Source organism: Triticum urartu, chromosome 3 (assembly GCF_003073215.2).
Source record: "Triticum urartu cultivar G1812 chromosome 3, Tu2.1, whole genome shotgun sequence".
Lineage (NCBI taxonomy): Eukaryota > Viridiplantae > Streptophyta > Magnoliopsida > Poales > Poaceae > Triticum > Triticum urartu.
In genome coordinates, this window is record NC_053024.1 from 366579318 (window position 1) to 366651406 (window position 72089).

Genomic DNA, 72089 nt, shown 5'->3' on the forward strand with positions numbered 1-72089 from the left:
TTTTTATGTTGTGTCATCGCCTTCAAACAAACAAGCGCCAGAAACTGAGTAGAGCATAGCTATCATGATTTATGCATTGTGTGTAGCTAATGTTGGGTGCATCATGACTGGATCTTTTCTACCATGAATTACAATGTTTAGTCGCTGCTTGAACTTTGGAGGTGCTCAGCATTTATGTTTTGCGGTCTCAGAAAGGGCTAGCGAGATACCACTATTGTCATATTATATCATGGTTGTTTTGAGAATGTGTTGCCATTTGAGATATCTTATTATTGCTCGCTAGATGATTATGTCATTGATATGAATCATTATAATGTTAAGGTGTTATTGTTGACATGGTTAGTTATAATGTTGGCTGAAAGCCTGGGTGCTGTTTAAGCTTATTTATGCAAACAAGAGCAAAAGAGTTCGTAAAAGTTTTTCTTTCTCACTTTTAGTTTATCAACTGAATTGCTTGAGGACAAGAAAAGGTTTAAGCTTGGGGGAGTTGATACGTCTCCAACGTATCTACTTTTTCTCATGCTTTTTCTCTTGTTTTGGACTCTAATTTGCATGATTTGAATGAAACTAACCCCGGACTGACGCTGTTTTCAGCAGAACTACGATGGTGTTGTTTTTGTGCAAAAATAGAAGTTCTCGGAATGGAACAAAACTTTTTGAGGATTTTTTATATCAATAATAAGAATTTCTGGAGCCAAGACCTACCGGAGAGGGGCCCCTGGGTGGGCACAACGCACCAGGGCACACCCCCTCTCCTGGCGCGCCCTGGTGGGTTGTACCCACCTGGTGCCTCCACTGATGACCCCTTTGATACTATAAAAGCACATATTTCCAGAAAGAAATTAGGAAGAAAGAATTATCATGATCCAGGAGATAGAGCCACCGCCAAGCCCTGTTCTTCCTCGGGAGGGTAGATCTGGAGTGCGTTTCAGGCTCCGGAAAGGGGGATCTTCGCCCTTCATCATCACCAACCCTTCTTCATCACCAATTCCATGATGCTCCCCACTAGGAGCGAGAAATTCCTTCGTAGGCTCGCTGGTCAGTGAGGAGTTGGATGAGATTCATCATGTAATCTGTCTGATCACGGGTTCTGGCAAAACCCTTATGGTTCGAACACTAGGGTGTGCGTGAAGATCTCCCCCCTATCGATCCACGTCCTAACATAGCTAAGATCTCACGAACTAACTCGACAAACTCGCAACACAATGGACACAAGATTTATACTGGTTCGGGCCACCGTTGTAGTGTAATACCCTACTCCAGTGTGGTGGTGGTGGATTGCCTCTTGGGCTGAGGATGAATAGTACAAGGGGAAGAACAACCTCCTAAGGTTGAGGTGTTCTTGTGCTTGGTGAAATTGTGTGTGTGGGGACCCGGTCCAAGGCTCTGTTCTCGACCCGTCCCCCTACTATGGTGGTGGCTAGTTCTATTTATAGTGGCTTTGGTCCTGTCCCCAAATATTGAGCGGGAAGGGAGCCAACAACGGGCAATTTGAAAGGGGACAGCTAGTACAAGCTATCCTGACAAAAGCAGTCTTCGCCTGCCAAAGGCTCTGGTGGTGACGACGTCTTGGGCTCCATGGTGACCTCCGTCTTGCTGTCCTTCTGGTCTTGGTCTCGTTGCACCAATATGGAAACCTTTGCTTGACGCCTCGGTACTCCGCGCCTGCGCTTGCCCCCTTAGCACCAAAGAGGAAACAAGGATGCGCTCGTCTCGATCATCATGGCTTACGTCATGAGAACCTCACAAGGTTTGCCCGGCCTTGAACTCTCCGCTCCTCATGAGCCAGCCTGGTGAGGCCGCTCCTGAGGAGGTCTTGTGTCGTCCGCCTCACGAGGCTTGGCCCCTCGCGAGGGTCTTGATTCCTTGTTGATGAAGATGGGCCGTACGGGCCTGCCAGCAAAGCCACGCCATGGGCCGCAGGCAGGCAAGTCTAGGGACCCCTGTTCCCAGAACACCGATAGTAGCCCTCGGGCCCAAGGCGCGCTCGGGCTTGGCTTCGAGGCGAATAGAAGGGTCAAGTCCGGAGCGCCGCGGGCCCCAATAGCCTGCAGCCTCGGTCGACGTGTGGCGGTTGATTGGACGTGGGCGTCTCTGCTTCCCCACGCTGCCTTGGCAACTGCCCGACTGTCAAAAGGCTGGCGTAGACAGTGTTCGCCTTCACTGTTTCCTTTCGCCTTGCTCAGATACCCTTTCTTTCTCCCCACTTCTGAAATATTCAGATCCGCTCCACACCTTTCCTGCATCAGCGACCAACGGCGCCCCGGAGGGTCAAGCCCGCCTCGTCGCCGGTGCCGCCTACGGCGAAGTCTTTGTACGAACCTGCCCTTGACTCACCCAACATCTCGGAGAAAAGCCTCACCTCCACGCGCCCGCTGACGGCGGGGGAGGGTAATGAAAGGGGGAAGACGGAGCTCCGGGTTGCCTCCGACGTGCCGGAGCCCGAGGGGAGCGCGTTCTTCCCCTTCTTCACAAGCAGTATTGCTGCCGGGTTGGTTCCTCCCTTCTCCGATTTCTTCAATGAGGTCCTCGACCACTACGGGCTGCAGGCGCTGCATCTCCATCCCAAGTCCATCCTTCTCTTGTCCATCTCCGCCTACTATTGTGAGGCGTATCTGGGCGTGATGTCGTCCGTGGCCCTGCTGCGCCACTTCTTCTTCCTCCATGCCAGCGAGGGCCATATCTCGGGGTGCGCCAATTTCATCGCGGCCAGCAAGGACAACTCGATCTCAAACACCGGGAAGAAGTCTGACAACCTCAGGGCCAAATGGGTCATGATGAGCGCCAAGCGTGTCCACCCGTGCTTGGCGCTGCCGACGGAAAAGCCCCAGGCCGACAAGGCGTGGTCCTGCGTGAAGCTCACCGACGAGCGGGCGACGTTGGTGCTGGAGCAGATGAAGTCTGACCTGAAGACCGGCAACACGAAGGTGGCGAGGATTACAAGGGCCATGCTCCTGAGGGAGTTCCTGGCGCTGCGCGTGGCCCCGCTTCAGGCCTGCTCGCGCCCCTTGTGGGAACTCAGGGATGAAGAGGACAAGGTTCGCTTGAGCTCGGAGGCCTTGTCTGACGAGGAGATGACCGCAACTCTCCACCTCCTGGTTGGGAACAATTAGGAGTATCCTCCGAATGTCTTTACTCCCTTGTTCCGCCACAAGGACATTGCGCTGATCGTGGCCTCCAAGCCGACCTTTGACGGGCGTAGACTGGTGCTGCTTGTGCTCACCGGGGCCCCAGCGGCGCCAATGCCGTTGGAGCTGTCTTCTGGTGAGTCCCGCGGGGAGGAAGAAGAGGAGGAGGAAGACTCGGAGGTAACCCCTCAAGGAACGGGGGAGACCTCCCCCCTGAGTATGGCTGACATCCTCCGTGCCTTCCCCGACGTTGACAAGGCCGACGCTTCCTAGGAGAAGGAGGCACTGGCCGTGATCCCGACGAGGAGCAGGTTGGCGTTGATCCCCCGAGGATCTGCTGCTGCTCCGGTGTTGGCTGGGGCCACTTCAGCTTCTGGTGCTGGTGCGCCCACGCCTCGAGTCACGACGCTCTCAGGCTTCAAGCTCACCAAGCGGAAGGTGTAGTACGTTGCTGTGGACCAGTAAGTGCCCTGCCTCGCCTTGTTCCTGCTGTCGATGCTCGTTTCCGACTCTCTTTGCTTGCTACGCAACCAGGCTATCGTCTGCGGTGAAGAGGAGAAGGGAGAGCGAGGTGGTGCCGCTTGAGTCCATGTCGCCTCCTACGATCGTGCCCCTCTCCATGAGCAAATGTGGGGATGGCGCTCATGCTTCTCCATCCCGGTCGTCTTCGCGAGGCCCGGTGGAGCATCCTCAGGGGGAGTCAGCCCCCGAAGCGCCACTGGCTCAGGAGGTGCTAGTGTCCGGCACGGCTGGTGAGGTTCTGAAGGCTCAGGAGCCCTTGATCTCCGAGGCTCTGGTTACAACGTCTCCCCCTTCTCCTGCTGCATCCCTGGCCCCAGGTTCTTCTGCTTCCTCAGCCATCTTGGAGCGCGCCCTTTCGGAGATGGCCCAGCTGCGGGATGATCTCTAGGACACGGACTCGCACCTGGTGGCCGGGCACTTGGAGCTGGTCTCTGGCTGGCTTCACTCCGAGTCGGCGGTTCGAGCCTCGCTGAGCCAGGCTGCGGCGGCCTCCAAGAAGGAGAAGCAGGCCACCGCCAAAGCTGCCACCGATCACGAGGCGGCATTAAAGGACGCCGAGGCCGCTCGCGGCCGCTGTCGAGAGCTGGAGGACAAGCTGAAGGGCCTGCGTGACCAGCATGCGGAAGAAGCATGTGGCCGCCAGGCGAAGGAGGAGGAGACAAAAGCCCAAGAGGACGCCATCAAGGGCCCCGACGCCAAGTTGGGAGAGCTGGCAAAGGCGCAGGCAGCGGAGCGTAGCCGACTGGAGGAGTTGGAGCGGAAGGTGAGGGCGATGGAGGCCGACCTTAATGCCAATGCGAGGGTCCTTGCCGAAGACTGCATGGCCTTCTCGACCTTCGAGGAGAGGCCCCACATGGCGCTAAAGAAACTGTATGAGAAGGGCTTGGAGAAGCCGCTGACCACCAACGAGGATGGCCCTGCTCAGCTGCTTCCCTTCCTGGTGAAGGCGCTCGAGGACGTCATGGAGGGCATCGGTCCTATGGCGGAGGCAGAGGCTCGCGTCCTTTCCTCAGCCGCACTGACACGGGTCTTCAGCCACCTGCACCTTCGTGACCACAGCGCTCGTCTTGATGAGCTACTGGAACCTATAGCTGATGAACACTGCGCGGCTGCCGCCGCAGCTGTGAAGGCTCAAGTGGAAGCCTTGTTGAAGAAGTTCCACGCCTTCGCCCCCGCGCCCTCAACCGGCGATGCAGGTGAAGGCGACGCTACCCAGGAGGGTCCACCTTTTGCAGGCGCCAGCAGTGTCCAGGGGTGACTGGCGGCTGCTTTTCTGCTTTATTCCTGCAACATGCACCATGCCTCGTGGAGGCGTTAAACTTGCGTTTGATATTGTGAGAACAATATGTATTGTAATATTTGCTTTCAGATTTTGTGATTTTCTTCCTATTTTCTTTGTGTTCTGTGTCAGCACAGCCCGGCCCCACGCGTACCTCAACCAACGTTGGGCCGACCGGAAACCAGGATGGACCAAGGAGTGAGGGGCTACGTGACTAGTTAGGCTCCTAAGTCGCGATGCTCAGGAGTCCCCCTTGACGCGCAAACAACCTATAGGAAGGATACGCGAGGATAGGTTAATGTTCTACGTCGGCCGAGCCCGGCCCCGCGTATACCTCAACCGCCGTTGGGCCGACCTGAAACCAGGACGGACCAAGGAGTGAGGGGCTATGTGGCCAGTTAGGCTCCTGAGTCTCGATGCTCAGGAGTCCCCCTTGACGTGCAAGCATTCTCCATACCTTTGCCCTCGTCGAGGCTCGGCTCGGGAGGGGCGTGCGACGAACAGGTCTGGGGGCCCTAGTTGGGCAGCATACGCTTGGGCGTGACCCAAGCACAGCCCGCGTGCCTAGCCCCCTCACGCGGCTCTCCCGAGGGGAGGTGTTGCGTTGAGGCCGGACATTGAGCTCTGGGGCTCCCTGAGGTTGGTACGGTCGTGGGGCCGCCCTTAGTTGTTTATCACCAGCGCAGAGCATAGTGCTTCCACTTGTGCACGGGCATAGCCGCTCCTCGGTAGTGTCGACGGCCAGCGCGGAGCATGGTGCTTCCACTTGGGTGTGGGAGGGGGACTCCCTACTGTGGAGAGCCCCCGGGGCGTGTACAACCCCACCCTGACACATGGCTTGCACGGCGGGGCTAGACGAGGTGTATCTAGGCACTCATGAGCCTGCACGGGACTCACGAGGCACTACCTCAAGGCGGGTTGCACCTAGTCTTGATTCTTGTTCGTTGTCTTGGTCCTGCGAGGTGGTTAGACAACCTGCGCCGAACGAATCTCCTGAGGTCATCGCGTGAAAAATCCAAGCACCAATGGCCCCAGGAGGTGACGTGAACGGGGCGGACCTGCCAAACAGAGCTCAGCCGCTGGATTTATCGACGCTGCAGGGACGGGCCTGAGCATAGACGCCGTGCTTAACTTACTCACGCGAAGGGTCCTGAAGAAAGACGGCCGGCGCGCGGCTCCCATGGTGGGTGACAATCAAGCAGGCGATAGTCATAGATAGATTAAGCATGGAAAGCAACCTAGCCCAGGTAAATGTAGGGAAGATACATGCCACTGGGTCCGGCCCGAGCAGCTTGGGGATTACGCAGACCGAGGGGCGCCCCCAACAGGGTAAGCTAAAGACATAAGAGGAAAGATACATGCCACAGGGACGGACCCACACGTCCTGGGAGTGATGTAGCCCTGGGGGCGCTCCCAGCTGAATGAACTTTGGAAAATGCCACATGGTTCTGTTAATGAAGGAGAGTTGGGGTAGCTGAAGGCATGCGGCGAAGGGGCTGCCCATCATGAGCCACCGGGGCCCTGGGCCTCGGGGGGCTCTGGGGGTCCAGGGGGTTCCTTGAGGACCTTCTTCATCTCCGTCAGCACAACGTGGTGCCTGGCCTCCTGAGCCGCCAGGATGCTCCACAGGTTGCATTGATAGGCAGCTGCCACGCTTGGCAGGCCAAAGGGCATGCAAACGTAGCTATGAGGTGGGCCCTCGCAATGTCCCACACGCGAAGGCTAGAGAAGCTCCTGAGCGGCTGTCCGATTGAGCACTGGGACATCGATGCAAACGCGCAGCCCGACATCCTCGCCTGGATGGGGAGCTGCGCCTGGTGAGCGGCGGCCGCCGCGCATGGCCCTCACGTCTTGCAGTTCCTAAGTGGTCTTGGTGATGAATGTCAGGACCCCGATCCTGAGTCACACCGATCTAGCATGTAACACATCGTATTACTTTGCGGCCTGATGCACGGTATTCCCACGGGTGCCACTTTACTTGGCCCGGGACCGTTTGTGCCTTTTGGCTCACGTATATGATAGTGTCGCTAGCTTCCATATGACAAAGGACCCGAGCCGACATGACTAGTCGTGAACCCAAAGTGGCACTAACGTACAGGGACAAGCATACATGAACCAGCATCGAACGTGTCGGTCATCAGCGTGTGAATCCAGGCTGTAGCAACTGGGCTAACAGGACTCTGGGAACCCGGGCTGTAGCAGGCTAGCAGGACTCCGGAAGTCACCGCATGACGTTTCCCCGAAGGGACAGACACAGGAACGAAGTGGGACACATGCTGGCCAGTCTAGGTGTTCCAGAGTAGTAGTAACTAGGTTAGCAGGACTCCGGTAAACCGGGCTGTATAAGACTACCATGGCTCAGTGGAAGCACTAGACTACAATTCCCCATAAGAGAGGCTACCAAGGATAAACAACTAGGTTGTCGGATCCCACACATACCAAGCATTTCAATCATACAAACAATATGCCCGATATGTGTAAATACAACATGGCATCACAACAAAACTCTGCAACTCAAGTATTTATTCATTAGGCTCTGACGAGCCAGATATTACAAACATGGGTCTCTTGACCCAACATACAGAGCATACAAGCAACAAGCACATGCGGAAGCTTAACTTGTCTGAGTACAGACAACTACAAATGAAAAAGGCTGAGAAGCCTAACTATCTACAACATCCTGCTGAGGGCACAAGATCGTAGCTGAGGTAACAAGCTAAACATCGAAGTCCACGTGGAACTACTAATGAGACTGAAGTCTCTCTGCAAAACATAAAATAAGAAAACATGAGTACAATTGTACCCAGTAAGACTTACATCAGAACTAACTACATATGCATCGACATCAACAAAGGGGGTGGTGGAGTTTAACTGCAGCAAGCCAGCTTTGACTCAGTGGCTACCCTGAACTATGACTGCAAGTAACTCTTCGAGGTGGCGCACATGAGTCCACATATTCACCATATCAATACACCAATATGGATCCTCTACCGTCTCCCTACGATAAGGCCATCCATAGCACTCATGCTTATCTTGCGCATTTTAGAGTATCCACTTTCACTTGTCTATGAACTGTACAGGCAACCTAGAAGTCCTTTACCGCAGACACGACTATTCGAGTAGATCATTTATAACCCTGTAGGGGTGTAATTCCTCACACACGCTCTCGCCACTTACCACCATGTACACGTCGTGTATCTCGGCGACCTTCAAGCGAAAGCCTGGCAAGGGAGTCGGCCACAACCTGACTAACCACACAAGTCTCTAGTCCAGGTTTATCGCCTATTCGGGTTCCATCCGCGAGGAGATCTGGCCGGGGTTTCACTCACAGCCCCAAACGATGTGTGCAGGGTTCCCGAGACACCAAACGTGCGCTCGGTACACCATGCCACGATGTATCTACCGCATCATTGCCCACCCCTAGAGTCAGCTCTATGCACGGCCTAAAACACATATCCTACAAACACCAGAAACTAGTTGCAACTCCTGGACAAAGAACAAGGGCGGTTAATAAGTCGAGAGAGTCAATTAAGGATCCCAATGTGTGGTAGTAGCTGTTCATGGATCAGAAACACAGAACTTAGTTCCTGTGGATGGTTTCAATGAGACAACCCACCATGTACTCCTACATGGCCTCTCACCGCTACCTTTACCAAATCGTGTTCACACAATTAGCTCCCACACAGTAGGACATGTTATCACCATTCCAATTCATCCCTGATGAATCAGACCTGACTCAACTCTAAGCAGTAGCAGGCATGAAAAACAAGCATGAATGAGTAGGCACATCAGGGCTCAAACAACTCCTACTCATGCTAGTGGGTTTCATCTATTTACTGTGGCAATGACAGGTCATGCAGAGGAAAGGCGTTCAACTATCGCAGCATGTAACAGTTGAATCGTTGTTGTCCTAATGTAGTAAAAGAGAGCAGGAGCGAGAGACTGGGATTGTATTGGAATGAACAAGGGGTTTTGCTTGACTGGCACTTCTGAAGATAATATTGTTCTTCATCGGTGTCATCGAACTCATCGTCGGAACCACATCTATCGAAAGGGAGCAAATACCGGCAACAGAGAAGGAACACGATCAATGCAATGCGACAATATCATGCATGAATGTGACATGCTAATATGTTGTGATTTGAGCTAATGTAGCTAGCAACAAGTTAAATGGAGTTGTTTGAACGCAAGGTTCAAATTCAAACTCCATATGTGAAATTCAAATGCCATTTATATGATTTGTCCTCAACAGCAGCCATAAGTTGTTCCAACATGCATGAAAACAGTACAGATGGATAGATTGGATTTGTGTGATAATTCTTCATATATAAATTATTTCATTCATGGTTACGGTTGAATTACTATGAATTTTAGAAGTTTTAAACATTTTCTGGAATTTCCAGAGTATAAATAGATCCACAAAATGAGTTACTGCATCAGCATTGCGTCAGTAGGTCAACAGGATGGTCCAGGCCAAACCTGACCAGTGGGACCCACTAGTCAGTGTCAACACTAAATAACAGGGTTAATTTGCATTCAGTTAATCCTATCTAAACTGTCGGTGGGGCCTGGGGCCACTAGTCAGTGAGTCAGTAGGTTACTTAAGTTTAGTTATAAACATAACCCAAAGTTAGTAGGGCTGGGCCCACATGTTAATGACCGAGGGGGTCAAACCCTAGTCAACTCGGGTCAAACCTGCCGGCGACTCGACGCCGGCGAGGCCAGACACGGCGGCGAGGCTCGGAAATCTCCCTCCGGTGACCAAAACAACGGTGGAGCCCATCTATGAGTAGCTGGAGCTCGCGCGCATCGAGTGGTGCTCTCCGCTTCACCGGAGAAGACCCAGAACGACGGTGGTGGTGGCAAGTGCGGTGGCCGCCATTCGGACGTCGGACTAATCGACGGTGCAGGGCATGGCAGGAGCCGCGGGTGGGCGTGTTGGACTCACGGGGGTGCAGTGAGCTTAGTGGTAAGCTCGGACGCGTGCTTGCACGACCGTAGCCCTGATAGTGACATGGCCGGCGGCGAGGAGCAATCGGCTCCGATGGATATGGTGGTTAAAGGACGCGGACGAGCACGGGGAGAGAGGGGAAAATGGCAGGGGCTCACGGCGAATCTAGCAGAGTCGACAGCGAGGCCTGGGAGGGTCTGGAGCTCGTGAATCCATGCCGGCGAGCTTCAGTGGCCGACGATGAAGAAGATGGAGGTGGCGTCGATGCAGAGATTCCCGGGTCACTTGGCTCGTTGAGGACGTAGCAGGCGGCGAGGTGGAGCTCTGGGCAAGATGAGATGGTCAGAGGGGCACGGTGGTTATAGTGAACGGCGTCGGTGGCGACCAGCCCCGCTCGGTGGTGAGAGAGAGAGGGATCCAGGGGAGGGGAAGGATGAGTGGAGCAAGGGATACGACCAGGGGGCTGCGTGGCAACGTCCAGAGCCTCTAGGGCGTCGAGGGGCAGCTAGGCAAGCAGGAGGTGACCGGCATGCGGCGACCACGCGCCGGGCACGCGCGCTCATCCTCTTGGCAAGGAGGAAGACGACTGGAGGGGCTGGTCAGGTGGGCCGGGCCGCTAGGTAAGGTCCAGGTGGGTTTCTCTCTCTCTCTATGCTTTCTGTCTTTTATTTCTCTTTTCTATTTTCTGTAACTTGTTTCTGATTTAGTAAAAATACTAAATCACTTTATAAAATCCTGAAAACTTTTGTGGCCACTATCTGATTTAAACCAGAGGCCCTCACCAAGTTTCAGAATATTTGGAGCTACCAAATATTTTATAGGAATTTATAGCTCCACTTCAAATACAATATGATTTAATTCAAAGACCATAAATGCCTTGGAAAAATGTGCATGACCTGTGGTAAAGGTTTTAACCTCTTTCCATAAATAATGAACATTTTTAAGGGCATTTTGGATTCATTGAAAATATTTTTATTTTGATCCTAATTGCATTCCATTTGGTGCTAGGGTTTGTCATCCCCATTTCAAGTTCATTTGAGAATTTAAACATCATGCAAACACCATTAGCTAGTCTAGAGCATACCAGACTAGGGATGTGACAATGAACTCCTGAGCGGTGGGCATTCCTTGACCTATGTTCTCTTGAGGGAAACGTGTCGCGAAGCACACCTCCAAGTGGTGCCCAAGCACCTCCCTCATGATGTTGGCAAAGTCTGAGGCCCTCCAGAAGAGAGCCCCCGAGCCCTGCACGAGAGGGGCGCTGGGCGCACTTTCCTATGCGATGGAGGGAGGCGCCCCAGGCGCGGGCATCGATCCTGATGAGGCGCCGCTTGCTTAAGGTCGTGCTTGGCGCAGCTGCTTCTTCTTCTTGGGGGTGGCCTCAGGAGGGCACTCGCCCTGACTGTCGGGGTCATTGATTGTTGTAGCTTGGAAGGCACGCTCGAGGGAGCACACCGCGTCTCTTTCTTCGCACGGGACTATGATGATTCCGTCGCTTCCCGGCATCTTCAGGACATTGTAACCGTGATGGGTCACCGCCATGAACTTGGCCAGGGCTGGATACCCAAGGATGGCGTTGTACGACAGGTGGATGTAGGCGACGTCGAAGTTGATGAGTTCGGTGCAGTAGTTGTTGCGTTCTCCGAAGGTAACAGGGAGGCGGACCTGCCCGATCGGGGTAGTAGAGCCGTCGGTCACTCCTGAGAAAGACTTGTTAGGCTGAAGTTGGTCATATGGCACTTGGAGGTTGTCGAACGTGTCGACAGACAGGACATTGAGCCCTGCGCCACCGTCGATGAGCGTCTTGGTAACTTGCACGTTGCTGATGACTGGTGAACAAAGCATTGGGAGGATGTGTGCAGTAGCCGCGCACTTGAGCTGATCTGCCGAACTGAACATGATGGGGCACCTGGACCATCTGAGTGGACGCGTGGCCTCGAGCTTGGGGAGAACTGCATTCACTTCACGGGAAAATTGTTTGAAGATACGCTGCGAGGCTGGGGCTTGAGCACTACCCAAGATGGCGATGGCACGTGGCTCCTGGAAACCCCCAGCCCCCTCGTCTTGATGATGGTCGTCATTCCTTCTGGGTGGTGGCGGTAATGGAGGAAGGCCAGTGTTGCCTTGAGGACGAGCCTCACGAGGCTGGTCCCTCCAGGCGCCCTCGCGAGGCTGGTCCTGCCAGCGGTCCTCACAAGGCCGGTCGTGCCACTCCTGGCGTGGGCCACGGTCGTCCCAGCATCCACCACCACGTCCTCCTCCTTGGCGGTAGCCCCAGTCGTTGCGCTCAGGGCGTCGACCGAAGCATCCTTCTCGAATGGCTCTGAGCTCTTGACAGTCGCTGGTGTTGTGGGTATGCAGGTTATGGAAGGCGCAGAACGGTCGGCTGCCCTTGGATGACTCAGGCTGGTCTCTGCCGCGTTTGGTGTCTGGCTCCGCCACGAGCAAGGCTGCTCCCTTGTGCTTCACGTCCTTGGCCTTGGTCTTCTTCTCCTCCGGGTCCGCAGCAGGGAGCTCGAGGAGGGAGAGGCGCCCCTCCTCAGCTCTTGCACACTTGGTCACGATGTTGAACAGCTCCAAGGTCATGCATAGCTCATCATGGATGGCGAGCTCCTCCTTCATCTTGACGTCGCGGGCGCCATCGGAGAACGCTGAGATGATGGCCTCGTCGGTTACCTTTGGGGTCTTAATTCATGAGCTGTTGAAGCACTGGATGTACTTCTACAGGGTCTCTCCTGGTTGTTGCTTGATACAGCGCACGTTACCCGCGACCAGGGGGCGGTCACGAGTGCCCTGGAAGTTGGCGATGAAGCGGTTGAGCATCTCATCCCAGGAGGAAATTCAGCCTGGAGGCAGGTTCAGGAGCTAGGAGCGGGGCTATCCTTGAGAGACATGGGAAACCAGTTTGCCATGACTTTCTCGTCGCTGTTGGCCGCCTCTATGCTCAGCTCATAGAGCTGCAGGAACTCCGCGGGGTCGGGGGTGCCGTCGTAGCGAGGAGGTAGATCTGGCTTGAACTTGCCCGGCCAGGCGACGCTATGCAACTAGGGGGGAAGGCGCGACAGCCGACCGTGGTCACTGGGACCTGCCTTGGAGGTGGAGCTTGGTCTTGGCGCCCGTGCCCCGCTACGTCTAGCGGTGCGGGGCCTTGCCGCAGCAAACGATCCTGGCGCGGCGGAGCGAGGAGTGGCGGAGAGTTCGCTTGCGGTCGAGGGACTTCTTGATAGCTTCTTTCTTCATGCGCGGGCGCCGGACGCGGTGGGTCGCGTCGTGGAGCCGTGCGCCTTAGTGCTAGGACGCCGTCTTGGTGCAGAGGTGGTGGAGGTGCTTCATGAGCTGCGTCGCCCGTGGCTGGCGGAGGGCGAGGGAGAGAGTGGGATGGCGCAGGGGAGCCCCCTACGGCGCGGACAAGCTTGGCGATGCAGTCAAGCCATTCCTCGTAGAGGTCGTCGACTGGGCGGTAGCGCAGGAGCTCGTGCGCCAAGAGGAGCGCGGCCCGTGCGTACGCGGGAACGCGACGAGCATGAGACAACGAACCAGCGGGAGTCAGCGATGGAGTGGCGGTGCGGCCGTCCTGTCACACCGAGGGGTGCAACAAGGAGGCTTGCTGCTTGTTCCCCGCCGGGCCGGTGGTGGCGTTGGCGGAAGGCAATGGAGAGCGACGGGGTGGCCCGCCGACAGGGGTCGGCTGAGCGACGTGGGTGGAGAGGGTAGCCCGGCGCTCGGCACGGGTGTGACGTGTGACGTGCGTCCGCCATGGAGACGATGAAGTGATGTGACCCGAAGTGACGGGAAGGAAGCTTCGGCGCACCCCTACCTGGCGTGCCACATGTCGGATCACGGGTTCTGAGAAAATCCTTAAAGTTCGAACACCGGGGTGCACGTGAAGATCTCCCCCCTATCGATCCACGTCCTAACTTAGCTAAGATCTCACGAACTAACTCGACGAACTCGCAACACAAAGGACACAAGATTTATACTGGTTCGGTCCACCGTTGTGGTGTAATATCCTACTCCAGTGTGGTGGTGGTGGATTGCCTCTTGGGTTGAGGATGAACAATACAAGGGGAAGAACAGCCTCCTGAGGTTGAGGTGTTCTTGTGCTTGGTGAACTTGTGTGTGTGAGGATCTGGTCCAAGGTTCTGTTCTCGACCCGTCCCCCTACTATGGTGGTGGCTAGTTCTATTTATAGTGGCCTTTCTCCTCTCCCCAAATATTGAGTGGGAAGGGAGCCAACAACGAACAATTTGAAAGGGGACAACTAGCACAAGCTATCCTGACAAAAGTAGTCTTCGCCTGCCAAAGGCTGTGGTGGTGACGCCGTCTTGGGCTCCATGGTGACCTCCGTCTTGCCGTCCTTCTGGTCTTGGTCTCGTTGCACCAATATGTAAACCTTTGCTTGACGCTGCGGTACTCCGCTCCTGCGCTTGCCCGCTTAGCACCAAAGAGGAAACAAGGACGCTGCGCACGCTGGCGCCCGCATGGCGCCCGCCTGGTCTCGATCGTCATGGCTTACGTCACGAGAACCTCGCGAGGTTTGCCCGGCCTTGAACTCTCTGCCCCTCATGAGCCAGCCTGGTGTGGCCGCTCCTGAGGAGGTCTTGTGTCGTCCGCCTCACGAGGCTTGGCCCCTCGCGAGGGTCTAGATTCCTTGTTGATGAAGATGGGCCGTACGGGCCTGCCAGCAAAGCCACACCGTGGGCCCCATCAGGCAAGTCTGGGGACCCCCATTTCCCAGAACGCCGACATAATCGATTTAGTTTTGTTAGGGCCTGATCCCTAGTATCCATTATGTTCTTAGATTGATGTTGCTATGACTTTGCTATGCTTAATGGTTGTCACTTTGGGCCTGGGTGCCATGATTTCAGATCTGACCCGTTTATGTTATCATCATTATATCCATGTTCAAGATCTGATCTTGCAATTTATAGTCACCTACTACGTGTTATGATCCGGCAACCCCGGAGTCTCAACAACCGGGCCCACTCCCGGTGATGACCGTAGTTTGAGGAGTTCATGTATTCACTATGTGTTAATGCTTTGTTCTGGTTCTCTATTAAAAGGAGGCCTTAATATCTCTTAGTTTCCAATATGGACCCCGCTTCCACGGGAGGATAGGATAAAAGATGTCATGCAAGTTCTTTTAATAAAGCATGATGACTATTTATGGAATACATGCCTACATTATATCGATGAACTGGAGCTAGTGCCGTATCGCCCTAGGTTGTAACTGTCTCATGATGAATAACATCCAACAAGTCACTGATCCAATGCCTACGAACTTTTCCATATTGTTTCTGCTAAGTTACTACTGCTATCATCATTGTTACACTTGCTACAAAATTACTGCTATCACTGTTACTGTTACTATTGCTGTTGTCACTACTATCAAAACTATCAAACTACTTTGCTACTGATCACTTTTCTGCAGACAATTAATCTCTATGTGTGGTTTAATTGACAACTCAGCTGCTAATACCTTCAAATATTCTTTGGCTCCCCTTGTGTCGAATCTATAAATTTGGGTTGAATATTCTACCCTCGAAAACTGTTGCGATCCCCTATACTTGTGCGTTATTAGAGTTCATACCGGCTTTCCTTCACCTCAACCACTTCATCAAATCATTTTCATTATTGACTTTCACTGGCATGACCGAATGATATGAAGATAATAATAGTGCAAGTGTGCCATGGACTAAGCCGGAATCTACAAACATTTTATTCAAAGGAGAAGACAAGGTATATGGGCTCTTTGTTAGATCAACAATAATGCATATGGCAGGCACTCAACAATTTCATCGTGGTCTTCTCCTTACGAAACTCAAAGAAAATGAAAGAATTTCAGAGAAACACACTGAAATGTTTGTGGAGTTTTTGGTTTTTCTGAAGAAAGCAAATTAACAAAGGGAAGAAAACAAAAATGAGAGAAACTATTTACATGGGGAAGCTCCCAACAAACAAAATAAGAAGGAGAAATCTTTTTGGGTTTTCTTTTTACTACTAAACAAGAAAGAAAACTCAAAAAGAAATGAGAAATATTTTTCGATTTTCAAAGTTTTTGAAACACACAAGAAGAAAGTGGAAATAAATCTCACATAGATATACAATGAAAAAGGATGAACACTGACAATTGGAATGAATGTGTAGTACATGAATGTAATGTCGGTGAGGAATACGTACTCCCCCAAGCTTAGGGTTTTGGCCTTAGTTGGTCTACAACCACGGGGCGAAGTATCCCTCTCCAGGATAGTGCTGAGGCTCCTGCGGGTCCCACTGATAAATGGGATCTTGAGGATCCCACTGGTAAATTGGCTCTGTGGCCGCCTCGGACTCAGGTGCCAGCTAAGGTGCTGGGGGCTGTTGGTGGCCCCAATAGGCATAAATATCCTCTGACATAATAGTCTACCTGCCTGAAAAGAGATCGAATAAAGAAGGTGCAGGTAATTTAATAGTCTTACGAGTATCCTGACTGAACACCAGGTTACACCGAAATCATGGCATTCCACTATCATTAAAGTCATGACCAACCATGCTAGTCTAATCAATGTACCTAACAGGTAATAGCTTCTCCTCAACCTCATCTTGCCTAATAGGAATCTCAAAATGCCTAGCGAGGTGAGAAGCATAAATGCCACCGTAAATAACACCCTTCGAGCGGTTAGTGTGTAACCATTGAGCAATCATGGTGCCCAAACTAAAAGTTTTACCGATGTAAAGAGCATTGCGCAAGATAGCAAGGTCAGGCGAGCTGAGTGATCCACTCTCCCACCGTCCAGTGAAACACGTCCTGGCAAATAATGACTAGTGACGTAACACAGGAAAAATGTAAGCTAGTGATCCTAGCCTCAGAAACCCTCTATGCTCCCCTGTAAGTGCATCTAGTGCCACCCCTAGTTGGTTTTGGAGTATTGACGGTGAACTTGGTTGAGGGACTAATGTTTTGTGAGAATTGTAGGATAACACAGGTAGTAGTCCCATATGGATTTGGTTTACCTACCAGAGATGACCCCTAAAATGTGTGAAGACATTGAAGACAATGGTGGTCTGTGAAGATATTCATAGTGAAGATTATGACATGAGAAGACATTCACGTAAACACTATGTAGTGCGAAGACATAGTTGTTTCGTAGTTTCTGTTTCTTCTTTGTTGAGTCATAGGAACCACCGTACTGTTAAGTGGGGTCCAAGTGAACAAAGTCAGAGTGACTGATGTGATGCTCAACTAAATCCTATGTCTTCGAGCAAAGGCAATGAGAGCAAATCTTATCCAGAGGTGGATAAGTCAGCTTTACTTGTAGCCCAAGTCAAGCTGCCGCGTGTGTTTGAAATCTAACCGTTGGACACGTGTCAGTTCCTTAGTGACCCAGGGTCATTTTGGACAAATTAGGTCGGGTTGCCTCCTGGCTATAAATAGCCCATGCCCTACACCATAAATTGGTGGTTGCTCAGAGTTAGTGCACGGCTTTTGTCGCTTGAGATCAACCCACCTCCAAAGCATTTGAGAGAGAGATCCTTGCAAGGACAAAGCCCTAAACACCCAGAGCCAAGGAGTGTTAGGCATCACTGAAGTCTTCTTGTGTGTGTGACCTGAAGAGTTGTTACACTTGAGGACTGTGAATCCTCCAGCCGGTTAGGCGTCGCGGTCTGAGCATCCAAGAGTCATTGTGGATTGCCGGTGAACAAAGTCTGTGAAGGTTTGGAAGTCTACCTTGAAGACTTACCAGAGTGATTGAGCGAGGACTGGGTGTCCTTAGATCAAGGGGAATAAGGTGAAGACGTGGGCTTCTGAGTTGAATCTCAGCCTCCTATCGGTGGGAAACGACACCTATGGGGTCACTGGGATCCCTTCTACGGTTGGTGTGTGCGGGGTTGTGCAAAGAGCGGGTCTGGCAGTCAGCACACAAATCGTTTACCCAGGTTCGGGCCGCGGAGACGTGTAAAACCCTAGTCCTATTTTAATGTATATTTGGGTGTTCTTGTGGTCTTGAACTAGCTGCGGTGGCTCTCTAGTAAAAAAGATCAGAATCCCTCTCCAGTATGCCTCGGGCCTCCTTTTATAGACAAAAAGGGGTCACCACAGTGGCACACAGGAGGTGGTAAGGTGTACAGGGGCTGAGTCTATCCCCTGGCATCATCGGACAAACGCATTTAATGCGCTGCCGACGTGCCCCTCTTGCTTTATTGGGGACGGCAAAGAAGCTCGTCCAAGCTGTCCTCGCCTTGCCTGGCTCAGACGTGCGTTCAAGTTGACGAGGTGTTGTAGCGCCACGTTGGCTGGCTGCTGGGATGGCGCGGTGGTGGAGCCTTCACGAAGATCTGCATGCCACCACGCAGGTGCTTGCTGAGTTGGTGTAGAGGCCGCACGCTACCATGCAGATGCCTACCCAGCTGGTCGAGCTGGCAGCTATATGGGAGCAGCGGTGGAGTCTTGGCAGACGCGGGCCTAGCTGCGGCCCCGCAAGCGTCCTCGACAAGGGTCTTGCCGAGGGCCCGGCAAGGGTCTCGCTGCGGCACCGTGGTCATCCCCGGCAAGGATCTTGCCTGGGGTCTCGTGGATTTCCTTGGCAAGGATCTCGCCAAGGATCGTCATCTTCTGGTTCTCATCTGATGTTGTGTATCTATGATCTCTACAAAGATCTGCATGCCACCACGGAGGTGCCTCCTGAGCCTTGGTTCCAATATGGTTGATGGTGTTAGAACCCCTTGGGGTAAAGGGTGTTGCACTCTGCTGGCGTCAGGCAAGTTGCCTCGGCAAGGATCTTGCCGAGGCTGCGGAAGCCACCCCGGCAAGGGTCTAGCTGGGGGAGTCCACCTCGCCCTCTTGCTCTTTGTGTCTCTGCTCTTGGCGTTGCTTTGGTCGTCTTGTGCTCCGGCGTCCCTCCTCTGCCCTGCTTAGTGTGGCCGTGGACGCGGCTCTGACTGCCCATGCACAAGTAAAGGGGTGCAAAAGAAGAGCTCCTACTTTTGTACACTGACAGGAGCCCCCGAGCCTAGGCCACACATAAGCGCGACGCGTTGATGGGCTAGGCCCAGAACGGTGCGAGGGCAGGTGGGGCGGATGTCTACCGCAGTAACTTCTATGTCCACTGCGCTTCCCCATGACCCGCATTGAACGCGCGATGTGGAGGGTCATGCGTGACATGGGGGTCATGCGTGGGGCGGTTTCCGCACGCATGCATCACATCATGGTAAAGAGGCGTCTCACGCCTTCCCCATAAAGAGAGGAAAATGCAGAGGCACGGCTCATTTACTGAGTGGGCTCGGGTCGTGGTCTTCAAGGCGCCCCACGACCACGTGACGGAGAACGGCCGCCTCATCCGTCCCCTCGATTTCTTCTCGCCCGTCACGTGTCCTCCGTGCTCTGAAGATGGTAGGCGGTGGGTGCGAGCCTTGAATGGTGAGGCGGGGAAACAGGCCGCTGCTGATTGGGGCAGCAGGTCGGCCTCGATTCTCTGCGCTCCTGATGGTCGGATTGGCTAAGTGGGGCGGCCAAGTCCTGACCCCGCCCCTTTATAAGAAGGGGGAGGGGGATGGCACCCCACAATCTTTCATCATCCCTCTCCTTCCACCTCGGCTCCGCTCTTTCATCTGCCATGGCGAGAGGGGGCACCGGTCCTTTGATGGTGGCGGCGAGGGTCTCTGCTCGACAGCCCGTCCCTCCTTACCAAGAGCCCGCAGCACGGAGCCAGCCACGATAGGAAGGGGGAGGGGGCGAGGCCGAGGCCGGCATGGCGCTCGGGGAAGAGGGGGATGGGGTGGCGCACCGGCCTTGCCTCCGCCAGCGATGCCTCCCTCAATGGAGGGCCATGTAGGGGACCAGCCTCGTGAGTTCTTCATTAGGCTGCGTCGGCCACCGCTTCGTCTCCTTCGTCTTCCTGCACTATTCGCTCGGGAGATGGAGCTCGATCCATCCCAGACCATGAGGTTGCATATGAGGGTTTGCGGGAACGGCGGCACGCGGGTCAGCATTGACTTTCCCGCCCCTCAGATCATGTATCTTCACCGTGGATGGAAGACCTTTGCTTGCATCCATAGCCTGACGGCGGGGCTCGTTCTCTATTTCAAATTAATGGAGAATGGCATGCTCTCTGTCAAGGTCTTTGGAGACTCTGGAACTCCCTGATGTGCTGCGTGGAGAGCTCCTCTGATGATGAAGACTCCTCTTCAAGCGGGAGTGATGAGGAGGACAGCGACAACGACGACGAGAGCGTCGAGCGAGGGCACGTTAACCTCGTCTCCGACTGACCGCATCGCCCCTCCCTTCATCGTGCGCTCTGCCGAGGGCCTTCCTCGTCAAGCTCTCCATCGGTGCATTCCCCGTCTCCTCCTTTTTGCCTTCACCTGCCGCACCTAGGAGGAAAAGGACAAGAACGGGGATCACGGGGCATTTATCTTTTCTAGTTTGTAAGCATGCGGGCACTCGTTAGATTTCAAAATTTGTAATCACCTTTCTCGTGTACCCATTCCATATGAATTGTACTTTTTTGCAACGTATGAATGAAAGGAAGGGTGTTTGCTGGGTTTCGTTTGCGTGTGGGCGAGGGCCACACTATGGAATGCGTCCTCGTTATCTTAAGATAAACATGGTATCCCGGCAACAGGCCTTGACGTCCTCCTGCTCTATGTCCCGACTATGCTCACACTCTTGGTGGAGGTGGAGGCCGAGTAGGATTAGGCCTTTCGCTCACTCTCTTCCCACCATACTACAACCAAGTTCCGGTCCAAAGTAGAATTTTCGGACACGGGATGGAGGTAGCAAGATGGTACGAGAGCGAGTGAATCCTTACACGTTCATACGGGCGCACGGAGTGGGGGAGAAAAACTTATCTGCGTTGCAGCCCACGGCAAACTTGGCTTGCCGCGGTTACATACTTGTGTCTGCAGCCCCCGACAACCTTGGTTTGCCGGGGCCGGAGTGTCGGCTCATTCTTTTCTTCCCAATAGCTCAGCAAAAATGTCCATGTACACTGTGAATCAACGAAGATGGAAAGGAACAGAGTGACGCACACTCGACCTCTATGCTAGGGGTTAGCCGCTGCTAAGCACTATCAACCCTAACCAAGGGAGAGACTCAACCTAGCATGCATGCTAAAACTTAGGGCACCAACGCTTCATTTATTTATGCTCAGGGTCTGCGCCTGGCTTTGTACAAAGGGTTACATGCCTTGCCGGCAAGGCTTGTACAAAAGGTGGTTTGCTGGGGGGGCCCGACAACCTCGCCTTATGGGTAGAACTTGCGAAGATGTTCAATTTTCCAGGAGTTGGTCACTGGAATGCCATCTTCGGTCTCCAGGCGGACTGCGCCAGGCCTGGTGACTCGTATTACCCGATAAGGGACTTCCCACATCGGCGTCAACTTGTTGGAATTCTTGGCCGACTGAACGTGCCAAAGAACAAGGTCGCCTTCCTCAAAGCTTCGGGCATGAACCTTGAGGCTATGGTAGCGGCGCAAGGCTTGCTGGTAGCGTGCTGCTCATACAGCCACCCGAAGACGATCTTCCTCAAGGAGCGTTGCGTCATCTTGCCGCAACTGCTCTTGCTCAAGCTCATCATAATAAGCACTCCAGGTGACCCATATGTGAGTTCCGTGGGGAGAACTGCTTCTGCCCCGTAAACGATTGAGAAGGGTGTGTGACCGGTGGCTCGATTTGGCATCGTTCTGATTGACCAAAGAACCGCCGGCAATTCATCAATCCAGCATCGTCCACACCTGCGTAGCCTGTCAAAAGTCCTCGTCCGGAGGCCTCGCAATACTTCAGCATTTGCCCTCCCAGCCTGGCCGTTGCTCTGTGGATGTGCAACAGAAGCAAAACAGACCTTGCTGCCGAGGTCCTAGATGTACCGCATGAAGGCGTGGCTTGTGAACTATGTGCTGTTGTCGGTGATGATTCTGTTTGGCACACCAAAACGATAGACTAGCCCCTTGAAGAATTTGACGGCTGACTATGTTGTCACCTTTCGCACTGTCTCCACCTCCGGATACTTTGTGAACTTGTCGACTGCAACGTACAAGTACTCAATGCCCCTGACAACACGGGGAAAGGGGCCCAGTATGTCGAGCCCCCAGACCAAGAATGGCCAGGAGAGAGGGATTGTTTGGAGCGCTTGAGCTGGTTGATGAAGCTTCTTCGAATGGAACTGACACTCTTCACACTTGGTTACTAGTGCCGTTGCATCCTGGAGGGCAGTGGGCCACAAGAAACCTTACCCGAATGCCTTGCCAGCAATGGCCCTTGACCCTATGTGGGAGCCACATATGCCTTTGTGTATCTCTACCAACAACTCCAGTCCTTCCTCCCCGGGAATGCACTTCAATTTCACATTGTTTGGTCTTTTTACGTATAGGACATCGTCGACAAACTGATACATGGTAGACCGACGGGCTACTTTCTCTGCTTCTCCCTGCTCCTCAAGGAGTTCCCCTGTTCGGAGGAATCAGAGGGTATGTTGTGCCCATGCCGGAGCTTGAGGCTCGACAGCAAGGACTAAAGGCACTTCCTCTGCCATGGGAGCAGCTGTCTCTACAGCTAGGACTTGACGCCCCGCCGGAGTCGGTTGCCCCATGGCCGGCTCAGTGTCCATGGCAACATCCTTGCCGGCAGCCCTGGGAGCTCAGCGGGAAAGTACTTGCCGGGGCCTAATTTCCTTCACTTGTTCTGCTCTGTTGATGGCTCAACGGATGGTTGAGTCAGCTGAAGCACAAAAGTTCATGGTTCCACAGGTAGTTTGAAGGCAGCGCGCTTCGATAGGTAGTCGACGATGTCGTTCTCCACTCGGGGAACATGCTCCGCCTATTGTCACAGCCTGATTTTTGGCCCTTACTTTTTCTTTTGATTTTCCTAGGTTTTTGCTTGAGTTTTCTTTTTCCGTGGCTGTGTGGTCTGGAAATTGAAGAAGATGACCTCTTCTTTCTTTCCAGAGTGACTAGTCATCCCCATCTCCATCCCAAGACCTTGACATTTCCATATTGGACCAATCCAATATTCTTTTTATTGGGAATATTCCTTTTTCTATTAAAGGAATAACCCAATTTACCCTAGGTTGTGAAGCAACCTATATTTCTATCACTCCTAAAATTCCCAAATAATTCTCAAAAATTGTTTGGGTCATATATTCCTCAAATATGGAAAAATATTTCATTGTCCATGTTCTCCATCATGCTCAAATAATTCATTTGCTATTCTCTCCTAAATGGCACATTGTGAAGCAAGTGCTATTTATCTTTTCCCATTTGACCGCAAACTTTGTGGACATCTTTTCATGTCTATATAATTTACCGGTGCTAAAATTCAACTTTATTTGCCTAGCCAATATTCCTCAGCGATTTTTCAAAGTTCCTGTCTAAGGGAATCCTTTGTGAAGGAAGTGCTAGCTAGGGTTATCCAAATAAGTTCAAAATTTGCACACTCCTTAATGTGCTCATATAAATGCCCTCCTCCAATTTGCAGCCCTATCCAATCATCTATGTGAGCAGAAGACCAAATCTTTGATTATGTCTAAATTTTCAGTTAGTGAAGCAAGTATATTTTATCTTGCTCCATTATTGCTGAAACTTTGTCAGGGCCTCCTCCTACCTATATAACCTATCAACACAAAATATGGGCTCATTCAATCTAGCCATATTTCCTCAGGAATGTTCCTAAGTTTCTTGTTGAGAGAAGTGCTATATGAAGGATGTACCATTTTGGCTTGGCCAAATGGCATGAAATTTTTATGGCACCCTCTTATGACCAAATAAGTCTGCCATGTGAGTGCTTCTTCCTGATCTAGTTTCTTGATGAATTTATGCAGTTGTTAAGCAACTGTAATAATCCTTGAGCCAAACCCCTCCATAATTACCAGGACTATAGTCCTTCCTAACCTAAATCTACTAAACAACTTGTTTGCCTCTAATCTCACCTCAGTTGATCACTGTTTCATGAGCAAGTTTACTGCAGTAAATTTCAGAGCTCACTTATCATTTAACCACAACGTCTTTAACCGAGCTACCACCTCAGTTGCAACCTACCCAGGAAGGACTAAACCCTAGACACCATTTGGGTAACAGTGTGGCACTGTGTGCGCCAGTGCGCGGTGACCACCGCTTTGGCACACACTGGCCGCGCCCAGAACGTCTTCTTGCTTGGGCCCCCTTCTCTGCTCGGCGCCTCAGCAAGCACGAGCCTGTCTACCGTGTTCCCCACGTCGTTGCCGTCCTCCTGGAGCCTTTTCCCCTCCGTCCGTTTCTCCGTCGGTGCTTGTCCCCGCGTGCCCACGAGAGAGCTATAGCCGAGAAGGCTTTAATGGCGTTCAGCCGCTTCTCCTCTGTGCCTCTCGGCCGCTCCTGCCCCTGTGCACCTCTGTAGCTAGTCCGCACCTCCCTCGTCGTGATCCCGCACCCTCCCGTGATCACTGTCATCTCCAAAGCATGGCCGGATCCGAGCGGCAGCACCCGAGTCACGGCCACGCATCCGTGGCCTCCCCCCCGTCGCCCCGGTGTAACACCCCGGATGTTACTTGCCATATTTGTAACTCCGACTCTTGCCACTTTGGGCTTTAAGTTATGAGATTCCCTTCGTGGTTGGGTTTTTGTCTTTGTTTTGCATTTTTTTCATGTCATGCATTTCATAGCACGTCATCATGTGCATCGCATTTGTATTCGTGTTCATCTCATGCATCCGAGCATTTTCCCCGTTGTCTGTTTTGCAATCCGACACTCCCACGTGCACCGACGTACCCCTCTTGTCTCTTTCCGCGAGCGGGTGTTATATGTTCTCAGAATGGACCAAGATTTGCCAAGTGGACTTGGTACACTACCGGCAGACCGCCTGTCAAATTTCGTTCCATTTGGAGTCCATTTAATGCTCCAGCGGGTAACCTGGTAACCGTGAAGGCCTTTTGTGTGTTGCAGCCCAACACCCCTCCAAAACGGCCCAATAACCCATCCAAACCATCTCCATGTCCTCCGTTGTCCGATCACGGTCGTCTGCGCGAAAACTACACCTCATTTGGCATTCCTACCTCCCTCTACATATAAATATGTGATCCCCTTCCAAAGTCCCGGTCTAGACACTAGCTCTCCCTTTCCTCGCGCCGCCGGACACGTCCGGGCGAAGCCGAACGCGTCCGCCACCACCGCCCGACTAGTACCGCGCCGCCACATGTCCCCACGCCCACTTCGCCGCTGCTCCGTTCCACCGGCCCACGAGCCCGCAGCGGACCCAGGAGGCCCGAGCCGCGGCGCGGCTCCGCCAGGTTTCCTCCCCGCCACCCGGCTCCGCCACCGCGCCGCCGCCTCCTTGCCCTAGCGCCTCTCGCCACCGACCACCGCCACCACTCCCCGCTCGCTCCGCCACCAGCGCCGCCGCCCCGCTCGCTTCGCCACCAATGCCGCCACCTCGTCGCCCACCGCCGCACCGCGCCGGATCCGGCCAGATCTCGCCGCCCCCGACTCGCCGGCGTCCTCTCCGTCCATCTCCGGCAAGTTCTCCAGCGAATACTCTGGCGTGCCTCAAAAACTGTGCCAAGCTAACCCTAGATCCGGAGGGTGAGAAATTCCTCTAAGTCCTTTTCTGAAATATTTTGTGCACCTGTTCATCGCCTCGTATCTCAGTGAACGTGACTCCGATTCATGCATATGATATGTCAAATTGTTCGTATCGTTGAGCTCTCCGTGATAGAAGCATTTCCATGCATGTTCATGTTCATTATGACGCCATTTTCATTGATGCAATAGTGATATAAAATGTTAGGAGCTGGTACTTATCAGATCATGAGGTTTTGTCATTTTTGTTGCAATTGATGTGTGCATCGTATGAGCTTGAGGTCTACATGTATTTTGAATTACATCATGCCATCTTTAGAGGGGTTATTGTCTTGTATTTTTGTGATCTATGTGGTGACTAGCACAAGCATGCAAAATAGCCTCTGCAATGTTGCTATTTTCAGGGACGTAGGATTTTGCTAAGTCCTTTTCCTGCTGTTATTTTGATGCCATGTAAACATGATGCTATAGTGAGATCCATGCTTGTTTTGAGTTGCTTTAGTAAGGATGCTTTGAACATGTGGTTATGCTCTATATATCCATGCCCCAGTTTGCAATTATGGAGTGCCTTAGCATGCCTTGTTGTTGCTCTACTTTTGCTATAAAATGTTCCTGGCAGAATGTTAACATGTTAATCAATTTTGCCATGGTTGTTGCTAGTGATACATGCATCCCATGAACTTGGTATTGCCATGGTTAGCTTCATGATCATGTCATCTCGCTGTTGATATGCTTGTTATGTCATGCAATGCTTTGTGGTGAGTGGCATGAGCTCGCAAAGTTGCTATCATAAATTTGTTTATGACATGCTCTGTTTTTCTGCTGAGTCTGAAACTATTAATAAAACTTGCTATGTTTACATGGGTGCCATCATATCTTTTGTGCCTCTTTGTCTCATGATTAGTAAGCGACTTTTGTTCTATGCTTTTAGTAAAATCATTCTATGGCTTTCTTTTCTATGACATGTTCTTGTAGAATGTTGTTTAGTTGCTCTAAATAGTGCTTCCTGATGTTGTTTTTGACATGTTAGTATTTTTCACCAAGTCTGTGAAGCTAATATTTGTTGCACTTTTGCCATGCTTGTTTGAACCTGTTCTATTGTGATTTAGCCATAGCTCAGTGTTCATGTTATGTCAAGCATGGCTTGTCATCACTGCCATATGCTTTGTTATTATGTTGGGGTGCAATAGCTTAGTTTCTTGTTGCATTCTAAGTGGCATCGCGTTGTTAATCATAGAATAGCACGATTCTTGTTTTGCTTCCCACTTGCAAACCGTGCCTCCGTTTCCGGTGATCTTTATATTGATTTCGACCAAAATCATCTCATGTTTCTAGCGGCACACTTGGTTTGCCAAGTTCATGCCTTGTTCATTCTTTCCCTTCCGGAGCACGCATATGCATTGCATATCATGTCTTGCATATCATGCCATGTTTTTCATCATGTTGCTTGTGTAGTGCATCGTGGTTGATTGTTGTTCCTTTGCTTGTGTTCTTGCTTTGGGTAGAGCCGGGAGACGAGTACGTGACCGAGGAACTTGTTGAGTATGCTTACGAGGATCAAGCTTTCGACAACTCTGAGAACTTTGCAGACAAGATGACCATACCCTTGATATCACATCTATCTTTGCTTGCTAGTTGTTCGCTCTATTGCTATGTCGCTCTAACTACCACTTGTTATTATGCCTCCCATATTGCCATGTCAAGCCTCTAACCCACCTTTCTTAGCAAACCGTTGTTTGGCTATGTTACCACTTTTGCTCAGCCCCTCTTATAGCGTTGCTAGTTGCAGGTGAAGTTGAAGTTTGTTCCATGTTGGAACATGGATATTTGTTGGGATATCATTATTATCTCTTATTTACTTTAATTCATCTATATACTTGGTAAAGGGTGGAAGGCTCGGCCTTATGCCTGGTGTTTTGTTCCACTCTTGCCGCCCTAGTTTCTGTCATACCGTTGTTATGTTCCTTGATTTTGCGTTCCTTACGCGGTTGGGTGTTATGGGAACCCCTTGACAGTTCGCCTTGAATAAAACTCCTCCAGCAAGGCCCAACCTTGGTTTTACCATTTTCCTACCTACCACCATATACCTTTCCCTTGGATTCTGCAGACTCGAGGGTCATCTTTATTTTAAACCCCCCGGGCCAGTGCTCCTCTGAGTGTTGGTCTAAAACGGGCAACATGTGGGGCCACCTCGGGGCAACTTGAGGGTTGGTTTTACTCATAGCTTGACCTATCCGGTGTGCCCTGAGAACGAGATATGTGCGACTCCTATTGCGATTTGTCGGCACATCGGGCGGCTTTCCTGGTCTTGTTTTACCATTGTCGAAATGTCTTGTAACCGGGATTCCGAGACTGATCGGGTTTTCTCGGGAGAAGGAATATCCTTCGTTGACCGTGAGAGCTTGTGATGGTCTAAGTTGGGACACCCCTGCAGGGTATAAACTTTCGAGAGCCGTGCCCGCGGTTATGTGGTAGATGGGAATTTGTTAATATCCGGTTGTAGACAACTTAACACTTAACTTAATTAAAATGAATCAACCGCGTGTGTTGCCGTGATGGTCTCTTTTCGGCGGAGTCCGGGAAGAGAACACGGTCTCGTGTTATGCTTGAACGTAAGTAGCTTCAGGATCACTTCTTGATCACTTATAGCTTCTCGACCATGCGTTGCTTCTCTTCTCACTCTCATTTGCGAATGTTAGCCACCATATATGCTTAGTGCTTGCTGCAGCTCCACCTCACGACCCTTTCCTACCCTTCAGCTTAAATAGTCTTGATCTCGCGGGTGTGAGATTGCTGAGTCCTCGTGACTCACGGTTACTTCCAAACAGATGCAGGTGCCGATGATGCCAGTGCAGGGGACACTACCGAACTCAAGTGGGATTTCACAGAGGATTCAGGCCGTTACTATGTTTCTTTTCCGGATGATCAGTAGTGGAGCCCAGTTGGGACGATCGGGGATCTATCATTTGGGGTTGTCTTTCTTTATTTTGGTTCCGTTGTTGGACCTTTGATTGTACTTTGGATGATGTATGGATCATTTATGTATTGTGTGAAGTGGCGATTGTAAGCCAACTCTTTATCCCTTTGTTATTCAGTACATGGGATGTGTAAAGATTACCCCTCTTGCGACAAGCCTACCATGCGGCTATGCCTCTAAGTCGTGCCCCGACACATGGGAGATATAGCCGCATTGTGGGTGTGACACCCGGCTATATATAGGCCTCCCCCGAGCCACTCCGAGCTCATCAGCCTCCTCACAGCGCTCCTCTAGGCTCTCCCTACCTCTAGCTTGAGTTCCAGAAGCTCTTCTTGCCGCTCATCACCACCATGGCTGCCTCTGCTCTCTGCCTAAATTCAGGCAACGTCGAGCCCCTTCCTCTCTCCTAACACCACCCTTCAACTCACTTAGCTCCGGCGAGACCCCCATCCACTTACCTCATTGCCGGAGCAACCTCAGTGCCAAACCCATTGGTGGCCAAACCTACCGTCCGCCACGTTCAACATCCCGCTCTGTCCAGTGCTCTCTGGCAAGCGTGACTCCTCCAGTCGGGTGTGCCACTCGGCGCCGTTCATCTCGGTAGTCGAAGCTCCGCCTGAGGTGGACGAAGCCACCGGGACGGGCGCCGGCGTCCCCTCCCTCTGTTTTGCGCCCGACCTCACCTTTCTGTCGTGCCATCGCAAGGAGGACGATGGAGGCGGGAGGAGAAAGAAGAGATGTCGTGCTCCCCTCCCGTCAGCGACCCAGAGGCCGGCCCCGCACTCTGCTGACGTGGAGTAAGTGGACACGTATTCCTTCAGATACGTTTTCCTTTTAGCAAAGCGCATTTTCATCTTCTTCGGCTTAAAATGCGTTTCCTCAGTCCCGAAAGCGCATGCGCTAAAATACGTTTTCTGTTTTGTCCTCCAGGGGCCTGTTTGTAGAAATCTTTTTATAGATTGGTCCCTGAACTTTGCTGGGCTATATCTTTTTACCCATAGCTCCAAATCAGGTGATTCCAAAGCCCACGTCTTCGTTTTGTCGAGCCCGTTCTGATGGAACCATTTTCAACATGTTTTGGCATTCTGAAAATGACCATTTTCCCCTACCCTTATTTAGCCCCTCTGAGAGAGTACGTTTTCCGGCGATCCCTTCCGCGAGTTTCTTGCACTTTCTCCCGGTGATTTCTTCCACCCTAGGCAAAGCACACCCTCCATTTGCATGATTGCAATGTAGTGACAGGGTTTATTTATTTGAACTTGCTTAAAATATTGCATTAGCTATGTATGATTTGTTCGCAGCATTTCTCGGAGTAGTGTTTTGATCTTGATATTGCCATGATATTGCTTGGAGTTCTAGGACTTATATTTTGATGATTATGTGGATGACATGTGCCTTTGGATTCTTAGTGGCTATTATGATTATTTTCATGATGCTATTATGCTTTGGAGTATTACTTTGGATATCATGTTGCCTTTGAATTATTAGTGGCTAGTGTTATTTTCATCATGAGGCTAGATGATATTATGTTTTGGAGTATGATGTTAGAGATGATGTTTGCATGTGGACCATAGCTGGATAGCTAGTTCTTGATATTTGAGTAGTAGTATTATCGTTCTTGGATTATAGGTTGATAGATGATATCTGAGTATCAGTCACTACCATTATATTTTGGGGATAAATTCCGTCATTAAGTTGGTCAGGTGCCACGGAACCGGGCTTTTTCCAGTGCAACCACATTTTCCTTTTATGGGAAGGCCCTAATGCGATCTATTGTCATGCCTCTCGCTGGTGCCTCCAACGAGGGAAGGTTATGGGCGTGCGGTACCCTGGCACGGTAAGCAGACATAACTTGTGTGCCCGTTGTTGTTGTCTCCGGATTGTCCCCGTTTGGGACCGTTTTGCCACGATGGTGGCCGTTTTGCCACGATGGTGGCCGTTGGTGCCATTGGCAGGCACAGGGCCACCCATGACCTAGCCCAGAGGGGAGTTGGTCGGAGTGGCCAGGAGAGTGTCGTGGCAGTAGATCGGTTTCGTCGGAATGTCATTGGTCCACCCGAATGGGAGTGCGAGGCCATGGATTCCGTGGTGTGGGTAAAGTGTGCTACCTCTGCAGAGTGTGTGTGTTGAATCTATCGACAGCCGCGTCCTCGGTCATGGGCATGAGTTCGTACTAGGTCACATCGTTCGATCAACACTCACATGATGGAATGACTTATAGGTGATGTATATGTTGATATTGTGAGCTGTAACAGTTTCGCAGGATGATGATGATGTTGGGATGATCTTGAGGATGATCATTCAGTTTGTGATGTGGTCACGAGGTGATCATGTGGATGTTCCGTTTGTGATCCATGAGTGATCACCGTTTCGTTACGAGGTAACCCGTTGAACCAAGTGTGGTGCCGTTTGTGATCTATGAGTGATCACCGTTTGGTTTTGATCACGAGGTGATCGAGATGGTATATTACTTAGCCAGTTAGCCAAGAGTGATATGGTTATGGAGATATGAGATGTTGGTTTATAAGTATGATAGTAGTTTCATACCATTCTTAGTAGATGCTTCATCATAGTACTTTTAATTTATTAATCAGTTTAATGCTATGTTATTTTCTTGCCTTGATGTTTATGGTTGTTGTGAGATTGCAAGTGAAGGAAATATTCCCTAGAGGCAATAATAAAGTTATTATTTATTTCCTTATATCATGATAGATGTTTATTATTCATGCTAGAATTGTATTAACCGGAAACATGATACATGTGTGAATACATAGACAAACAGAGTGTCACTAGTATGCCTCTACTTGACTAGCTCGTTGATCAAAGATGGTTATGTTTCCTAGCCATAGACAAAGAGTTGTCATTTGATTAACGGGATCACATCATTAGGAGAATGATGTGATTGACTTGACCCATTCCGTTAGCTTAGCACTTGATCGTTTAGTTTGTTGCTATTGCTTTTTCATGACTTATACATGTTCCTATGACTATGAGATTATGCTACTCCCGTTTACCGGAGGAACACTTTGTGTGCTACCAAACATCGCAACATAACTCGGTGATTATAAAGGTGCTCTACAGTTGTCTCCGAAGGTACTTGTTGGGTTGGCATATTTCGAGATTAGGATTTGTCACTCCGATTGTCGGAGAGGTATCTCTGGGCCCACTCGGTAATACACATCACTTAAGCCTTGCAAGCATTGCAACTAATGAGTTAGTTCCGAGATGATGTGTTACGAAACGAGTAAAGAGACTTGCCGGTAACGAGATTGAACTAGGTATTGACATACCGACGACTGAATCTTGTAAGTGCATCTAGTGCCCCTTAGTGATTTTGGTGTATTGAAGACTTATAGGTTAAGGGACTAATGCGTTTGTGAGTGTACACAGGTCTATAAGTCTATGAGGAGTTTGATATTTACAGAGAAAGTCGACCCCTAAAAATGAAGTTCTTCGACTGAAGACTTTGGATATCTGAAGATTTTCTGAAGACTTTGAAAGTGATGAAATTGGTGTGACCTTGAAGACTTGGTATTCATTCGAGGAACATTAAGCATGAAGACTTTTGTTTTCGTAGTTTCATTTTCTCTTTCTTGAGTCATAGGAAACACCGTACTGTTAAAGGGGGTCAAGGAAATACTAAGGAAAAATTTCCATGTGATGCTCAACTCAAAATCCTACACCTACCAATTCCTTTGAGTGAAGCCATTGGAAATCACATACAGTTCAGTCAATTTCTTCAGTGACAGAGACGAAGTGCTTCTGGTCTCTGAGGAATTTGTTCTGACTGAGGAGTTAGGAATTCGCCAGTGCGGATTGCCTACATAGTGAGGAACATGATAGCCCTGAGGATTTTTGCTACTCAAAATTCCGACCGTTGTTGTGCTATGCGCCAGCTGTCCCAAAATATCCATCCACCTAACGGTCATATCATTGAAGGGAATTTATGTCTTATCATGTCGGACTGCTCCCTAGGCTATAAATAGCCGCCCCCTACAACCACTAGCTGGTTGGCTGCTCCGAGAGAAAGAGACACTTGTTGTTTGAGAGCAACTCATCCTCCGAGGACTTTGAGCAAAAATCATCAAGTGAAGAAAAACTAAAAACCCAAACCCAAACACCTACAAACCCCAAGTGATTGAGCATCACTGAAGAGATTGGTCCTGCGTGGATCCGACGCTTGTTACCTTTGAAGACTGTGATTCTTCCAGACGGTTAGGCGTCATGGTCTAGAGCATCCAAGAGGAATTGTGGATCGCCGAGTAACCAAGTTTGTGAAGGCTTGGAAGTCGCCTGAAGACTTACCACGAGTGATTGGGCGAGGTCTGTGTGACCTTAGCTCAAGGAGAATACGGTAAGGACTGGGTGTCCTGAGCTGCGTGTTCAGGACTGGGTGTCTGGGACTGGGTGTCCTTGAGTTTAAATACTCAGCCGCTCCTACCAGACGTACAACTAAGACATCAGTTGGAACTGGTCTACCAAATCATTGTCTTCACCAAGCTTACTGGTTCTATTTCCTCAAGTCTTTCATTTCCTCATAACTGTGTGGTGTGCTTGTTCATATCTGTGTTTGAAGACTTTGACTAAAGACTTTCTCAATTTCCCCAATTCAATTTCTTCAGTCTGTTTGTCTTCATCCTGTGTTATCCTGTGCTTACGCTTCCTGTACTCTGCACCTGTCTTCATTTCATCATGATGACTATGCTTGTATTCTGCCATGTTTACTTTTGAGTACTTATTCCACTACTAGTAGTTCTTCGCTAAGGAATTTCCTCACCGGCAAATTCCTTAGTGAAGAATTTCATCAAAATCGCCTATTCACCCCCCTCTAGTCGATATAACGCACTTTCAATTGGTATCAGAGCAAGGTACTCCCTTCTTCTATGTGATTTTGGTTTAACCACCTGGAGTTTTAGTTATGTCAACCGCAGGTATGATCAAGGTCTCTGCTGGGTGTCCTACCTTCGATGGGACGGACTACCCCTACTGGAAGAATAAGATGCGAATGCATCTTGAAGCAATTGATAACGATCTCTGGTATGTTGTGGAAAATGGTGTTCCCTCAGTCACACCTTCTCTGAATGCTGCTGGTGTGAAGAGATTCAAGAAACTCGACTCTCAAGCGAAGAATATCATATGAGGCCATCTGAGCAAAGGACAGTATGGTAGAGTGAGTACTTTGGAGACAGCGAAGCTTATCTAGGACAGGTTGTCCAAAGTGAATGAAGGAGTCTCAACACAGCATGACTCTCGAGTTGATGTTCTTCGCAATCTCTTCAATCGCTTCAAAAGACTCGACAATGAAAATGTTCAACAAACCTTCGATAGCCTCACTGACATCTCAAATGAGCTTCAAGCACTTGGTGCCACTGACATCACCGATCATGAGGTGGTGAAGAAATTGCTGAGATCGCTTAATTCCTCATTTGACACTCTAGCATTGATGATATAAGAACGTGCTGATTACAAGTCACTTGATCCCGCTGATATTCTCGAGAGGCTAAATACTCATGAGTTCCAACTTGCTGAAAAAGATCACGTGCACTGAAGGCCAAGGCAGTATCTGAGTCTGAAGATGTAGAGTATGGTAGCAGCCTTGGTGATCCTGAAGAACTAAGCCATGATCTGGCTCTGCTTGTGAAGAAGTTCCAAAAGTTCTCAAGACGTGGTCGCCTTGGAAGACCCTCAAGGAGCAGTGATTCCTCATCTAGTGACTACAAGAGGAGGCTCTGCCACAAATGCAAGAAACCTGGACATTACATTCAAGATTGTCCTTAGTGGGAAAAGGAATCAAAGAAGAAGAAATACAAGGATTACAGTTCTGATGATGCGAAGAAAAAGAAGAAGTCCACAAAATCTTCATCATCAAAATCCTCAAAGCCTTCATATCACAAGAAGAGCAGCTCCAAGAAGGCCAGGGCATTCATTGGCAAGGAAATGGACTCTGAGGCTGAATCTGAAGAAAATGAGGAAGAGGAGTCATCTAAGGAGTCCGAATCCGGAGTGGCGAGCCTAGATCTCGCTACTGCATTCGTCAGCAAGTCTATCTTCAACACTGAAGAAAATGGCCTCACCAACAAGGCTGATGAAGGGGATGATGACTACGCTCCCACCTATGGCTTCATGGCAAAGGGTGCCAAGGTACTTAAATATACCTCATCTGAATCAAGTGAGAATGAATCTGATGAAAACCTTAAGCTCAGCTATTCTAAACTTGCTAAGATTGCTGTAAAACAACAAAGGGCTTTAGAAAAGGTTCAAAACATGCTAGACAAAAGTGATGATATGTTGGGTGAAGAAATGGATCACACTAAAGCCTTGACTGAAAATCTTCAGAGATTTCAGACTAGGTTTGACAATCTTCAAAGTCATCATAACACTCTCTTATACGATCATGAGAAGCTTTCTTATGAATTTCTTCAAAGAAAGCAAGATCTTGAGAAGCTAAGAGTGAGTTATGAAGATCTTCAGAAAGAGCGCGATTCATTACTTGCTCAACAAATCAGCGCTTCTCAGGAAGAATTTGTTCCTCCGTGCTTGAAGTGGATTGAACGTGAATCTGCTAATTCTTCACCTGAATGTTCAAATGCTGCTAATGTTTCAAATTCTTCACATGCCTCTGCTATCACTAATTCCTCATCTGAGGACATTGCTAGTATCACTGATGATGCAGGGCTAAAGGAATTGTACATGACAGGCATGTACAAAAGCCTCAAAGGGCATAAGACTCTTTGTGATGTGCTTAAAAAGCAGATCCTCAATAGGAACCCTAGGAAAGAGGGTATCGCCTTTGAGAGGAAACTCAATGCTGATGGTACATATTGGAAGCCTGAGCAGTACCCCAAAACTACATGGGTTGCTGCAAAGGGAGCTCCAGTTGATCCATCTAACTTATCTGGATTTGCATGTGAATCTCCTCATTCTGATGATGAGTCATTTGACTCCAACTATAAACTGTTCAAAAATCAGAATGGTGAAGTATTTGCTAGATATGTCGGCACTAACTGCAGGAACGGTCCTCCTATGAAGAAAATCTGGGTTCCCAAAAGATGCCTTGAAAATCTTCAGGTGAATGTCATAATGACGCCACTTGTGAAGAATAGGAACTCCAAATCAAATTCTTCATATGGATCCAAGTCCTCATACGGACCAAACTCCTCACATGGATCATATTCCTCAAAAGGATCAAAGTCCTCATATGAACATCATCATGCTAACCCGTCTGTTTCGCAGGGAAGATCTAAGGATTATGGATATGTGCATTATTCTTCAAATCATTATGTCCATAAGTCCTCGAAGAATTTCTCTGCATACTCTTATGCTTACTCTAACCCCTCTTATGTGAAACGAAATGGACTGGCTTCTATGCCATCCTTCTCGTATGGAGCTCGCAGAATGATGAACTCTTTGCCACCCCATCAGATGTGGGTGGTGAAGAAAAAGAACTAATCTCTTCTGCAGGGTCAGGTCTCCAGACGTACGTAATCATCTGAAGAATTTGCTGGAGACCTGAGTATGCCTGATAGGACGCAAGCTAATCATGAAGAAATGAACTTTCATTTCTCACGTCCTCACACTGCTTTATTTGTTCTGTTGCTTGATGAAATTGATCTGATGAATTGATGTCATATTCTTCACTGATGAAGTATATGAGTTTGTAAGCTGCACTAATTCATCTGCAGGATGATCAACCCAAAGCCACTGAGTGGGTCCTCGATAGTGGATGTACAAACCACATGACTGGTGACAATAATATATTGATGGATGCTCCATTATCTCCATCGCATCTGAAGCATATCATCTTTGCTGACAAAGGCAAGAGTCAGGTATTGGGTCTAGGTAAGGTTGCGATCACAAAGGATCGACACATGGACAAAGTCATGCTTGTTGAGTCCTTAGGATACAACCTTATGTCTGTCTCAATGCTTTGTGATCTTGATATGGTTGTTGTCTTTGGCAAATACCGTTGTGTTGTGGTTATGGAAGCTGACAATTCCAAAGTCTTCGAAGGCTTTAGGAGAGGTGACCTATATATTGTTGATTTCTCTACAGGACCACAACTAGCCATGTGCCTACTTGCAAAAGCTTCAGAAGGCTGGCTCTGGCATCGACGACTTGGTCATGCGGGCATGAGGAATTTGCACACGCTTGCAAAGAAGAAGCATGTCATTGACATCGAGAATGTCAAATTCCTCAAGGATCTCCTATGCGGAGCCTGTGAAGCTGGGAAGATGACAAAGGCCAAGCATCCAGCGAAGACTATCATGACCACTACTCGCCCATTTGAATTGCTTCACATGGATCTCTTTGGTCCTAATAATTATTCTGCTATTTCAAATGAAGCATCTCAATATGGCTTTGTTATTGTTGATGATTACTCTCGTTATACATGGTACACCTTGTTACTTACAAACATGAAGTGCAGGAAGTCTTCAAACGATTTTCCTCGAGGGCTTCAACCAACTTTGGTGTGAAGATCAAGCACATCAGAAGTGACAATGGCACTGATTTCAAGAATTCTGGTCTCGATGACTATCTTGATGAACTTGGTATTACTCATGAGTTATCTGCTCCTTACACTCCTCAGCAGAACGGCGTCGTGGAGCTCAAGAACAGGACTCTTGCTGAGATGGCTCACACTATGCTTGATGAATACAAAATGCCTCGTCGTTTCTGGAATGAGGCAATTGATACTGCGTGCCACATCATCAACAGAGTATATCTTCAAAAATTCTTCAAGAAGACTGCCTATGAATTCCTCACTGATAAGAAACCCAATGTAAGTTATTTCAAAGTCTTCGGTGCTAAATGTTGGATTAGAGATCCTCATCACAACTCAAAATTTGCACCGAAAGCACATGAAGGTTTTAGGCTTGGTTATGGAAAGGACTCGCACACCTATAGAGTCTTTAACAACGTTCTTCAAAAGGTTGTTGAAATTGTAGATGTGCAGTTCGATGAAACTAATGGCTCGCAAAGAGAGCACCTACCTACTGTGATAGATGAACCAGCACCTGAGGAAACTATCAAGTTCAAGGCTACTGAGGATGTCATTCCTACTGAAGAATCTGCTGAAGAATTCATTCCAGAACATGAAGAAAGTCGAGCTAATGCACCTGAAGAAAATACTGAAGAAAATGGTGCTGAAGAGAATGCTGATCAAATTCTTCAACGGCAACCAGCTCATCCTCGCATTGCAAAAGAAGTGCAAGTTGAAAAGATCATCAATGACATCAAAGCGCCAGGTCCTCTCAAACGCTCAAAAGCTTCACATTTATCTAACTTTTGTGGGCATTTTGCTTTTGTCTCTATTATAGATCCCACTAAGGTAGATGAAGCATTTCTTGATCCTGAGTGGATTCGGGCCATGCAAGAAGAATTACATCAGTTCGAGCTCAACAATGTCTGGGAACTGGTGAAACGCCCAGATCCACGCAAGCACAATATCATTGGCACAAAGTGGATCTACCGCAACAAGCAAGATGAAAATGGCCTTGTGGTGAGGAATAAGGCACGACTCATAGCTCAAGGCTACACACAGGTTGAAGGAATTGATTTTGATGAAACTTTTGCACATGTTGCTAGACTTGAGGCTATTCGCATATTACTTACTTATGCTAACCATCATGATATCACTTTATATCAAATGGATGTGAAAAGTGCATTCCTTAATGGTAAGCTTGAGGAAGAAGTATATGTTGCTCAACCCCCAGGTTTTGAAGATCCAAAGAATCCTGACAAAGTCTTCAGACTCAACAAGGCCCTCTATGGCCTCAAGCAGGCCCCACGGGCGTGGTATGATACCTTGAAGGAATTCCTCATGAAGAAAGGCTTCAAATTTGGTTCACTCGACCCTACTCTTTTCACTAAATCTTATGATGGTGAATTATTTGTGTGCCAAATATATGTTGATGATATTATCTTTGGCTGTACTGACCAACGTTATAGTGATGAATTTGCCTATATGATGAGTGAAGAATATCAAATGTCTATGATGGGAGAGTTCAAATTCTTCTTAGGTCTTCAAATTCATCAACAAGGCAATGGCTTATTCATATCTCAGGAGAAATTCCTCAAGGATGTACTGAGGAAATTCAGCATGCAAGATTGCAAAGGTGTCAAAATTCCTATGCCCACAAATGGCCATCTGTGCACTGATGAAAATGGTATTGACTTCGATCATAAGGTATACCGCTCCATGATTGGTTCTTTATTGTACTTATGTGCATCTAGGCCAGATATAATGCTTAGTGTTTTCATGTGTGCCCGATTTCAAGCTACACCAAAGGAATCACACAATAAGGCTGTGAAGCATATTCTTCGATATCTAGCTCACATACCAACACTTGGATTATGGTACCCCAAGGGCTCGGCTTTTGATCTCATTGGATATTCTGACTCTGACTATGCTGGTGATCGTGTGGACCGCAAGTCAACATCTGGTACATGTCATTTCCGAACGATCTTTGGTCTGTTGGTCCTCGAAGAAAAAGAACTATGTATCACTATCTACTGCTGAAGCTGAGTATATTGCCGCTGGTTCCTACTGTGCTCAATTGCTATGGATGAAGCAAACTCTCAAGGACTACGGCATCAACATGAAGAATGTGCCTCTCTTCTGTGGCAATGAGAGTGCCATCAAGATTTCTCACAACCCAGTTCAGCACTCGAAGACAAAGCACATTCAGATTCGTCATCATTTTCTTCGTGATCATGTGTTGAAGGGCGACATTTCTATTGAGCATGTGAAGACTGAAGAACAGCTAGCCGATATCTTCACAAAGCCCTTGGATGAGAAGAGATTTAGCAAGTTGCGGTGTGAGCTAAATATTCTAGAATCTTCGAATGTTCTTTGAAAAGGAAACTCATCCTAACACTTATGCAAAATTGATGACTTAGATGTGCAACACATGAAGAAATGTTTTTGTTCACTCAATGAAGAATAACACTCTTAGTGTGAAGAAATTAACGAAGAATTTGATTCTCAGAACCCTACGATAATTGTACGCGGTGTCTGAAATCATCATTCTTATACGGTGGGTCACGCCACCACCAAAAGTTGAAATCCCTTAATTGTTCATATTCTTCAACTTTGCATTGTCTTCACTGCTTCCGTCGTTTTTCTTCATTGGCTATATATATATATGAGTTTATGTCCTCTATAGCATTCACTTATTGTTAATTCTTCAAGTTGGTTTTTCTGCTAAGTGAATGTGATCGGACCCTTCCCCTCTATTCTATACTCAACCCAATCTATTCAAAAATTCTTCATGTGCGTTCTATTTGAAACTCGTTCAAAATCTTCACTGTGTCCTTGTCAGCTAAAGAAATTGCGAACGGAACTTTAAAACCTATCTTATCCAAATTTTCGGCTTTGCCGCTCAAACCGTTCCGCATCCCACGATATACTTATCCACTCACCCACGATCTAACACGATCTCCACTTCTCACTATGTGGGTGACACATGTCATGCGAATGAGAAGGGTCAGGGGCACGTTCGTCCAATTTCTTCGGGCGAGTAGTTTTTCACCGTGGCTATAAATACCCCTCCTTCCCTTCCTCACTTCTTTTACTCCGCTCGACCTCTCTCTAGCTCAAGCTTCTCAAACCCTAGCGCCGCCGCTACTTCATCGCCGACGGTGAGGAAGAGCTTCACTACCTCGACCTCGTCGCCGACGTACTCGCGCCGACCGCGGAAATCTTCACTCCGCCGCCGCCGTAGCCGTCTTCCTTCGCCGAGTTAGGGCGTGGAAGATCTAAATAGATGAACTTCATCTCTACACCTCACTGTTCATCGTGTTCTTCGTCCAGGGTAACTAAAAGTTACTTTTACTGCCCTCGTTGATTCGAATGATTATCTACAAAATCTTCAAAGATGTTTTTCTTCATATCGTCACACACTAAACACCTCACAAGTCATATGTTCTTGATTCGTTTCTCTAAGCATCATTTTTCTTCAAGATTCCTCAATTGTGTGGATCTTCGATCTATACAACTCTGGAACCTAAGACAAAGAACTCGTAGTGAAATTCTTCAAGACTCATCTGGTCAAAGTCCTCAAACTTGTTCTTTTTGAAAAACCCTCTGAGAACGCATATGACCTCTCCAAATTCGTCGCAACTATACTCTGTTCACAGGTACACATGTCAGTTGCTGAATTACGAGGTTCTCATTAACTTAACTCATTTGCAGCGTTCCTCGAAGAAAAGTTGCATACTTCTTCAGAGAATTCGATTGTTCAAATTCCTCAACTGAAGAAAATGGCTGATGGTAAAAAGCCACAGAAAGGAGGAAAGAGGCATGAGGTCAATACAGCATTTGAGATCCCTGATGAAACATACGCTGGGTACTGCACACCTACTGAGGAAACCAAAAATGAGCGCAAGGTGCACATTCAGAAGATAGAGAGGAGATGGGCTAGAGAGTGGAGGGAGTATAGATATGTCACTCCCAAGTATATGAAGAAATTCGCACTCAATCCTCCATGCCCATGACCTCCATTGGCACCTGGCCAAATAGCTGATCCCACCAGCCTCAAGCGCGGTGAGGACTATCCTGACGAATGGGCCAAGCGCCAAGCCAAGTTGGCTAAGCAAGCCAGAGAAGCAGTCAGGAAATTCAATGAAGACTCTACTGCTGCTGCTGCCTCTGCTGAGGCCTCTGCTGTCATGTCGAAGAAGGCTATGTCAAAGAAGCCTGCGCGCAAGCCAAGTGCTTCACCAACAATGCCCTCAAGGCCAAGTTCCTCAGCAATGCCCTCACGGCCAGAATCCTCAAAGCCCTCACGGCAAATTCCTCATGCTGCTCCTGCTCCCTCAAAATCCTCAGCTCCTCCAAAGTCCTCAGCTATTCCAACAAAGTCCTCAGCACCTGTGCATCTCGCCTCGTGCCAAAGGACTGCATGCATCTCCATTGCCTCAGGTGTCTCATCTAGTTCCTCAGCTGCACCAAGTTCCTCAGCTGGCCCCTCACTGCTGAAGACAAAGTCAATTGCTGGATGCGGTCCTCGACCAAGTCCTTAGAAGAAGCAGGTCGCTTTCCAAGTGTCGTCTGATGAAGACGAAGCTGATGATGATGAACTTGCAGAAACCATCAGAGATAGGCAAGTACGGGCCGCTAGAGCCAAGGGAACAGAGGTGCCACTGCTTTTGGATCCCAAGTTGATCCTCGAATACATTAATGTTTGGCACAAGGACCCCAACACTCCCATGCCTAACTTCAAGCTAACTCCTGGCCAAAGTCACATGCTGACCCACTTCATTCAAGAAGAAAAGTGGAAATTTGAGAAGGCCAGGCAGATCAAGAAAGCTCAGTACAAGAAAGAGCGCTATCTGAAGAAAAACGGTGTCTCTATGACAACTGAAGAACTTGTCACTATTCAAACTGCGATCAAGAAACTCAGTGATGACTTTGACGCATATCGCGCTGATTGGCTTGGAGCCAAGGTTCATTTTGTGAAACTTGCGGATAACTTCACCTCAAATGTTGCAGCCCCAGCGCAATAGGAAGTTCCTCAGGCTGAAGCATCTGCTCAGCCGACTAAACAACATGCCAGCACCGCTGATGAAAATTAGGCTGCTGAAGAAAATGTGAGTTCCAGGGCTGATGACTGCATTCCAGCCGCTGAAGAAATTGCCAGGGCACCCACTAGTGGTGCGCCTGAAGAAAATGAAGAAAATCAACCAGATTCCTCTGCTCCTCCTGCGCCTACACCAACTCCAATCCTTCCATCTACATCAGATGTGAAGAAGACCAAAGCTGCGGAGCATGCAGCAGTGAAGAAAAGGAAAGCATCAAATGCTTCAGATTCTTCAGCTCCAAAGAAGATGAAGCCTATGACAAGTTCATTTGCTAATCCCATTGATGCTGTTCCCATCTCAACCAGGCCATCAAAGGACCTTGTTCCTTTTGATGAAGAATATGTGATCCCCAGCGGATCTGATGAAGAAACTCCTTCTGCTGCTTCGTCTGAGCAGTTGGATGAAGAAATTGAAGTGGATGCGATCCCTTCAACACCTGTCATCTCCTCGCCCATGTCTCAGTTCACAGCTGAAGAGGCTGGCGTTGAAGAAATGGAAGATGAAGATGTGGACGTTGGCTGCTCCACACCCGTATTTAGTGATGAATTCTGGGAAAGTCAGCATCCAAACTCTCCAATGTTCACACCGTTGCAGCAAATACCTCAGTGGCCTGCACAAACTGTTCAAATGGGCTCTGAAGAAACTCACCCCACTTCATCTGTACATGAGGAAATTCCAGCCACTAGCACTGAAGAAACTGCTGCTGCTGAACATCTGAAGACGCAGACTGCCATTGAAGAGGAACCAGAAATTCCTCAGCCTGAAGAACCTGAGATTGTGATTCCTGAGGTCGTGATGCAACTCACTGACACTCCACTGCCCAAGCCCAAGGATCCATTCTCACGCAAGCAAAAGTTCAGGGCTGATGATTTCTTCGGCGAGCATCTATTCTTCGAAGACTACAACCCTTATAACTCTGCTCGCATTAGGAAGAGGCATTTCTGGACTGCTAGTCAAGCCAATTTCTATTCCTCAGTGCTGTTCAACAAAGAGAAAATCTTCTACCATGAGCACATTCCTCACGTGGATATGGAATCTCTGTCGTGCTTCACACCAGTCCTCAGTGTTCTTCACGACACTGGACTGTTAAACTTTTGCTCTGACATCTGCGATTGGAATGAAGAACTGATTCTTCAATTTTATGCAACGTTGCACATCACAGGAGATGCTGAAGATGTGAATTCATGGGTGCTGGACTGGATGTCTGAAAACACTCACTACACTGCACCAGCCTCTGAATTGCTTCATGCCTTACCACTCAGTCCTCCCCTTGAAGAAGCTCGTTGCATCTACAGTGAACCTAAGCTTACAAATCACTACATGCAGGTGCTGATGAAACCTTTGAAGCCAGGTCAAGCACCAAGAACCAAATTCCTCGTGAAGGAATTGCTTTACGTGCCTAGAACTGTCTATCGTATTCTTACGAGGACAATGAGTCCTATCAAAGGCCATGACTCATCTGATGAGGAAATTGTTGGCATCATGAAGTATCTGGTATTCCACATCGTTCATGGCATTCCTGTCAATTATCACAATTTCTTCATGAGGACTCTGGCAAATGTTGCACTGTCTCCGTTTGAGCTGAAACCTTATGCACCTTGGATTATGAGATTCCTTAGGACAAGGTCTTTACTCAACTACAAAGCTGATTTTCAGAATCACCTCAGCTACTTGCCCCCACTTGAAGTCCTCAAGCAAACCTATTCCTCAGTTGATGGAAAGGGCAAGGCACCTGCTGTTATAGATGAAGGCATTCATCCATTGGATGGTCAATTTCGAACAGCTGCTTCGTATTCCACCAATGATGACTCTGCCACACATGACTTTGCCAATGCACCCAAGTCCACTCCTCAAGCCACTGCTTCGCGCGTGATGACTGACTGTGAACTTCTGCTTAGTCTTCACCAGAAGGTGGATCGAAATCACAAATGGGTTAAGCATCAGTTTAGTTTATTTCTTCACAACATGACTGCTACACACAATGCAGTGAAGAAAAACCATTACTACCTCCATCAAGTCTTCGGTCGCACCTGGGCAATCCTGTCACATCTGTATGGTGAAGACGATCTGAAGAAAATGGGTCTCAAGGAAGATTTTGACTGGTGTGCACCTCCACCGAACAAATTCAAGAAGGTCAAGGTTCCTTCTCTGGTGGCCAAGTCATATTCTTCATCGCGTGACACTGATGAAAATGAAGACTTGGATGACACTGCGGCAGGCCCTACTACAACAAACGACCCCAACAACGCTGGCGCTCCTTCATCAACTTGATATTCTTCAGGGGCGTTAGTCCTCATATTCGATCCTTTTGGTCATTTGATGACAAAGGGGGAGAATTTTGAGTTAGTCTTCAAGCGGGTCTTTCTATATGGGCGTTTTTTTGTTAAGTTACAACTCTCGTTCTTCTGAGACTTTATTGGATCGAGTTGTAAACTTAAACCCGATGGTACGCTCATACTTTTGATATGTTTTTCTGCATGCTTATTCCTCATATATTCTAATGCACGCATGCTGAATTACATCAGTCACCATATTTCATCATGCATTTCAAATTCTTCATTGTGATATGTCAAATGCGTGTATGAATTACAAGATATAGGGGGAGATCTCCATGATTCAACTCTTCAAGTGTGCATTGCTTCAAAAGCAAATTCCTCACTATGCACATCTTCAGGGGGAGTTCTTCTATATATTACAATCAAATTCCTCAATATCAGTATTTACACTTCATATGTTTATCCCAGTTGAAAACCTAACCTATATTGTCATCAATCACCAAAAAGGGGGAGATTGTAAGTGCATCTAGTGCCCCTTAGTGATTTTGGTGTATTGAAGACTTATAGGTTAAGGGACTAATGCGTTTGTGAGTGTACACAGGTCTATAAGTCTATGAGGAGTTTGATATTTACAGAGAAAGTCGACCCCTAAAAATGAAGTTCTTCGACTGAAGACTTTGGATTTCTGAAGACTTTGAAAGTGAAAAATTGGTGTGACCTTGAAGACTTGGTATTCATTCGAGGAACATGAAGCGTGAAGACTTTTGTTTTCGTAGTTTCATTTTCTCTTTCTTGAGTCATAGGAAACACCGTACTGTTAAAGGGGGTCGAGGAAATACTAAGGAAAAATTTCCATGTGATGCTCAACTCAAAATCCTACACCTACCAATTCCTTCGAGTGAAGCCATTGGAAATCTCATACAGTTCAGTCAATTTCTTCAGTGACAGAGACGAAGTTCTTCTGGTCTCCGAGGAATTTGTTCTGACTGAGGAGTTAGGAATTCGCCAGTGCGGATTGCCTACACAGTGAGGAACATGATAGCCCTGAGGATTTTTGCTACTCAAAATTCTGACCGTTGTTGTGCTATGCCCCAGCTGTCCCAAAATATCCATCCACCTAACGGTCATATCATTGAAGGGAATTTATGTCTTATCATGTCGGGCTGCTCCCTAGGCTAGAAATAGCCGCCCCCTACAACCACTAGCTGGTTGGCTGCTCTGAGAGAAACTGACACTTGTTGTTTGAGAGCAACCCATCCTCCGAGGACTTTGAGCGAAAATCATCAAGTGAGGAAAAACTAAAAACCCAAACCCAAACACCTACAAACCCCAAGTGATTGAGCATCACTGAAGAGATTGATCCTGCGTGGATCCGACGCTTGTTACCTTTGAAGACTGTGCTTCTTCCAGACGGTCAGGCGTCATGGTCTAGAGCATCCAAGAGGAATTGTGGATCGCCGAGTGACCAAGTTTGTGAAGGTTTGGAAGTCGCCTGAAGATTTACCACGAGTGATTGGGTGAGGTCTGTGTGACCTTAGCTCAAGGAGAATACGGTGAGGACTGGGTGTCCTGAGCTGCATGTTCAGGACTGGGTGTCCGGGACTATGTGTCTTCGAGTTTAAATACTCAGCCACTCCAACCAGACGTACAACTGAGACAGCAGTTGGAACTGGTCTACCAAATCATTGTCTTCACCAAGCTTACTGGTTCTATTTCCTCAACTCTTTCATTTCCTCATAACTGTGTTGTGAGCTTGTTCATATCTGTGTTTGAAGACTTTGACTGAAGACTTTCTCAATTTCCTCAGTTCAATTTCTTCAGTCTGTTTGTCTTCATCCTGTGTTATCCTGTGCTTACGCTTCCTGTACTCTGCACCTGTCTTCATTTCATCATGATGACTATGCTTGTATTATGTCATGTTTACTTTTGAGTACTTATTCCGCTGCTAGTAGTTCTTCTCTAAGGAATTTCCTCACCGGCAAATTCCTCAGTGAAGAATTTCATAAAAATTGCCTATTCACCCCCCTCTAGTCGATATAACACACTTTCAAATCTCGGGCAAGTAACATACCGATAACAAAAGGAACAACATATGTTGTTATGCGGCTTGACCGATAAAGATCTTCGTAGAATATGTAGGAGCCAATATGAGCATCCAGGTTCCGCTATTGGTTATTGACCAGAGACGTGTCTCGGTCATGTCTACATAGTTCTCGAACCTGTAGGGTCCACACGCTTAAAGTTCGATGACGGTTATATTATGAGTTTATGGTTTTTGATGTACCGAAGGTAGTTTGGAGTCCCGGATATGATCAAGGACATGACGAGGAGTCTCTAAATGGTCGGGATGTAAAGATCGATATATTGGACGACTATGTTCGGACACCGTAATGGATTCGGGGAGTTTTGGGCATATACCGGAGTACCGGGGGGTTACCGGAACCCCCCAGGGAGACTAATCGGCCTATTGGGCCCTAATGGAGAAGAGGAGGGGCAGCCAAAGGGCATCCGCGCCCCCCTCCCCCCAAGTCTGAATTGGACAAGGAGGGGGCGGCGCCCCCCTTTCCTTTCCCCCTCTCTCTCCTTCCCTCTCCTCTCCTACTCCCACATGGAAAGGGGGAGTCCTACTCCCGGTGGTAGTACGACTCCTCATGGGGCGCGCCTAGGGTGGCTGGCGCCCTCCTCCTCCTCCACTCCTTTATATACGGGGAGAGAGGCAGCCCTTGGAGACACAACAATTCATCTCTTGGATCTTTTAGCTGTGTGTGGTGCCCCTCTCCACCATAGTCCACCTCGATAATATCGTAGCGGTGCTTAGGCGAAGCCTTGCGACGGTAGAACATCAACATCATCAACATGCCATCGTGCTGACGGAACTCTCCCTCAAAGCTCGGCTAGATCGGAGTTCGAGGGACGTCATCGAGTTGAACGTGTGCAGAACTCGGAGGTGCCGTGCGTTTGGTACTTGACCGGTCGGATCGTGAAGACGTACGACTACATCAACCGCGTTGTGCTAACTCTTCCGCTTTCAGTCTACGAGGGTACGTGGACACACTCTCCCCTCTCGTTGCTATGCATCACCATGATCTTGCGTGTGCGTAGGAATATTTTTTAAATTACTACGTTTCCCAACAGTGGCATCCGAGCCTGGTTTTATGCGTTGATGTTATATGCACGAGTAGAACACAAGTGAGTTGTGGGTGATACAAGTCATACTGCTTATCAGCATGTCATACTTTGGTTCCGCGGTATTGTTGGATGAAGCGGCCCGGACTGACATTACGCGTACGCTTACGCGAGACTGGTTCTACCGACATGCTTTGCACACAGGTGGCTGGCGGGTGTTAGTTTCTCCAACTTTAGTTGAACCGAGTGTGGCTACGCCCGGTCCTTGAGAAGGTTAAAACAACACTAACTTGATGAACTATCGTTGTGGTTTTGATGCGTAGGTAAGAATGGTTCTTGGTCAGCCCGTAGCAGCCACGTAAAACTTGCAACAACAAAGTAGAGGACGTCTAACTTGTTTTTGCAGGGCATGTTGTGATGTGATATGGTCAATACATGATGCTATATTTTATTGTATGAGATGATCATGTTTTGTAACTGAGTTATCGGCAACTGGCAGGAGCCATATGGTTGTCGCTTTATTGTATGCAATGCAATCGCCCTGTAATTGCTTTACTTTATCACTAAGCGGTAGCGATAATCGTAGAAGCAATAGTTGGCGAGACGACAACGATGCTACGATGGAGATCAAGGTGTCGCGCTGGTGACGATGGTGATCATGATGGTGCTTCTGAGATAGAGATCACAAGCACAAGATGATGATGGCCATATCATATCACTTATATTGATTGCATGTGATGTTTATCTTTTATGCATCTTATTTTGCTTTGATTGATGGTAGCATTATAGGATGATCTCTCACTAAATTTCAAGATAAAAGTGTTCTCCCTGAGTATGCACCGTTGCCAAAGTTCGTCGTGCCCAGACACCACGTGATGATCGGGTGTGATAAGCTCTATGTCCATCTACAATGGGTGCAAGCCAGTATTGCACACGCAGAATACTCAGGTTAAAATTGACGAGCCTAGCATATGCAGATATGGCCTTGGAACATTGAGACCGAAAGGTCGAGCGTGAATCATATAGTAGATATGATCAACATAATGATGTTCACCATTGAAAACTACTCCATTTCACGTGATGATCGGTTATGGTTTAGTTGATTTGGATCACGTGATCACTTAGATGATTAGAGAGATGTTTATCTAAGTGGGATTTCTTAAGTAATATGATTAATTGAACTTAAATTTATCATGAACTTAGTACCTGATAGTATTTTGCATGTCTATGTTTGTTGTAGATAGATGGCTCATGTTGTTGTTCCATTGAATTTTAATGCATTCCTTGACAAAGCAAAGTTGAAATATGATGGTAGCAATTACACGGATTGGGTCCGTAACTTGAGGATTATCCTCATTGCTACACAAAAGAATTATGCCCTGGAAGCACCACTAAGTGCCAAACCTGCTGCAGGAGCAACACCAGATGTTATGAACACCTGGGAGGGCAAAGCTGATGACTACTCGATAGTTCAGTGTGCCATGCTTTACGGCTTAGAACTGGGACTTCAACGATGATTTGAACGTCATGGAGCATATGAGATGTTCTAGGAGTTGAAGTTAATATTTCAAGCAAATGCCCGGATTGAGAGATATGAAGTCTCCAATAAGTTCTACAGCTGCCATATGGAGGAGAATAGTTCTGTCAGTGAGCATATACTCAAAATGTCTGGGTATCATAATCACTTGACTCAACTGGGAGTTAATATTCTTGTTGATAGTGTCATTGACAGAGTTCTTCAATCACTGCCACCAAGCTACAAAGCTTCCTGATGAACTATAATATTTAAGGGATGAATAAGACAATTCCCGAGCTCTTCGCAATGCTAAAGGCTGCGGAGGTAGAAATCAAAAAGGAGCATCAAGTGTTGATGGTCCATAAGACCGCCAGTTTCAAGAAAAAGGGCAAAGGGAATAAGAAGGGGAACTTCAAGAAGAACAACAAACAAGTTGCTGCTTAGGAGAAGAAACCCAAGTCTGGACCTAAGCCTAAGACTGAGTGCTTCTACTGCAAACAGACTGGTCACTGGAAGTGGAACTGCCCCAAGTATTTGGCAGATAAAAATGATGGCAATGTGAACAAAGGTATATGTGATATACATGTTTGATGTGTACCTTACCAGAGCTCGCAGTAGCACCTGGGTATTTGATACTTGTTCTGTTGCTAATATTTGCAACTCGAAATAGGGACTACGGATTAAGAGAACACTGGCTATGTCAGGACCCCGATTCCAAGTCACATCGATCTAGCCGGTAACACCTCATATCACTTTGCGGCCTCACGCACGGTATCCCCACGGGTGTCGCCTTACCATGGCCCGGGACCGTTTGTGCCTTTTGGCTCACGTATATGATAGTGTCGCTAGCATCCCTATGACAGAGAACCCGGGCCGACATGGCTAGTCGTGAACCCAAAACGGCACAGACCTATGGGGATAGGCATACATGAATCACATCTAGCATGTCGGTCATCAGCGTGTGAATCCGGGCTATAGCACTGGGCTAACAGGACTCCGGGGAACCCGGGCTGTAGCAGGCTAGGCAGGACTCCGGATGTCACCGCGTGATATTTCCCCAAAGGGACAGACATAGGAATGAAGTGAAACACATGCCAGCTAGTCAAGTGTCCTGAGCAGTAGTGCTGGGCTAGTAGGACTCCGGTGAACCGGGCTGTAGCGGACTACTATGGCTCAAGGAGCACTAGACTACATTTCCCCATAAGAGAGGCTGCCAAGGATAAACAACTAGATTGTCGGATCCCACACATACCAAGCATTTCAATCATACATACAATATGCTCGATATGTGTAAATACAACATGGCATCACAACAAAACTCTACAACTCAAGTACTTTATTTAAAGGCTCTAGACAGCCATACATAACATGTTCATACAGGTAGGGATCACATGACCCGACACTCAAGTCATACAAGCATACAAGCACATGCGGAAGCAAATAGTCTGAGTACAAACACTAGAAACAAAGAAGGCTTGTCAAAGCCTGACTATCTACATAGGGCCCTCCATGGCCAGGATCACCACCTGGGTGGCAAGTTACTCATCGACGTCGAGGTCTACATAAAACCCATCAGAGGGGGCGGTGTTGTCATCTGAAAATAGTAATTAAAGCAACATGAGTACAAAGGTACTCAGCAAGTCTTACAACAGATCCTACTATACATGCTCATTCTCAAGAAGGTGGTGGAGTTATTGCAGCAAGCCAGCTTTGACTCTTGGCTAAGCTATCCTACGAGACACCACTAGTAAAATAGTTTTCGCACACGAGTCCACTAATCACCAACACAATACTCCACCTGGGATCCTCCCTCGTCATCCTACGAGAGGGCCATCCTCGGTACTCACACTTATCTTGAGTCTTTTAGTAGTAACCATTAACTTGTCTATGAACTGTATAGGCAACCAAGTAGTCCTTTACCGCGGACGCGGCTATTCGAATAGATGATGTTAACCCTGTAGGGGTGTACTTCTTCATACACGCTCTCACGACTTATCGTCGTTTACATGACATGTACTCGGCAACCTTCAAGCGGAAGCCCAACGAGGGTGTCGGCCACGGCCTACCTAAACACTCAAGTCTCTAGTCCAGGTTTATCGCCTATCCAGGTTCCATCCGCAGGGAGTCCAGCCGAGGTTTCCATATACGGCCCCGAACAATGTGAGCAGTGTTCCCGAGACACCAAACGGGTGACTCGGTACACCGTGCCACGGTGTATCTACCGCATCATAGCCCACCCCTAGGGTCAGCGCTACGCACAGCCGCCAACACATAACCTACAAACACCAGAAACTAGTTGCAACTCCTGGACAGAGTACTAGGGTGATTAAGAAGCCGAGAGGGTCCATTGGTTTCGGGCCCAATGTATGGTAGTAACTGATTCTTGAATCACACATACAGATCTCAGTTCTTAGGGACGGCCTCAATGAAACAACCCACCATGTACTCCTACATGGTCTCTACTCGATACCTTTACCAAAACATGTTCAACCCATCCCTCACATTACCGACATAATCATTTCACTCTAGCCCATCACCAAGATGAACCAGTCCTGACTCAACTCTAAGCATAGGAGGCATAGCAAGGTAGGAGCCACATACATGGCTCAATAAACTCCTACACATGCTAGTGGGTTTCATCTAGTTACTGTGGCAAAGACAGGTCATGCAGAGGATAAGGGTTCAACTATCGTAGCACACAGCAGTTCGAAACGTTGTTGTCTTAATGCAGTAAATGAGAGCAGAGGTGAGAATAGGGGATTGTATCGATATGATCAATGGGCCTGCTTGCCTGATGGAGTGGTAGTAGGGTACTGCCCTTCAGCTGGATACTCAGAAATATCCTCGGAGGCAGAACCTACCACGAAAGACACCACAGAACACAATCATCACATGGCAATATGCAATAATATGATGCATGATATGACATGCCAATATGAGGTGTCCTGCCTAATGCAATGTGAAACAAGTTGAAATGGGTCCATTTGAATCAAAGATTCAAATGGAAGCTTAAGTTCTTATGCATTATAAGTGTATTAGCTTGTTTCACCTAAACAGCAAGGTTAAAGTGTTTTGTCATGCATGAAACTAGTACAGATGGATAGATTGGATTTTTCTGTCCATTTTTCATATATAATTTGTTTGATTTGGAGCTATGGTTGATTTCCTATGATTTTTAGAAGTTTTGGCTATTTTCTAGAATTTCCTATATAAGAATAAATCTAGAAAATAATTAACTGCGTCAGCACTGCGTCACTGTGACGTCAGCGGGTCAAAAGCGCCAGCCCAGGTCAAACCTGACTGGTGGGCCCCATCTGTCAGTGACTATCCTAACTAACCAAGTTAATTTATATTAATCTAATCCTAACCTAGGTTAGTTAAAGCCCTGGGGCCACATGTTAATGACACAGAGTTAGTTAACGAGGTCATTAACCCCTAACAGTGTGATTAGCACTAATTAAAAACTAAACTATTTTAGTTAGGAGCCGGCCCCACATGTCATTGACTCAGGCGGGGTCAAACTGGGGTCAACCCGGGTCAAACTCGCCGGAGTTGACCCGGGGCTCGTCGCCGGCAAGGCCAGGGACGGCGGAGGGGTGCGGGTTTCCTCCTCCGGCGACCATTTGGCCGGCGGAGGGCATCTACGTTACGCGGGCACTCGTCCGTGTCGAGTGGTGTAGGTGGTTGGGCCTGGGTAGCCGGAATCGTCGCCGGCGTCGACCTTGGCGGTCGCCGGGGCTCGGGTGAGGTCAGGGTCGGTGCTACGGTGCATGGGAGGGCTAGTGGGTGTGTGCGTTAGACTCCTGGGGGTTTGCTGAGCACGGTGAGGCGCTCCGTTGTGAGCTTGCACGGCTGTGGCCACGGTTGCGCCATGGCCGACGGCGAGAAGCTCTCGGCCGCTGTGGGAAATGGAGCTACGGGACGGGTGCGAGCTTGAGAGAGGAGGGGAGAGGAAGAGGGGCTCACGGCGGTGCGACGAGCTGCTCAGCGGGCTCGGGGAAGACCTGACGGCAATGAATCGACCGCGGCGGTCCTCGGTGGCCGCGGAGGAAGAAGACGAGGCAGCCGGCGATGCAGGCCGTCCCAGCGGTCGGGGCCAGGGTGGGGCGGAGTGTCGGACGATGGCGGAGGCCGTGGACAGCGCGGGGAGGCGAGGGGAGCATGGTGGCCATGGCAAACGGCGTCGGCGGCGATGAGCTCCGCTCGGGCTGCGCAGGAGAGAGAGCAGAGGAGGGGGAAAGGTTGGGAGAGAGTGAGAGAGATCCACGGGGGTACGTGGTGTCTCCCAGAGGCGTCCAGGCGTCGAGGTGGAGCGGCAAGCAGGAGGTGGCCGGGGCGCGTGGCCACGCGCATGGGGCACACGCCCGGCGTCCTTCTGTCGCGAGGAAGACGACAGGGGGGGAGGCCAGTGGGCTGGGCTGGCCAGCTGGGCTTTGGTGGGTGCCAGGTAAGAGGCCCAGGTGCTGTTCTCTTTCTCTTCTAATTAAATTATGTTTTCTATTTTTCTATAACTTCTGAGCTTTATTAAAAATGCCAGGGAATTTCCAAAAATCATAACATTAATCATGGCTACTGCTTAGAATATATCCAATAGTAAACATTTTAGTTTATGATTATTTGAGCATTTAAAATATTTTATAGCATTTAAATGCCCAAATGCAAATACTATATGAATTAATCCAATGACCTTAGGATGTCCTAGAAAGATGTGCACCATTTTTGTCAAAGGTTTTAACCCAAAACAAAAAGGGTGGACTTTGTAGAAGGGCATTTCAGGTTCATTGAAAAAGTTTTTAGTAAACCCTAGTTGTTCCAGGGGGATGCTGGGGGTTCTGACATCCCCATTTCATCTTTCTGGGAAATTTAAACATGATGCAATCACTCTAATGCATGAACTAGCAAGGGTGTGACAACTCACCCCCACTCAAAAGAATCTCGTCCCGAGATTTAGGATCTGTTGGGAAGAAGGTGGGGTACTCAAGTCGAAGATGATCCTCCCTTTCCCAAGTGGCTTCTTTCTCGGAATGGTGTGACCATTGAACCTTGAGAAACTTGATGTTATGGCGTCGAGTCGTACGCTCGGCTTGATCAAGGATACGAACGGGATATTCCCGGTATGAGAGATTATCTTGTAGATCAAGCGTTTCGTGGTCCACTCCACGGATAGGATCCGCGAAGCAACGCCTGAGTTGAGAAATGTGGAAGACATCATGGACTCTGGAAAGATGCGGAGGTAGTTCCAATTGGTAGGCAACTTCTCCTTGTTTGGCAAGAATGCGAAAGGGTCCAATGTAACGAGGAGCCAATTTGCCTTTGATACCGAAACGATGGGTTCCCTTTAATGGAGTAACCCGAAGGTAAGCCTTCTCACCGACTTCATAAGTCATGAGCTTATGTTTACGATCATATTGGCTCTTTTGACCAGATTGGGTTGTTTTCAATTTCTCACTAATAACGCGAACCTGCTCTTCTACTTCCTGAATCATATCCGGGCCAAAGAGTTGTCTTTCCCTGGTTTCTGACCAGTTGAGAGGCATTCGACATTTTCGTCCATAGAGAACTTCGAAAGGAGCTTTTCCCAAGCTAGCTTGATAACTATTGTTATAAGCAAACTCCGCGAATGGAAGGCATTTCTCCCAATCCATTCCAAATGAGATGACAGAAGCTCGGAGCATATCTTCCAGAATTTGATATACTCGCTCTACTTGACCACTTGATTGGGGGTGGAAGCCGGTGGTAAAACAAAGACGAGTTCCCATAGCATTTTGGAAACTTTGCCAAAATCGAGAAGTGAAGAGACTCCCACAGTTTGAGTTAATTTCCAATGGGACACCATGAAGAGACACTATTCGGGAGATGTATAAGTCAGCTAGCTGGCTAGCGGTGATACTCTCACGAATAGGTAGAAAGTGGGCCACCTTGGAAAGACGATCGATCACGACGAAGATGGTATTATTCCCTCTCTTGGTCCTGGGAAACCCAGTAATGAAATCCATACTGATTTTATCCCATTTCCATTCAGGAATAGCCAAAGGTTGAAGGGTGCCAGTAGGCCGTTGATGCTCTGCTTTAACGCGGCGATAGACGTCGCAACTAGCAATGTATTGAGCAATTTATCTCTTCATCCTAGTCCACCAAAACCTCTGGCGTAGGTCTTGATACATTTTAGTACCACCGGGATGAATAGTGAGAGGGGATTCATGAGCTTCCTTAAGGATCAGCCGCCTCAGGTTTCGTGCTTTGGGAACTACTAAGCGGTTTCCAAAGTATACGACACCTTGGTCATCAACGGAGAAACAATTCGCGACTCCTTTCTTAATGTTTCTCTTAATACGGGAGATTCCCAGATCTACCTTCTGTGCCTTGATGATCTAATCCGCAAGGGTAGGTTTCGCCACCAGGGTGGATAGGAATCCTTGAGGAACAATGTGAAGGTTAAGCTTACGAAATTCCTCGTGGAGAAGTGGTTGACTTTGTTGTAACATCAGGTTGTTACAATAAGATTTACGACTTAGCGCATCAGCCATGACATTGGCTTTGCCCGGGGTGTAAGTTATTCCTAAGTCGTAATCTGAGATCAACTCGACCCAACGTCTTTGCCTGAGATTCAAATCTGGTTGGGTGAAGATATATTTCAAACTTTGGTGATCGGTGAAGATCCCGCAACGATTATCGAGAAGGTAATGTCGCCATGTTTTAAGTGCATGGACTACAACTGCAAGCTCTAGATCATGTGTGGGACAATTTTCCTCATGTGGGTGTAATTGCCATGAAGCATAGGCAATTACCTGACGATCTTGCATTAGTATGAAACCTAGTCCTTGTCGCGAGGCGTCGCAATAGATAATAAAGTCCTTGGAGAAATCTGGTGGTACCAGTACGGGAGCAGATGCCAGGCGTCTTTTCAGTTCTGAAAGCTGAACTCGCACTATGGGGTCCACTCGAACTTTTTATCTTTCTTGAGGAGTTCAGTTAGAGGTTTAGCAACCTTGGAGAAATTCTCGACGAAGCAGCGGCAATAGCTCGCTAAGCCAAGGAAGCTCCGATCTTGCTTGACCGTTTCAGGTGGAGTCCAATCAAGGACGGCTTGAACTCGCTCGGGATTGACAGCAATACCCTTACCAGAGATTACATGGCCTAGATAGGTCACTTCTGGCAACCAAAATTCACACTTGGAGAATTTGGCATAAAGGCAATGCTCTCGAAGTTTCATCAATACCATCCTTAGATGTTCGGCATGTTCCTCTTCATTCTTGGAGTAGATGAGTATATCATTGAGGTATACTACGACGAATTTATCCAAATACTCCATGAAGACCGAGTTCATTATCGAGAGAAGGTGGCTGGGGCATTAGTGTGACGCACCGAGACCGATGTGCCAGGTGTCCTCCAGTTATTCACTGTTGTTGCGTTGTCATTGCTTGCGTGTCATGTATTGCATATCATGTCATCATGTGCATTTCATTTGCATGCATGTTCGTCTCATGCATCCGAGCATTTTCCCCGTTGTCCGTTTTGCAATCCGGCGCTCCTATGTCACCCGGTGTCCCTTTCTACCTCTTTTTGTGTGAGGGTGCTAAACGTTTCCGGATTGGACCGAGACTTGTCATGCGGCCTTGGTTTACTACCGGTAGACCGCCTGTCAAGTTTCGTGCCATTTGGACTTTGTTTGATACTCCAACGGTTAACCGAGGGACCAAAAAGGCCTCGTGTGTGTTGCATCCCAACACCCTTCCAATTTGGCCCAAAACCCACCTAATACCTCTCCATCATCTCGGTCGTTCGATCACGATCGCGTGGCCGCAAACTGCACCTCTTTTGGACTCTCCTAGCTCCCTCTACCTATAAATATGTGAGCCTCCCGGATTTCTTCGTGCAGATGAAACCCTAGCCCCGCTCCTCGCGCCGCCGGACATAACTCCCCACCACCGGCCGGACATGTCCACCGCCACCGCCACCTCGGTTCGCCCAATAGCGTCGTGCCACCTCAGCTCCACCGCCGCTCTGGGCCAACCCGCACGCGCCACCTGGCCTCCTGCCCTCCCCACTTCGCCGTGCCGCCCGCCAGGCCCGCCTGGCCCAGCCGCGGCACTCCCGGCCCGGTCGGTCGCCCGCCGCCGCCAATCGAACCCGCGCCTCGCACCCGGCGTCTTCTCCACCTCCAGTCGCCGACGCCGCCGCAGCGCCATTGCCGGAATCCGCCCCGCGCCGCCGCCATTTCCCAAGCCTGCCGGCGCCGCCCAGATCCACTCCGGCCGGCGACCGCCGTCGTCCTCTTTCGCCGGCGCCGCCCCATTTGCTCCACTGCCTTGCTGCTCCGCCCGGAGCGCCGCCCGGTGCTCCGGCAGCCGCGCGCTCCTCGCCGGCCGCCGCGCCCTGCCGTCATCCGCCGCCCCGCCGGCGAAGACCTCGCCGGAAGCCGTCCCTCGCCGGATCTAGGTGGGTGGATGAGATCCACCCGTCCCCGATCCAAACATGTCGCCCGCAACCGCACCGGCTGTCCCGCTTCATCTGGTCCCGCGTTGACTTTTCCCCGAGAGGTCTAAATTTTTGACTAAGTCCCCAGATCTGCTTCTTTTTCAGTCATATTCATCGCATCATAACTCCGCATCCGTAGCTCCGATTCGTGCGTGTAGCATATCAAAATGTTCGTCTCAATGAGTACATCGTTTCATCTCGTTGCATCATTTTCATTTGAGCTCATCTTGATGCCTGAAATGCTGTTGGAATAGGGCTATGTGATGTAATTGTCAGATCTGTTTCAGCAAATAGACTTTTGTCATTTTTGCCATGTTTAATGTGTGCATGCTATGACCCTGAGCTCTACATGTGTTTTGTTATATGCCATGCCATCTTTACGGGGGTGTATGCCATGTATTTTTGTGATCTTTGTTGTGACTAGCACAAGCTTGCAAAGTAGCGTAATCGGTAATGCTGATTTCAGGGACCTAGTTTTTCACTAAGTCCTTGTTCTGTTTTTGTCGGTATGCCATATGTTCATGTTGTTTCTTTGTGATCCGTGCCTCTTTTGAGGATGATCAGTAAGGTTTTTTTGTTAATATTGTGGTGCTCTATCCATCCATGTCTTTGTTTGCATTTATGGAGAACCCTAGCTTGAGTAAATCGAGCTCTACTTTTGCTATATCGTGAATCCTGGCAGATTGTTAACTTGTTTTGCGATTTTGCCGAGGATGTTGATGTTGATCCGTGCATGCTATGTTGTTGTTCTTGCCATGTCTAGCTTCTATGCCATGTATTCTTGATGGGTGTATGCTTAGTTTGTCATGCCATGCCTTGTAGTGAGTGCATGAGCTCGTAATCATGCCTACTCGTTAACTGATTTGCATTCTCCAGTTTTTCACTAAGTCTGAGATCTATTTATGTTTTTGCCATGTTCACATGCTTGCAATTGTATTTTCTGATCCCTTTTGGCTCAAGGTCACTAAGGGACTTTTGCTAAGTGCTTTGAGTAGCTTCATGCCATGCCTTGCTTTGCCATGTTAAGTTCCTTTAGCATGTAGTTTTCATGCTCTAAAGTGTGCTTCCTGATGATAAATTCTAGACTTGTGTTAATTTCACTAAGTCTGAAACCTGTTATCATTTGCACTTTTGCCATGCTTGTTTGAACCTGTTAATGAGTGAATTAGCCATAGCTCAGTGTTCATATTTTGTCAAGCATCTTGAGTGGATCCCTGCCATGTATTTTGTTGTCATGTTTGAGTGCTGTAGCATATTTATTTTGATGCATTTAGATGGTCACTTGCTGATTATCACAGACCGGTGCCTTATTTGTTTTGCTTGCCATTTTTCCAAACCGTGCATCCGATTCCGGTGATCTTTATATCAATTTCAACCGAAATCACCTCACCTTTCCAGTGGCAGTCTTGGATTTCCAAGTTGAGGCCAGGTTCAATCCTTCATTTGTAAATCATGCATATGCACCGCATACCGCATCCCGCATATCATACCATGTTCATGTGTTGCTTGTTTACTATGTTGTGTGCTTCTTTTCCGGTGTTGCTTCTTTGGGTTGGTTCCGATAATGTCGTGATTGTGAGGACCTGTTCGGCTATGTCCGTTTGTCTTCTTCATGGACTCGTTCTTCTTCCTCGCGGGATTTCAGGCAAGATGACCATACCCTTGAAATCACTTCTATCTTTGCGTGCTAGTTGCTCGCTCTTTTGCTATGCCTATGCTGCGATACCTACCACTTGCTTATCATGCCTCCCATATTGTTGAACCAAGCCTCTAACCCACCTTGTCCTAGCAAACCGTTGTTTGGCTATGTTACCGCTTTGCTCAGCCCCTCTTATAGCGTTGTTAGTTGCAGGTGAAGATTGGAGCTTGTTCCATGTTTGGGACATGGATATTTTGTTGGGTTATCACGATATCTCTTATTTAACTAATGCATCTATATACTTGGTAAAGGGTGGAAGGCTCGGCCTTATGCATGGTGTTTTGTTCCACTCTTGCCGCCCTAGTTTCCGTCATATCGGTGTTATGTTCCCGGATTTTGCGTAACTTACGTGGCTGGGTTATAATGGGAAGCCCTTGACAGTTCGCCTTGAATAAAACTCCTCCAGCAAGGCCCAACATTGGTTTTACCATTCGCCACCTAGCCTTTTCTCTCCCTTGAGTCGGCCGGCTCAAGGGTCATCTTTATTTAAACCCCCGGGCCAGTGCTCCTCTGAGTGTTGGTCCACCTTGTCAGCCGTCGATGGCCACCAGGGGCAACTCTGGGCTGGCCTACTAGAAGTTTGGACAATCCAGTGTGCCCTGAGAAAGAGATATGTCCAGCTCCTATCGGGATTTGTCGGCACATTCGGGTGGCTTTGCTGGTCTTGTTTTACCATTGTTGAAATGTCTTGTAACCGGGATTCCGAGTCTGATCGGGTCTTCCCGCTAGAAGGAATATCCTTCATTGACCGTGAGAGCTTGTGATGGGCTAAGTTGGGACACCCCTGCAGGGTTATGAACTTTTGAAAGTCGTGCCCGCGGTTATGGGCAGATGGGAATTTGTTAATGTCTGGTTGTAGAAAACCTGAAGTTTATCTTAATTAAAATACATCAACCGCATGTGTTACCGTGATGGTCTCTTCTCAGCGGAGTCCGGGAAGTGAACACGGTGTTGGAGTTATGTTTGGCGTAGGTTGTTTTAGGATCACTTCTTGATCATAGATTTCTCGAACGTGCTTTGCCTTCTCTTCTCGCTCTCATTTGCGTATGTTAGCCACCATATATGCTAGTCGCTTGCTGCAGCTCCACCTTATACCTTTTACCCTTCCTATAAGATTAAATAGTCTTGATCGCGAGGGTGTGAGATTGCTGAGTCCCCGTGACTCACAGATACTTCCAAAACCAGTTTGCAGGTGCCGATGTTACCGAGCGGCTGACGCAACCAAGCTCAGGAGGAGCTCGATGAAGATCTTGTCCTTTGTGTTGTTTTGTGCTAGTTGATCAGTGGTGGAGCCCAGTCGGGACGATCGAGGATCTGTGTAGCATTTGGGGTAGTCTTCTTTTATTTTGGTTTCGTAGTCTGACCTTGATTGTATTTGGATGATGTAATGCTTTATTCATGTAATTGTGTGAAGTGGCGAGTGTAAGCCAACTATGTATCTTTTCCCTTATTGTATTACATGGGTTGTGTGAAGATTACCTCACTTGCGACATTGCTTTCAATGCGGTTATGCCTCTAAGTCGTGCTTCGACACGTGGGAGATATAGTCGCATCGAGGGCGTTAAAATTAGTTAACCCGAAGGACATAACGGTGTACTCGTATTGGCCATAGCGAGTAACAAAGGCCGTTTTGGGAATGTCCCCGTTTCTGATTTTGATTTGATGGTAGCCCAACCTAAAATCCATCTTGGAGAAGACTGAGGATTCAGCGAGCTGATCATACAGATCGTTGATCCTGGGAAGCGGATACTTGTTCTTGATAGTGACCAAATTGACAGGTCGATAATCTACAACCATCTGATCCGTTCCATCCTTCTTCTTGGCGAAGAGGATGGGGTAAGCCCAAAGGGAGGAACTAGGACGGATGAAACCCTTTTTCAAGGACTCATCGAGTTGGTTCTTAAGTTCGGCTAGTTCTAAGGGTGCCATCTTATAGGGTCTTCTAGAAATTGGGACGGTTCCTGGAACAAGGTCTATCACAAACTCGACATCCATGTCAGGTGGAACACCTGGCAGTTCTTCTGGAAAGACATCCAGGAAGTCTCGGACTACCGGAATATCTTCAAGGTCTGGAAGGGGGTTGGCATTTAGGGAGTAAAGCTGGCGCTTGGCCACTCGAGTTAAGACATTAACTGTCTTGCCCAATGGGTGAGTAAGTTGAACGGTTCTAGTGGCACAATCAATCTTAGCATAATGAGCTGACATCCAGTCCATACCCAAGATGATGTTTATATCCGAGGACTTGAGAGCTATTAAAGATGCAAGGAAGACAAGTCTATCGACAAGAATTTCATTCCCATGGCTTACTCTAGAAGTTTGCCATTTGGAACCCGGAGTTTGAATTACCATGGAAGTGGGCATGTCACAGAATGTCGTGTCATGCAATCGAGCATAGTTCTCAGATATGAATGAATGAGATGCTCCAGTATCGAAAAGAACAGATGCCGGATGGCAATTAACAAGGAGCGTACCAAGGACAACGTTAGGATCCTCATGAGCCTCCTTAGCTGAGACATAGTTGACATGGCCACGTGTAGTGGTGGCTGACTTGGCGTAGAATGTCTTTCCCGCTGGCTTACCACGGCCAACGGACTTTCCAGACTGGTTGGGGTTGTTGTTCTGGGGACACTCTCGATTGTAGTGACCCGGCTCTGCACACTTGAAACATGTCACAACATTCGGGCGTGGAGCAACATTAGCAGCGGGGCCACCATAGGTCTTGGGCGGTGTAAACTGCTGGTTGGGGTGAGGCGCCTCAAAGGATGGCCTCGGAATGAACTTGGGTGGCAGTGCCGTGCTTGGAATCCACATCCGGCGCTTCTGAGATCCAGAGCCGAATGAAGAACCAAAATCATGAGAGTGCTTGCGTGAAGTGTCATAGTCAGTCTGGCCTGTCTCAGCACTGATGGCCTTATTGACCATCTTCTGGAAGGATGTGCACTCGTGCAGACGAAGATCGCGGCGAAGCTCGAGGCTAAGTCCCTTGCAGAACCTTGCCTGCTTCTTAGCGTCGGTGGATACCTCTTCAGGAGCATATCGTGCCAGATTCCCAAATTCACGGCTATAAGCATCCATAGTCAGTCTGCCTTGGGTGAAATTGCAGAACTCTTCCCTCTTGCGATCTATGAGACCTTCCGGGATGTGATGCTCAAGGAAAGCCTCACTGAATTCAGCCCAAGTAGTGATTTGGCCGACTGGGCGCATAGCCTCAAAGTTTTCCCACCAAAGGCTAGCAGGGCCTTCGAGGTGATAGGTAGCATAGGTAACCTTATCAGCTTCGGCTACGTTGGCAGAACGTAGCTTGTGGGTGATGCTGCAAAGCCAGTCATCCGCGTCGAGGGGCTCGACAGAATGGTTAAACTTTGGTGGGTACAACTTGATAAAGTCATTGATTGACACCAAGTCGTTTCGCTGATGGCGTGCAGTGTTCTGCTCAATCCGCTCCAGCAAGCGGTTAGTCTCACGCTTGTTTCTTTCTGCCTCCAGCATAACTTCGGCCAGAGAAGGCGGGTGAGGCAGATTTTCACCCCTAGCTGTGTTGGCTTCTCCCCGCTCTAGGGCAGCAGGGTTGCTGCAGGTGTTGACCATCCTAGGAAAAACAAGACAACGGTTTAGACAAGGATGGCACAAACTTGGCAAGGAAGTGCAGAATGTAATGCATAACATGGAATGCTAAGATGTTCATTACACGACATGGTAATATAGAAACTGCCATATATATACCATTGGTCATACACACCGTACATAGTTTAGTACAAGCCCAGGCTAGAGTACAACTATGGTGAAAGACATTACATCTCATCGAAGGCATTCCAAGCTCCTATACATTATTTTTCTACACCTTCGGAGCATGATACACACCAAGTCGTATCCTACGGGTCACACAGGACTGTGAAGAATACAACTATTACAATACTAGTTAAACTACTACTAGCTCAGACGGCTCCGTAGTAATCCTCATAAAAGTCACCACCATAGCTTGGAAGTGGAACATGATCATCTGGGAATAGACGGTCCTGCGGAGCCTGTGGACCATAGGGACTCGGATGTGGCCTTGGTCCCATAGGCAGTGGCAGACGGGGACCACGAGGAGGGGTGATGCCTCCTACATCGCGCCACTCCATACAATCTGGCAATCCAGACCGCACAGGGTACAGGTCCTTCATGTCCATGTATCCTGCCTACACCGCAGGTGCAACCCGAGTCAAAGTGGCCCAATGATCCGAACGAGTGTGGAAAAGCTCCATATGCAAGGCCCGATTTTCGTGGTCCTTATCCACGAGCATCTCGGCAGTGGTGTGGAGTAGTGACTCCTCATGTGTAGAGTCATAGTACGAAGCCTGATAGTACCCCTGTGCTCCAGGGAGTGAGGCTGGCATGTAGCGGAAATCAGTGTTCTGAAGCAAGGCAGTCCTGGCTCGAATGATAGTCATCATTAAGTAAGCTGCATCCTGCACAGACATCTCAATAGTGACCCCAAGTCCATAGGAATAGTGAAGGGGTTCGGTGGCTCCAGGATAAGAGGGATATATCCTGACGGTACAAAGGTACTGGCTCTGGTTGAAGTCTCAGAACTGCTCATCGACGGTATATTCTGGATACCACCGATAGCCTGACTCAACCATCACTCGAACCAACATGGCCGTGTGACCGGGTACATCAAGGCACCAGGTCAGATGAACCACTTGGTTCTGGGAACGGGTGGCCATCTGAAAGCACAGAATAATGCAAAGGAATTAGAATTTGCTAGGAGAAATCGGACAGCATAACGGCTGTAAATGCTCAGAAAAAGATTTGAAACATTCACAACAGTTTGCAAAACCACTCAACAACATCATATCAAGGTTCTGGTTCAACTGACAACATACTAAAGTAGTAGAAACTCTACTGAGGCTTGTAACAACAATCCTATAAGCTACTACGGATTAGTAACACGTGAACCTGATAGAGAGAAGAGAGCCTAGTCCTTAACCCACGTAGAATGAGAAGAGAATGACTCAGATCAGAGGGCATAAGGTAAAGCAGTAAAAGAGCCTTCCGTTCCCTCCCACAATCAATTCCCCTACATATAACTAAAGCATTTCTAGACTCGACATCGACCAGTTTGGCTCAACGAACCTACAGGCAGTCCGGCTCTGATGCCAACGCTGTCAGGACCCCGATTCCAAGTCACATCGATCTAGCCGGTAACACTTCATATCACTTTGCAGCCTCACGCATGGTATCCCCACGGGTGTCGCCTTACCATGGCCCGGGACCGTTTGCGCCTTTTGGCTCACATATATGATAGTGTTGCTAACATACATATGACAGAGAACCCGGGCCGACATTGCTAGTCATGAACCCAAAGCGGCACAGACCTATGGGGACAGGCATACATGAATCACATCGAGCATGTCGGTCATCAGCGTGTGAATCCGAACTGTAGCACTGGCTAACAGGACTCTGGGGAACCCAGGCTGTAGCAGGCTAGGCAGGACTCCGGATGTCACCGCGTGACATTTTCCAGAAGGAACACACATAGGAATGAAGTGAAACACATGCCGGCCAGTCAAGTGTCCTGCGCAGTAGTGCTGGGCTAGCAGGACTCTGGTGAACCGGGCTGTAGGGGACTACTATGGCTCAAGGAGCACTAGACTACATTTCCCCATAAGAGAGGCTGCCAAGGATAAACAACTAGATTGTCGGATCCCACACATACCAAGCATTTCAATCATACACACAATATGCTCGATATGTGTAAATACAACATGGCATCACAACAAAACTCTACAGCTCAAGTACTTTATTTAAAGGCTCCAGAGAGCCATACATAACATGTTGATACAGGTAGGGGTCACATGACCTGACACTCAAGTCATACAAGCATACAAGCATACAAGCACATGCAAAAGCAAATAGTCTGAGTACAGACACTAGAAAGAAAGAAGGCTTGTCGAAGCCTGACTATCTACATAGGGCCCTCCATGGCCAGGATCACCACCTGAGTGGCAAGTTACTCATCGACGTCGAGGTATACATAAAACCCATCGGAGGGGGCAGTGTTGTCGTCTGAAAATAGTAATTAAAGCAACATGAGTACAAAGGTACTCAGCAAGTCTTACAACAGATCCTACTATACAAGCTCATTCTCAGGAAGGTGGTGGAGTTATTGCAGCAAGCCAGCTTTGACTCTTGGCAAAGCTATCCTACGAGACACCACTAGTAAAATAGTTTTCACACACAAGTCCACTAATCACCAACACAATACTCCACCGGGGATCCTCCCTCGTCATCCTACGAGAGGGCCATCCTCGGTACTCACACTTATCTTGAGTCTTTTAGTAGTAACCATTAACTTGTTTATGAACTGTATAGGCAACCAAGTCGTCCTTTACCGCGGACGCGGCTATTTGAATAGATGATGTTAACCCTGCAGGGGTGTACTTCTCCATACACGCTCTCACCACTTATCGTCGTTTACACGACATGTACTCGGCAACCTTCAAGCGGAAGCTCAACGAGGGTGTCGGCCACGGCCTACCTAAACACTCAAGTCTCTAGTCTAGGTTTATCGCCTATCCAGGTTCCATCCGCGGGGAGTCCGGCCGAGGTTTCCATATACGGCCCTGAACGATGTGAACAGGGTTCCCGAGACACCAAACGGGTGACTCGGTACACCGTGCCACGGTGTATCTACCGCATCATAGCCCACCCCTAGGGTCAGCGCTACGCACGGCCGCCAACACATAACCTACAAACACCAGAAACTAGTTGCAACTCCTGGACAGAGTACTAGGGTGATTAAGAAGCCGAGAGGGTCCATTGGTTTCGGGCCCAATGTATGGTAGTAACTGATTCTTGAATCACACATACAGATCTCAGTTCTTAGGGGCGGCCTCAATGAAACAACCCACCATGTACTCCTACATGGTCTCTCATCGATACCTTTACCAAAACATGTTCAACCCATCCCTCACATTACCGACATAATCATTTCACTCTTTCCCATCACCCAGATGAACCAGACCTGACTCAACTCTAAGCATAGCAGGCATAGCAAGGTAGGAAACACATACATGGCTCAATAAACTCATACACATGCTAGTGGGTTTCATCTAGTTACTGCGGCAAAGACAGGTCATGCAGAGGATAAGGGTTCAACTACCGTAGCAGACAGTAGTTTGAAACGTTGTTGTCTTAATGCAGTAAATGAGAGCAGAGGCGAGAACATGGGATTGTATCGATATGATCAATGGGCCTGCTTGCCTAATGGAGTGGTAGTAGGGTACTGCCCTTCAGCTGGATACTCGTAAATATCCTCGGAGGCAGAACCTACCACGAAAGACACCACAAAACACAATCATCACATGGCAATATGCAACAATATGATGCATGCTATGACATGGCGATATGAGGTTTCCTGCCTAATGCAATGTGAAACAAGTTGAAATGGGTCCATTTGAATCAAAGATTCAAATGGAAGCTTAAGTTCTTATGCATTATAAGTGTATTAGCTTGTTTCACCTAAACAGTAAGGTTAAAGTGTTTTGTCATGCATGAAACTAGTACAGATGGATAGATTGGATTTTTCTGATCATTTTTCATATATAATTTGTTTGATTTGGAGCTATGGTTGATTTCCTATGATTTTTAGAAGTTTTGGCTATTTTCTGGAATTTCCTATATAAGAATAAATCCAGAAAATAATTAACTGCGTCAGCACTGCATCACTGTGACGTCAGCGGGTCAAAGGCGGCAGCCTAGGTCAAACCTGACTGGTGGGCCCCATCTGTCAGTGACTATCCTAACTAACCAAGTTAATTTACATTAATCTAATCCTGACCTAGGTTAGTTAAATCCCTGGGGCCACATGTCAGTGACACAGAGTTAGTTAACGAGGTCATTATCCCCTAATAGTGTGATTATCACTAATTAAAAACTAAACTATTTTAGTTAGGAGCCGCCCCACATGTCATTGACTCAGGCGGGGTCAAACTTGCCGGAGTTGACCCGGGGATCATCGCCGGCAAGGCCAGGGACGGCGGAGGGGTGCGAGTTTCCTCCTTCGGCGACCATTTGGCTGACGGAGGGCATCTACGTGACGCGGGCACTCGTCCGCGTCGAGTGGTGTAGGTGGTTGGGCCTGGGGTGGCCGGAGTCGTCGCCGGCGTCGACCTTGGCGGTCGCCGGGGCTCGGGTGAGGTCGGGGTCGGTGCTACGGTGCACGGGAGGGCGAGTGGGTGTGTGCATTAGACTCCTGGGGGTTTCCTGAGCACGGTGAGGCGCTCCGTTGTGAGCTTGCGCGGCTGCGCCATGGCCGGCAGCGAGAAGCTCTCGGCCGCGGTGGGAAATGGAGCTACGGGACGGGTGCGAGCTTGAGAGAGAACGGGAGAGGAAGAGGGGCTCACGGCGGTGCGACGAGCTGCTCAGCGGGCTCGGGGAAGACCTGATGGCGATGAATCGACGGCGACGGTCCTCGGTGGCCACGGAGGAAGAAGACGAGGCAGCCAGTGATTCAGGCCGTCCCAGCGCTCGGGGCCAGGGTGGGGCGGAGCGTCGGACGATGGCGGAGGCCGTGGATAGCTCGGGGAGGCGAGGGGAGCATGGTGGCCGTGGCAAACGGCGTCGGCGGCGACGAGCTCCGCTCGGGCTGCGCAGGAGAGAGAGCAGAGGAGGGAGAAAGATCGGGAGAGAGTGAGAGAGATCCACGGGGGTGCGTGGCGTCTCCTAGAGGCGTCCAGGCGTCGAGGGGGAGCGGCAAGCGGGAGGTGGCCGGGGCGCGTGGCCGCGCGCATGGGGCACATGCCTGGCGTCCTTCTGTCGCGAGGAAGGCGACTGGGGGGAGGCCAGTGGGCTGGGCTGGCCAGCTGGGCGAGCCAGGTGGGCTTTGGTGGGTGCCAGGTAAGAGGCCCAGGTGCTGTTCTATTTCTCTTCTAATTAAATTCTATTTTCTATTTTCTGTAACTTCTGAGCTTTATTAAAAATGCCAGGGCATTTCCAAAAATCATAACATTAATCATGGCTACTGCTTAGAATATATCCAACAGTAAACATTTTAGTTTATGATTATTTGAGCGTTTAAAATATTTTATAGCATTTAAATGCCCAAATGCAAATACTATATGAATTAATCCAATGACCTTAGGATGTCCTAGAAAGATGTGCACCATTTTTGTCAAAGGTTTTAACCCAAAACAAAAAGGGTGGACTTTTTAGAAGGGCATTTCAGGTTCATTGAAAAAGTTTTTAGTAAACCCTAGTTGTTCCAGGGGGTGCTAGGGGTTCTGACATCCCCATTTCATCTTTCTGGGAAATTTAAACATGATGCAATCACTCTAATGCATGAACTAGCTAGGGTGTGACAGGCTAAGGATGAGGTAACGATGCGCGTGGGAAATGGTTCCAAAGTCGGTGTGATCGCCGTCGGCACGCTACCTCTACATCTACCTTCGGGATTAGTTTTAGACCTAAATAATTGTTATTTGGTGCCAGCGTTGAGCATGAACATTATATCTGGATCTTGTTTAATGCGAGACGGTTATTCATTTAAATCTGAGAATAATGGTTGTTCTATTTATATGAGTAATATCTTTTATGGTCATGCACCCTTAAAGAGTGGTCTATTTTTGATGAATCTCAATAGTAGTGATACACATATTCATAATGTTGAAGCCAAAAGATGCAGAGTTGATAATGATAGTGCAACTTATTTGTGGCACTGCCGTTTGGGTCATATTGGTATAAAGCGCATGAAGAAACTCCATACTGATGGAGTTTTGGAATCACTTGATTATGAATCACTTGGTACTTGCGAACCATGCCTCATGGGCAAGATGACTAAAATACCGTTGTCTGGAACTATGGAGCGAGCAACTGATTTGTTGGAGATCATACATACTAATGTATGTGGTCCAATGAATGTTGAGGCTCACGGCGGGTATCGTTATTTTCTCACCTTCACAGATGATTTAAGCAGATATGGGTATATCTACTTAATGAAACATAATTCTAAAAAATTTGAAAAGTTCAAAGAGTTTCTGAATGAAGTTCAAAATCATCGTAACAAGAAAATAAAGTTTCTACGATCTGATCGTGGAGGAGAATATTTGAGTTACGAGTTTGGTCTACATTTGAAACAATGCGGAATAGTTTCGCAACTCATGCCACCCAGAACACCACAACGTAATGGTGTGTCCGAACGTCGTAATCGTACTTTACTAGATATGGTGCGATCTATGATATCTCTTACTGGTTTACCGCTATCATTTTGGGGTTATGCTTTAGAGACGGCCGCATTCACGTTAAATAGGGCACCATCAAAATCCATTGAGACGACACCTTATGAACTATGGTTTGGCAAGAAACCAAAGTTGTCGTTTCTTAAAGTTTGGGGCTGCGATGCTTATGTGAAAAAGCTTCAACCTGATAAGATCGAACCCAAATCGGAGAAATGTGTCTTCATAGGATACCCAAAAGAAACAGTTGGGTACACCTTCTATCATAGATCCGAGGGCAAGACATTCATTGCTAAGAATGGATCCTTTCTAGAGAAGGTGTTTCTCTCGAAAGAAGTGAGTGGGAGGAAAATAGAACTTGATGAGGTAATAGTACCTGCTCCCTTATTGGAAAGTAGTTCATCACAGAAACCGGTTCCTGTGACGTCTACACCAATTAGTGAGGAAGTTAATGATGATGATCATGAAACTTCAGCTCAAGTTGTTACTAAACCTCGTAGGTCAACCAGAGTAAGATCCGCACCAGAGTGGTACGGTAATCCTGTTCTGGAGGTTATGTTGCTAGACCATGATGAACCTACGAACTATGAAGAAGCGATGGTGAGCCCAGATTCTGCAAAATGGCTTGAGGCCATGAAATCTGAGATGAGATCCATGTATGAGAACAAAGTGTGGACTTTTGTTGACTTGCCCAATGATCGGCAAGCCATCGAGAATAAATGGATCTTCAAGAAGAAGACTGATGTTGATGGTAATGTTACCGTCTATATAGCTTGACTTGTTGCAAAAGGTTTTTTACAAGTTCAAGGGATTGACTATGATGAGACCTTCTCACCCGTAGCGATGCTTAAGTCTGTCTGAATCATGTTAGCAATTGCCACATTTTATGATTATGAAATTTGGCAAATGGATGTCAAAACTGCATTCCGGAATGGATTTCTGGAAGAAGAGTTGTATATGATGCAACCGGAAGGTTTTGTCGATCCAAAGGGAGCTAACAAAGTGTGCAAGCTCCAGCAATCCATTTATGGACTGGTGCAAGCCTCTCGGAGTTGGAATAAACGTTTTGATAGTGTGATCAAAGAATATGGTTTTATACAGACTTTTGGAGAAGGCTGTATTTACAAGAAAGTGAGTGGCAGCTCTGTAGCATTTCTGATATTATATGTGGATGACATATAGTTGATTGGAAATGATATAGAATTTCTAGATAGCATAAAAGGATATTTGAATAAGAGTTTTTCAATGAAAGACCTCGGTGAAGCTGCTTATATATTGGGCATCAAGATCTATAGAGATAGATCGAGATGCTTAATTGGACTTTCACAAAGAACATACCTTGACAAAGTTTTGAAGAAGTTCAAAATGGATCAAGCAAAGAAGGAGTTCTTGCCTGTGTTACAAGGTGTGAAGTTGAGTAAGACTCAATGCCCGACCACTGCAGAAGATAGAGAGAAAATGAAAGATGTTCCCTATGCTTCAGCCATAGTCTCTATCATGTATGCAATGTTGTGTACCAGACCTGATGTGTGCCTTGCTATTAGTTTAGCAGGGAGGTACCAAAGTAATCCAGGAGTGGATCACTGGACAGCGGTCAAGAACATCCTGAAATACCTAAAAAGGACGAAGGATATGTTTCTTGTTTATGGAGGTGACAAAGAGCTCGTCGTAAATGGTTATGTCGATGCAAGCTTTGACACTGATCCGGACGATTCTAAATCGCAAACCGGATACGTGTTTTTATTAAATAGTGGAGCTGTCGGTTGGTGCAGTTCTAAACAAAGCGTCGTAGCGGGATCTACATGTGAAGCGGAGTACATAGTACATAGCTGCTTCGGAAGCAGCAAATGAAGGAGTTCATATCCGATCTAGATGTCATACCTAGTGCATCGGGTCCAATGAAAATCTTTTGTGACAATACTAGTGCAATTGCTTTGGCAAAGGAATCCAGATTTCACAAGAGAACCAAGCACATCAAGAGACACTTCAACTCCATCCGGGATCAAGTCCAGGTGGGAGACATAGAGATTTGCAAGATACATACGGATCTGAATGTTTTAGACCCGTTGACTAAGCCTCTTCCACGAGCAAAACATGATCAACACCAAGGCTCCATGGGTGTTAGAATCATTACTGTGTGAACTAGATTATTGAATCTAGTGCAAGTGGGAGACTGAAGGAAATATGCCCTAGAGGCAGTAATAAAGTTATTATTTATTTCCTTATATCATGATAAATGTTTATTATTCATTCTAGAATTGTATTAACCGGAAACATGATACATGTGTAAATACATAGACAAACAGAGTGTCACTAGTATGCCTCTACTTTAATAGCTCATTGATCAAAGATGGTTATGTTTCCTAGCCATAGACAATGAGTTGTCATTTGATTAAAGGGATCACATCATTAGCAGAATGATGTGATTGACTTGACCCATTCCGTTAGCTTATTACTTGATCGTTTAGTTTGTTGCTATTGCTTTCTTCATGACTTATACATGTTCCTATGACAATGAGATTATGCAACTCTCATTTACCGGAGGAACACTTTGTGTGCTACCAAACGTCACAACATAACTGGGTGATTATAAAAGTGCTCTACAGGTGTCTCCGAAGGTACTTGTTGGGTTGGCGTATTTTGAGATTAGAATTTGTCACTCCGATTGTCGAAGAGGTATCTCTGGGCCCACTTGGTAATACACATCACTTAAGCCTTGCAAGCATTGCAACTAATGAGTTAGTTGTGGGATGATGTGTTATGGAACGAGTAAAGAGACTTGCCGGTAACGAGATTGAACTAGGTATTGAGATACC